At 39.0% G+C, this 72089-nt stretch overlaps 1 long non-coding RNA gene and 1 other non-coding gene across 2 annotated transcripts; both read right to left on the bottom strand.

Moving 5' to 3' along the window:
- Positions 1-10057: 10057 nt before the first annotated feature.
- Positions 10058-37308, bottom strand: LOC131745339 (uncharacterized). Its single transcript, XR_010837991.1, has 3 exons — positions 37105-37308; positions 12831-12927; positions 10058-10386 (listed from the first exon to the last, which is right to left on the bottom strand). It is a non-coding gene; the product is annotated as an uncharacterized lncRNA (long non-coding RNA).
- LOC131745655 (small nucleolar RNA SNORA11) lies at positions 28382-28511 on the bottom strand. The gene has a single exon (XR_009332389.1). It is a non-coding gene; the product is annotated as a small nucleolar RNA SNORA11 (small nucleolar RNA).
- Positions 37309-72089: the final 34781 nt, after the last annotated feature.

The raw sequence follows: 72089 nt of genomic DNA on the forward strand, positions 1-72089 counted from the left end.
AAAAAAGTCAGGTGAATATGATGAATGTGGGAAAATTTCTTAGTTCATTTCAGTTCTCTATGATGGTTTGTGATTTCTGTGGTCAAATGTTGTCATGCAACAGTATAGGTCCATGTCTGCTAACCAATACAGAGTGCTTTTAGATCACCTTTTTTGATATATAATTTCAACTTTTTGACAGTAAGATGCTACTGTTAGTTATACCTGGGTTAAAAAGCAGTAAGGAAACACTCTTTGTAGACCACCATACCATTACCAGAACCTTTTTTGGTTGCAGTGATTGTTTGAACACATGTTCGGGAACTTCATCAAAATCCAACCATTGTCCCAACCACTTTCAATTTCATTTTTTATCAGAGCTTATGATCCTCTCCAAAATATGTCTCTGTTCTTTCAAATCTTAAGAGATGAGCATACCTCTAACCATCTGAGTTTATGATTGTCACTAACTGGTGTGGTACCTAACCACCTGTCCAATTTTTTCACCTTTCCTATCGCAGCCAGGTGTCGAGAAATTGTTGTAGCAGAAACTCCTAAGTCTGCTGCAAGACCTCGAATTGCTGTTTTGGGGTTAGCTTCCACCATGGGTCTCAACTGATCTTCATTTAAAACAGATTTGGGTCTCCCTCGAGGCTCATTTTTCAGACTCAGATCCCCAGAACGAAATTTTTCAAACCACCATCGGATAGTCCTTTCACTAACAGAGCCTTCTCCAAAGACAGAATTGATGTTTCTACTTGCCATGGCTGCACTATGTCCTAGTTTAAATTCATATAAAAAAAGTATTCGTAAATCTTTCAAAGACATGGTATTGTTCACTTCTGTAGAGAAAATAAACAATAAAAACTCAATCATCAAAGAAAACCGCATCTATATAAAATACTATACTTAGATTCTATACAAAACTTTAATTTCTCCTCAAATTTTCACTCACTAATTTTACTGTCCATCAGTGCATCTTGTCTGCAACAATAATTACTGTTTAGCTAATGCTGGCTTTCTACTTCCTGTAATTCTTCCACAGTTATTAATTGAAATTCTACTATAAAGGAAGAACTGTCCCTCCCCCCATTTTAAAATTTATATCAGTATGGACTCATGGATATTTACTTTATTAATTCAATGATATCATTATTTCATTTGCTCAAATTGTTCCATGTTTGGCCATTAGGAACTCCTTTGGGCTGGCTCCCATATTCCTTCAACAATTCCCCCTTTTCTTTTTTTTTTTTTTTTTTTAAGTATTTTGTTATTATCTGGCACACCTAAAGATTTTCCAGGCACCTTTACCCCATCTAAGTCTTGCAGACGACCACTTCTCTAAAGAGCCCTGGTTCCTTTTATTGGAGAATCATACTTAGAAATAAAAATTGGATGCTAAGTTTGTTCATTACTGCTGAGGTGTCATCACTTCTAGTTCCTCACAGTGGACAGAGTTAGGAAATATATGTATGCATACTAACCCACACATATAGTGATATTGCAGATTCCAATCCAACCCAACAGAGTTCATTTTAGCCTCCTCCTCTCCTTATGAGAAACCCAGTTCTTATTATCTAAAAACATATTTACCTATTTGTACAGTTAGTACACACATAAAGCATAGATAGAATTGCTAATCATACCCCTGTGAGAAATACATTTACTGACTAGATTATAGCATTAATGCACAGTTCTTTTATGTCTTTAATTACAGTATGCAGTCAAGATGATATTTTTCAAAATTACTTGAGTTAGTTCTTTTCTTCCCCATTCTATTCAATGTCACTCCTTCCTCATTCCTACTATCGAATTCCCACCTCTCCATTTCCTTGCACCCCTTTCCCACCTACCGCCATAGGTTACCAGTGACTTCATTTTCTGGTTTAACCCCCCGGTACTGATTTTGCACAGATGAACAGATATATGTGTATTGTCTTATATCTCCTTTCTTTTTTTTTTTTTTTTTTTTTTTTTTTGGCTTTTGTGGTACACGGACCTCTCACCGCTGTGGCCTCTCCCATTGCGGAGCATAGGCTCCGGACGCGCAGGCTCAGCGGCCATGGCTCACGGGCCCAGCCGCTCTGCGGCATGTGGGATCCTCCCGGACCGGGGCACGAACCCGTGTCCCTTGCATCGGCAGGCGGATTCTCAACCACTGCGCCACCAGGGAAGCCCATATCTCCTTCTTTCTAACATAAAAGGCAGTACGCTATAAGTACTATTGTGCTTTACTTTTTTCACTTAACTGTATATTCTTGAAAACACTCTATATCCACATCTCCATTGATAGAGATCATCCTAATTCTTTTTTTATAGCTCCATTATTCCACTGTATGGATACACAACAGTTTAATTACTTTCCTATGCGTAGGCATTTAGATTGTGTCCAATATTTTGTAGTTACATACAATGCTGTAATGAATATCTGCATATGTATTTTCATATTGTTGGAGGTATATCTTCATGGTAGATTCCCAGAAATGGTCTTGCTGGGTAAATAAATACCTATGTAGTATTTTTAGGTACTGCCAAATCTCCCTTCAGAAGGAGAATTATAACAATTATAACAATTATAACAATTTTTATTCTCACCAGCAATGTATGAGAGCACCTGTTTCCCCACAGCTTCACCAACAAAGAATACTGTCATATTTTTAAATTTTTGCCATTGATAGGTATTGTTTTAATTTGCATTTCTCTAATTATGAGTGAATGTGAACTTTTTTTCATGTATTTGATAGTCATGTTTATGGCTTATTTTTTGTGAGTTGTCTGTTCATGGCTAATTCTCACTTTTATATCTGGTTGTTATAACCTGGTTGTTATAACTTTTTCTCTCAATTTTTAAGACCTCTTTGTAGATAAAAAATATTGTTAATAAGGACCTACTGTATAGCACAGGGAGGTCTACTCAGACTCTATAATGACCTATATGGGAAAAGAGTGGATATATGTATATGTATAACTGATTCACTTTGCTGTACAGCAGAAACTAACAATTGTAAATCAACTGTACTCCAACAAAAATTAATTTAAAAAAAGAATTATAGAAGTATTCTCATCTAAAAAAATTATCCTTTTTTGTGGCATAGATTGTGAATACTTTTTCCCACAAACTTCTTTTATGGGATATTTTTCATGCAAGAATTTAATTTAGTGAAATTTATCACTTTTCTTTCAATGCTTCTGGATTTTAAGTCAGAGTTAAATACCCTTATTTTCTACACCAAGATTACAGAGGAATTAGTTCATGTTAGCAGTGGATTAAGGTGAACTTTTAAATAATATTACAGGGACAAATGGGTAGCCATTTGGAAAATGCTAAAAGTAGATCATTTCCCAAATGGCTACTACCCATTTGTCCCTGCACTAGTATTAAAAGGTCTATTTTACCCATAGCTAACATCGTATTCACAGATGAACAAGTGAAAACTTTCCCCCTAAGATCAGGAACAAGATAAGGATGCTCACTTTCACTGCTGCTATTCAACGTTGTACTTAGAAGATTTAGCCAGAGCCATTAGACAAGGAAAACAAATGAAAGGCATCTAAATTGGAAAGGAAGAGGTAAAACTATCTCTATTCGTAAATGACATGACCCTATACATAGAAAATTCCAAAGAATCCGTAAGAAAGCCACTAGAGCTAATAAACAAGTTTAGCAAAGTTGTAGGGTCCAAGAACAAAAGTCAGTTTTGTTTTATACACCAGCAATGAATAATCTGAAAAGAAAATTAAGAAAGCAATTCCATTTATAATAGCATCAAAAATAATAAAACACTTAGGGATAAATCTAACGAAGAAGGTAAAAGACTTATATGCTGAAAACATTGCTGAAAGAAATTAAAGAATGAAAAGACAACTGTGTTCATGGATAGGAAGATTTAACATTGTTAACATGTCAGTATTACCCAAAACAATCTACAGATTCAACACAATCCCTATCAAAATTCCAATAGCCTTTTTCACAGAAATGGAAAAGCAGATAGTCATTTTCATATGGAATTGCAAGGGACCCTGAATAATCAAAATAATCTTGAAAAAGAAGAAGAAAGCTGGAGGACTCACATTTCCGAACTTTGAAACTTAATACAAAGCTACAGTAATTAAAACTATGGTATAGGCATAAGGACAAACATAAAGACCAATGGAATAGGAAGTCTAGAAACAAACCCTCACACATATGGTCAACTGATTTTTTGACAAGGCAGTCCAGTGGTTAAGACTCCGTGCTTCCACTTCAGGCGGTACAAGTTCAATCCCTGGTGGAGAACTAAGATCCTGCATGCTGCGTGGTGCAGCCAAAAAATACATGTATTGTTTTTTGACAAGGTTATGTCAAGACCTTTCGGTGGGAAAGGACAGTTTTTCAACAAATGGTACTGGGAAAACTGTATATCCACATACAAAAGAATGAAGCTGGACCCTAACCCACACTATATACAAAAACTAACTCAAAATGGATCAGAGACCTAAATGTAAAAACTAAAACAGTCTTAGAAGAAAACCTTGGGGAAAATTTTCATGACATTGAATTTGGCAACAATTAAAGTAAAAATAGGTAAAATGAATTACATTAAAATTTAAAACTTCCATGCTAAGGACACAATCAACAGAGTGAAAAGGCAACCTACAGAATGGAAGAAAATCATATATCTAATAAATGGTTAAATATCCAGAATATATAAAGAACTCTTACAACTCAATAACAACAACAAAAAACAAATAACCTGATTTAAAAATGGGCAAAGGACTTGAATATTTCTCCAACGAACATACACACATGGCCAACAAGCATATGAAAAAATGCTCAACATCACTAATCATTAGGGAAATGCAAATCAAACCCGCAATGAAATATCACCTCACACCCATCAGGCTGTTAACAATAACAAAATAACAGAAAATAACGAGAGTTGGCAAAGATGCAGAGAAATTGGAACCCTTGGGTACTGTTGGTGGGAACGTAAAATGGTGCAGCTGCTATGGAAAACAGTATGTTGGTTCCTTAAAAAATTAAAAATAGAATTACCGGGACTTCCCTGGTGGTGCAGTGGTTAAGAATCTGCCTACCAATGCAGGGGACACAGGTTTGAGCCCTGGACAGGGAAGATCCCACATGCCATGGAGCAACTAAGCCCGTACGCCACAACAACTGAGCCTGTGCTCTAGAGCCCGCGAGCCACAACTACTGAGCCTGCATGCCACAATTACTGAAGCCTGCGTGCCTAGAGCCTGTGCTCCACAACAAGTGAAGCCACCGCAATGAGAAGCCTGTGCACCACAATGAAGAGTAGCCCCCACTCACTGCAACTAGAGAAAGCCGGCATGCAGCAACAAAGACCCAACACAGCCAAAAATAAATAAATAAATAAATAATTTTTTTAAAAAAATTTAAATAAATAAATAACACTAGAATTGCCATATGATCCAGTGATTCCACTTCTGGGAATATATACAAAAGAATTGAAAGCAGAGTCTCAGAGAGCTATCTGTAAACCCAAATTCATAGCAGGATTATTCACAATAGCCAAAAGGTAGAAGCAACCCAAATGTCCATCAAACAATGACTGGATAAACAAAATATGGTAAATACACAGTGGAATATTATTCAGCCTAAAAAAGGAAGTAAATTCTGACACATGATGCAAAATGAATGAACCCTGAAGATATTATGCTAAGTGAAATAAACCAATCACAAAAAGACAAATACTGTATGATTCCACTTATATGAGTTACTAGTAATCATATTCATAGAGATACAAAGTAAAATAGAGGTTACCAGAGGCTGTGGGGGAGGGGAAAATGGCAAGTTGTTTTTTAATGTGTATAGAGTTTTAGAATCGGGAGATAAAATAGTTCTAGAGATCAGTTGCACAAAGATGTATATATACTTACTAAACTATACACTTAAAAATGGTTAAGATAGGGCTTCCCTGGTGGCGCAGTGGTTGAGAATCCGCCTGCCGATGCAGGAGACACGGGTTCGTGCCCGGGTCCAGGAAGATCCCACTTGCCGCGGAGCGGCTGGGCCTGTGAGCCATGGCCGCTGAGCCTGCGCGTCCGGAGCCCGTGCTCCGCAACGGGAGAGGCCACAACAGTGAGAGGCCCGCGTACCACGAAAAAAAAAGATTAAGATAGGGACTTCCCTGGTGGTCCAGTGGATAAGACTCCGCACTCCCAATGAGGGGGACCGGGGTTCAATCTCTGGTCGGGGAACTAGATCCCGCAAGCATGCCGCAACTAAGACCCGGCACAGCCGAAATAAAAATAAATAAATAAATTATTTTTAAAAATGGTTAATGTGGTAAATTTTATATTTTGTGTAAATTCTATATGTTGTGTATTTTACCACAGTTAACAATAAAGATTAATGAAAATTAGACAAATTGGACTTCATCAAAATTAAGAACTTTGTGCATCAAAGGACACTATAAAGAAAGTGAAAAGACAACCTACAGAATAGGATAAAATATTTGCAAATCATATATCTGACAGGATATTAATACTGAGAATATAGGGAATTCCCTGGTGGTCCAGTGGTTACGACTCCACGCTTCCACTGCAGGGAGCACGTGTTCCATCCCTGGTCGGGGAACTAAGATCCCACATGCTGCGGGGCAACTAAGCCCACAGGCCACAACTACTGAGCTCGCATGCCTCAATGAGAGAGCCCACATGCTGCAAACTACAGAGCCCACGCGCTCTGGAGCCCGCACGACAAAACTAAAGAGAAAACATGCACGCCACACTAGAGAGAAGTCCACGCGTCACAACGAAGAGCCCGCCACAACAAAAAAGATCCCACACGCCTCAACAAAGACCCTACGTGCCGCAACTAAGACCCAACGCAGCCAAAAAATTTTTTTAAAAAGAATTCTAGACTTTGAGGGGTAAATTAGAAAACAAGAGAGAGAGATCAGATTTGTGGTGACCAGAGGCGCGGGGGAAGGGGAATTGGATGAAGTACACAAAAAGCACACATATACAATTATAAGGTAAATAAGTACTAGGGACGTGATGTACAACATGGTAAATATAATTAACTCTGCTGTATGTTATATATGAAAATTGTTAAGAGAGTAAATCTTAAGAATTCTCATCAGAAGGAATTTTCTTTTTCTTTTATTTTGTATCTATATGAGATGATGGATATTCACCAAACATTGTGGTAATCATATCATGATGTATGAAAGTCAAATCATTTTGCTGTACACCTTAAACTTATACAGTGCTGTATGTAAATTATATCTCAATAAAACTGGAAGAAAAAAAAAAAAACCCTAGTAGACTTTGCACTAACCTCAGAGGCTGTTTACTTAGGGCAAGATTTAAGTATTACCTTAAAGAAGACTATTTAATCCTGAAGATGGCTGGCCAGATCACATGGAATTATTGGGAAGGCTTGAGAAAAAAAAAAAAAAGGAACAAAAAATAATAAAGGGTAATTCAATGGTTTTTAGTATATTCCCAGGGCTGTGAATCTAATTTTAGAACATTTCTTGCTCCACCTCCCACAAGAGAACCCTGTACCCATTAAGTTATTCCCCATTCTCTCTCTATCCCTTTCGTAGCCCTAAACTATTCATCTATTTTCTGTCTATAAATTTGCCTATGTGGATGTTTCCTATAGTTGGAATCGTACAGTATGTGATCTTTTGTGACTAGCTTCTTTCACGTAATATATTTTCAAGTCATTCACGTTGTAGCATATATCATTACTTCCTTTCTTTTCATTGTCAAATAATATTTCATTATATGGATATACCACATTTGTTTATCATCAAATAGACATCAGGACTCTTGCCATTTTTTAGCTATTATGAATAATGCTGCTAATAACAGCATGTACAAGTATGATTCATGTATAAGTTTTTGTGTAGACATAGGTTTTCAATTCTCTTAAGTATATACCTAAGAGTGGAATTGCTGGATCACATTGGATCACTCTGTTTAACCATTTGAGAAACTGGCAGACTGTTTTCAAAGTGGCTGCACCATTTCACATTCTTATCAGCAGTGCATGAGCATTTCAATTTTCCACTTTCTTTACCAATAGTTGTTATTTCCTGTCTTTTTTATTATTGCCATCTTTTTTTGTTATTGCCATCAGTGTGTGAAATAGTATCTCATGATTTTGATTTGCATTTCTCCAATGCTGAATATCTTTTCATGTACTTATTGGCCATTTGTATATCTTCTTTAGACAAATTCTATTCAAATCCTATGCCCATTTTAAAAATTGGGTTATTTCTCTTTTCACTTTTTTAACATCTTTATTGGAGTATAATTGCTTTACAATGGTATGTTAGTTTCTGCTTTATAACAAAGTGAATCAGTTATACATATACATATGTTCCCATATCTCTTCCCTCTTGCAACTCCCTCCCTCCCACCCTCCCTATCCCACGCCTCTAGGTGGTCACAAAGCACCGAGCTGATCTCCCTGTGCTATGCAGCTGCTCCCCACTAGCTATCTCTTTTACATTTAGTAGTGTATATATGTCCATGCCACTCTCTTTGTCCCAGCTTACCCTTCCCCCTCCCCAGGTCCTCAAGTCCATTCTCTAGTAGATCTGTGTCTTTATTCCTGTCTTGCCCCTAGGTTCATGACCATTTTTTTTTTTAGATTCCATATATATGTGTTAGCATACGGTATTTGTTTTTCTCTTTCTGACTTACCTCACTCTGTATGACAGTCTCTAGATCCATCCACGTCTCTCAAATGACCCAATTTTGTTCCTTTTATGGCTGAGTAATATTCCATTGTATATATATGCCACATCTTCTTTATCCATTCATCTGTTGATGGACACTTTGGTTGCTTCCATGTCCTGGCTATCTCTTTTCACTACTGAGGTGTAAGAGGTCTTTATATATTCTGGACACAAGTCCTTCTCAGATATGTGATCTACAAATAGTTTTTCCCATTCTGTGAATTGTCTTTTCACTTTCTTGATGATATCATTTGCAGCAAAAAAAGTTTTAAATTTTTATATAGTCCAATTTATTTTTTGTTTTGTCACTTGTGCTTTGGCATCATATTTAAGAAACCACGGCCTAACCTAAGGTCACAAGGACTTACTGCTGTTTTCCTTGAAGTTTTATAGTTTGATTAGCTCTTACATTTAGGCTTATGATCTAATTTGAATTAATTTTTATGTATGCTGTGAGATAGAGGCCCAACTTTATTCTTTCACATGTAGATATCCAGCAGGGTGTACTAACACTATTTGTTGCAAAGATTTTCTTTCCCATTTAACTTCCTTGGGACCCTTGCTGAAAGTCAATTGACAATTTTCCTGGTTATTTTTTGCATGTTTGTTTTTCCGTATGAACTTTAAAATCAGTCTGTCTAACTCAATAAAATAACTTAGATTTTTTATTAAGGTTGCATTGATTTTATAAATTAACTTAGGGAGGATTGACATCTTCATGTTTTGCCATTTGTTTAAATCTGCTTTAATATCTTTTAGGGGGGTTTGAAAGTTTCATTGTATAGGTTTTGCACCTTATTAAATTTATTCCTAAGTATTTAATCTTCTGTTTTGCTGTTGTAAATGGGCTTTTCTCTAATATTATGTTCTGTTTACTGTTAAGTATACAGGCATACCTCGGCAATATTGCAGGTTTGGTTCCAGACCGTGGCAATAATGAATACTGCAATAAAGCAAGTCACACAGATATTCTGGCTGCCCAGTGCATATTTATAAAATTATGTTTATATTATATTGTAGCTTATTAAGCGTGCAATAGCCTTATGTATAAAAAATGTACATACCTTAATTTAAAAATGCTTTATTGCTAGAAAATGCTACCCATCATCTGAGCCTTCAGTCATTCTCTTTTTGCTGGTGGAGACTCTTGCCTTGATGTTGACGGCTGCTGACTTATCAGGGTGGTGGTTGCTGAAGGCTGGGGGGGCTGTGGCAATTTCTTAAAATAAGACAAAAAGGAAAGAAATTTGCCACATCAACTGACTCTTCCTTTTGTTGCAGGAAGGGGGACCCCTTCCAGGGTCCGAGAGTGGGCTCTTGTCTAACACTTGGAAATGAATTGTCCAAGGAGACACACGTGCTGACAAAGCAAGAGACTTTATTGGGAAGGGGCGCCCGGGTAGAGAGCAGCAGGGTAAGGGAACCCAGGAGAACTGCTCTGCCACATGGCTTGCAGTCTCGGGTTTTATGGTATGGGGTTAGTTTCCCAGTTGTCTCTGGCCAATCACTCTGACTCAGGGTCCTTCCTGGTGGCATGTGCATTGTTCAGCCAAGATGGATTCCAGTGAGAAGGATTCTGGGAGTTTGCCAGGACATATGGACTGGAGTCTCCTCTCTCCTTTTGACTTTCCCCGAATTCTTCCGGTTGGTGGTAGTTTGTTATTTCCACGTTCCTTATCAGGACCTCCTGTTGTAAGATAATTCACACAAATGTCTACTATCTTGCCTGGCCAGGGCAGGCAGTTTCGGTCAGTGGTTCCCCTAACACTTTCATGAACGATTTTTCTGTAGCATGCAATGCTGTTTGATAGCATTTTACTCATAGTAGAACTTCTTTCAAAATTGGATTCAATCCTTTCAAACCCTGCCTCTGCTTTATCAACTAAGTTTATACAATATTCTAAATTATTTGTTGTCATTTCAACAATCTTCACAGCATTTTTACCAGGAATAGATTCCATCTCAAGAAACCACTTTCTCTGCTCACCCATAAAAGAAACTCCTCATCTGTTAAAAAGTTTATCATGAGATTGCAGCAATTCAGTCACATCTTCAAGTGCCACTTCTAATTTTGCAAAAATTACCAAAATGTGACACAGAGACACAAAGTAAGCAAATGCTATCAGGAAAATGGCACCTAAAGACATGTTTGACGCAGTGTTGCCACAAACCTTCAACTTACAAAAATGCAGTTATCTGTAAGACTCTATAAAGCGAAGCAAAATAAAATGAGGTATGCCTGCATTATGAAAGCTGATTTTTGTTTGTTAATTTTAAATCCTGCTCCTTCAGTGAATTCTTTCACTGTTTGAGTTAGTTTTATTACTGATTCTCTGGGGTCCACGTACACTATGACCTACAAACAGTTACTGTTTTACTTCTTTTATGCCTCTTACTGATTTCTCTTATTTAACTGTATTGGTGAATTTACTTCTAATATAATACTGAACAGTAGTGGAGACAGTGGGGATGCTTGCCTTTTTCCTGATCTTAATGGATATGTCTGTAGTGTTTTCCCATTTAAGTAAAACACTAACTTTAACACTAAGATATATACTTTATCAAGTTAAAGTAATCTTCAGTTCCTACTTTCTTGAGTGTCTCTATCATGAATGGGTACTGAATTTTGCCAAAGACTTTCTCAGCATCTATAGAGATAACCTGATGAGATTTTTTCCTTATACTTATTAATATGACATATGATATTAATAGATTTCCTTATATTATACTGATGGGGCCAAGTGTACCACTCTGACATGTGGATTATTTTGAGCTAAAAACAATCAAAGCACAAAAGACTCAGGAGGAACCTTTGAACTTCCCTCCTTAGCTGCCTAAAAGAATTTAAGATATGAAGCCTGTCCCAGGAAGAAGCTATTACCATAGATAACTATAATTAAGTATTAGGTGTGGTAGAGGGAGGAAACTAGCAAAGCGCATTTGATCAAAGTCCTCTTTGTGTCCCACTAGCTTTGGGCAAACATTTGTTAACCAAATATTAACTCCTTTTATCTTCCTGTGAATTACCTTACTTCCCCTTGAAGCTTCAGACCCCTACCGCCTTCTCCTTAGTCCAGAATATATACATACCTCAACTTGTCTTCTGTGAAATTCTTTATACTTATGTAGATTCCCATGCACATGTAATAAACTTTATTTTCTCCCGTTAATCTGCCTTATATCATTTTAATTGCCAGACAACAGAACGAAGAGGGGAAGGAGGGGAAATTTCCCCTCCCACATAGTACCAACTTTGCACTCCTGGAATAAATCTAGCCTTAGAACTTTTACCTTTGCTTTTTCCCTCTGCTTTTCCCTGGTTTTCATGTTTAGCCCCTTCATCTATTCAGATCTTAGCTAAAATATTACTTCCTCAGAGATGCATTCCCTGACTACTCAAGCAAAAGTCACCTTCCAGTCATCCTCCAAAACAGTTCCCTATTTTAATTTCCTACCTAGCACTTATTACTAGCTACTATTTTTCCTATATATTCCATATGTATATTCCTATATATATTCTCCTCTACTGTGAAAGCACTGAACCTGTTTTGGGAGTAGATTTATTGCTGTATGCCCAAGATACACAGTACCTGGCACATGTTAGCCACAATAAATTTTGTGATAAATCTACTCCCATTTGAGGTTCACTGTTAGAAATCTGATCTTATCACAGAAAAAGAAAAGAGTAATGAAAACCCACTTTCTCTGAATACATTTATTGAATAAATCTAGATTTGTCAACTTTAAAGAGAAAGCTATAAACTCAAAATTAAAATCAGCAATTTTTTAGATGGTCTAAATCAGTAAACAGAACAAAATAAGTGGTACTTTAAAAAATTATATTAATAATAAAACCAAAGTTCTCTTTCTTCCAGTTAACATTTTCAATTTAAAATTCTCACTAAAATTTGTTACAAAGTTTATCAGTATTGTGAAGTAGTTAGCATTTAAATTGGATAAAGAACAAATCATCATAAATTCATATACTGTAACAATAAGAGCCAAAGACGTACTTCAACAGACTTTAATATTATAACAACCAACAAAAAAAATTTTAACTCACAAAAATTAATTTTAAATTTATATAATAGATACATAAAAGATGAAAAGGTGGTAAACTCTCATGGTTACCTGTAAAAGGTGATGATTTCTCTGAGTGTTTTATTTTTAGAGGTTTCCTATTAATAAATACATAACCACAGGGACAAGATTTACATGCAACAGGTACCTGGAGGGGAAAAAAATGGAAAAAAAATTACTATTTTACGATTTATTAAACTTCTCAAGTGTTTATGTGGTCTCTTCAACTAAACAATAGTAACTTGAAGGTAGAAATCACTTAAACCACCTCCTCAAAAATTATTTGAGATAAGAATCACTTCCTTCCCATTCTCCTTTACAGTTCCACACATATAGTGAATGTTCAATATGTGAATGGCCAGGGGAAGAATGTGAAGTATAAAATTCATTTGCTAAAATGTCAATCTCAGAATAGTTACAACATGGATTAGATGAGAAGAAAGGGATTAGTTAGAAAAATATTACATTTATCCCAGAATGAGAGGCTCTTGGCCCGTTCTGCAATGGCCCATTCTGCAGTGCTGGCAGAGAGAATGTATTAAAAAAAAAAACATTTGACAGCGATTTCAAAGGGAGGAAGGAACAAGACTTAGACACGAATAGATTACTGATAATAAAACAGAACTGAAAATAAGTCTAAGAATTCAAACATGAGAGGAGAAGAGGGTCAGTGCCAATTACAGCAAAAGGACCATTCACAATAGCCAGTTTGAGGGAAAGGAACATGGAAGACTACAGAAAAGGTGTTGAGACATAGGTTCTCCTATTCTCTGCTTGAGGAAAGACCTTGAACAAATCCCATAAGCCCTGCAGGTTTCTGTTTCTTTTCTAAATTTCTTTACTACCTGAAGTATTCCATGATTTTTACATATTTTTAAGTGAAAAAACTATTATATCATTTAACAACTTCACTAAGGTATAATATATAATAAACTATATATATTTAAAATATACAATTTGATATGTTTTGATATGTGTACATGCCCATGAAACTATCGCCACAATCAGGATAGTGAATATATCCATAAGACCCAAAAGTTTCCTCATGCCCCTTTGTAATCCCCCCTCCTACCCTTCCCTCTTAACATGCCCCCCTCAAAATCCCCAGGCAAATAAATACTGATCAGCTTTCTGTTACCATAGATTAGTTTTTTGGTTTTTTGGGGTTTTTTCACAGTACACGGGCCTCTCACTGTTGTGGCCTCTCCCGTTGCAGAGCACAGGCTCCGAACGCGCAAGCTCAGTGGCCATGGCTCATGGGCTCAGCTGCTCCGCGTCATGTGGGATCTTCCCAGACCAGGGCACGAACCTGTGTCCCCTGCATCAGCAGGCAAACTCTCAAGCACTGCACCACCAGGGAAGCCCTATAGATTAGTTTTAATTTTCTAGTTTTATGTAAGTGGAATCATAAGTACATGTTCTTTTTTTTGTTTAGCCTCTTTCATTCAGCATAATTATTTTCAGATTTGTCCACATTGTTGCATGTAATAAGTTCATTGCTAAATACTATTCCATGTAAGGATACACCACAGTTTGTTTATCCATCAACTTGCTGATGTACATATGGAGTATTTCCAGTTTTTAGCTATTACAAACAAAGCTGCTATGTATGTAGCAAATACTAGTCTTTGTATAGACATACACTTTCCTTCCTCTTGGTTAAATAGCTACTGGCTGGATTATATAGCATGTAAGTGTTTAACTTTCTAAGAAAATTTGCCAAACTATTTTCCAAAGTGGCTGTACCATTTTACATCCTCACCAACAGTATATAAGAGAGTTCTAGTTCCTCCACATCCTCAGCAACACTTGGTAGGTTCAGTTTTTAATTTTAGCCATTCTAGCAGGGTAGTGGGATCTCATTGTGGTAATATCCCTCATGACTAATGATGCTGAACATTTTTTCATGTGCTTATTGTCATCTATATGTCTACTTTGGTGAAGTGTCTATTCAAATTTTTGCCCATGTTTTAATTAGATTATTTTCTTATTATTGAGCATTGAGAGTCCTTTACCTATTCTGGATACAAGTCCTCTTATCAGTGGCTTTCAAAGAGCAGAACTTTTAATTTTGATGAAGTCAGATTTATCATTTTTTTCTTTTATGGATCATGCTTTTGGTGTGTAATTAACAAACATTTGCCTAACTTATGTTCACAAAGATTTTTTACTATTTTCTAGAATATTCATAGTTTAAAATTTAATTAAATTAAAATATATACTTAAAAATGGTTAAGATAAATTTTATGTCATGTATCTTACCAAAATAAAAACAAGTGGGAAAAAAGTTTTGTTCTTTGGGTTTTTGCATATGCATATCCAATTGTTCCAGCACCATTTGTTGAAAATAAATATCCTTTCTCTACCACTGTGCTCATGCTACAGAGACGAATGGACCTTCTATCCAAAATTTGGTTCAGATGTTGACCCTGATGATACCACCCATGCACGTGGAGGGTATGTAAAGGCTTTCATAATGAGGCTTTTGGGGGAGTACAGGGAAGGCTCCCAAGGAGGTCCAAAATGGCTTGAAAGCAGAGAAAGGAGATTGGTTCTGTTTTTATTGTAGTTAGGGAAAAGGACTGGGGTGAGGGTTCCTGTATGTGAGAAGCTGTGGCTTACATGGTTTGAACTTTCTGCTGGCATTAAAGAGAGTACCTGAGCTTTCTTATCAATTTTCCCAGATGTGGGACAGAAGGGGAAAGAAGTGCTGGGGCTTCAAAGCTGTTAACAATCAAATATCAAAAACGGAGTTGGGCATTTTATTACAATTCACTACTGATGTTTAACTGATGACATTTTACTTAATTGAATGTGAACTTGTTTAATTAAGCCATTTTGGCACTATATGAGGTTGGTAGCTTGAGACTAGTAAAAAAAAGGGGGAGAGTTCCATTGAATGCCATGTTCAGCAGCTCAGCATTGTGTATTTTGAGAAGTGAAATGAGTGCCTTGGTCACTATGGATAATGTATGGAACTCCAGAAGGAATAAGGAATGTCTTAGCGAGGCCTTGTATTGTGGCTTTAGCATGTGCAGAGAAATGTTTGGTTAATATTGGGTGTCTTGTGAGGCAAGAAATTCCCAGAAGTCTTTCTACCCAAAGGGGCAACCTTGGGTAAGGAGTTGTTGCTGCCACTGGCAGGACCAGACAGCCAAACTATTGGCCATGGCCCAAGAGTCAGTAAAAATGTGGAGAGAACTAACTGTTGGCCAGAGCATCTAGTGCTAAGATAATTGCGTGAAGTTTGGCCAGTAGTGCTGACCCTTGGATCCTGTCCTTGATCAGGAACATTCTGCTTAAGGAATTAATAGCAACAGCTTTCCCATACGCTCCATCAACTGTGATGCCATCCAAAACTGCACAAATTCCCTTTAGTATTCACTCAGTTGATCCCAAGGGGCTCCCCAAGTATCTAAAGGGTCCAGTAGAGGGGTGACATCCTCCAGCATTGGCATTTAGCAAAGGACTGAGGACAAGGTAGACCAACCCCTCCTATAGGTGGGATATGCCAGAGAGCTCAGATTTGGCTACACTGTAGGTACTACTTTTGTTTTGGCAAGGAGGCCTTGATGAGGTACTGAGTTTACAGGGTACTGCTTCCATGACCCAAGGCATAATAGGCAGCTAAGGAGGGAGCATCATGGGCTCAGGGCCTATAAAAGCCTCTAATTTCCAGGAAAATCAGTATGTAACCAGCAATTACTGCTAATGGTGTATAGTGTGGGATCAAGAAGAGCAGTTTCTTGCATTAAAAGCTTACAGACAATTTATGGCCATAATGGGTAGCCTAGAGACTTCAGGAGGTATAGAAAGAGGTTGCTAAAGCCTCTAAAGTAAAGGTCTTTGGGGCACTAATGTGACTGCCTGTTTTTTGCAATTTGGGCAAATTCTAGAGCATTTTGTTATAGGGTCTCCATTCAAGATATCTGTATGTAATCGCATAAATGGGCTTAAGTAAAATTTGTAAATGAGGAATATGTTATCTTCAAGAGCCCAAAAGATGTTAGGCTTATTTGAACACTGGTGAGAGAGTCAACAGCTATTTCTTGATAGTATCAGGGACAGAGCTGTCCCAGCTTACCAAATAATTTTTCAAGACTTTAGCCAAGATGGCAGGGCCTTGTACTATGGCATTATGTGTGGGGCAATGGCCCATGCCCTTTTTGTGAAATCCTTTGCTATTTGTATATCCTGAATTGAGTGTGTCAAATCAGTCCCCTTGGAGGAGGTTGACATCACTGTGATGTCACACCTATGCTTCTGGAAGAAGCTGGATACTTTTAAGATCTTGCATATAAAGACTGTGTGCGATGGTAGGGCTGAGGTAAATAGGTAAAGGTGTATTATATTCCTTTGAAGGTGAAGGCAAACTGTGAATGAGAGATTCTTGAAATAGGCACTAGCCAGAACATATTAGTCAAATCTATGCAAAGTATTTATGAGATATTGATTGGAAAGAGTAAGTAATTTCAATAATAGTGTGTATAGAGGCCTTAACAAGTAGGACCATGGCATTAAGGTTGTAGTAATTCACTGTGAAGCAGTGAATTCATTCTTTCCAAGTTTAAAAATCAGGTAAGGGCTTCCCTGGTGGTGCAGTGGTTGAGAGTCCGCCTGCCGATGCAGGGGACGCAGGCTTGTGCCCTGGTCCGGGAAGATCCCAAGTGCCGTGGAGCGGCTGGGCCCGTGAGCCATGGCCGCTGAGCCTGCGCGTCCGGAGCCTGTGCTCCACAACAGGAGAGGCCACAACAGTGAGAGGCCCGTGTACCACAAAAAAAAAAAAAAAAAAAAAAATCAGGTAAAATTGGGCTATTAAATGGAGAAGCAGTGAAGATAACCCCCCTTTCTCTAAATAAGTCTTGTACTACAAGTTTCAATTCATCAAGGCCCTGTTTTAATTTTTATTTAGCCACATTAGCCATAAGTATAAGATAGGGAAGACTGTGGGGTCCCATTTGGTCCAGCCGATTGTGCATGCCATAGACTTACTTTTAATGTATTACTTGATAGGTCAGATCATCCATGCCCACTATTGGATATTTTACGGCAGTAGCCACTATGACTATAGGGAATTTAGGCAAAGCAATAGTTCTGATAGTTCTCTCTGTTTGGTAACTCTACTAAAAGTATAGGGGTATCTTGTTTAAATTTAGTGGGATCCCAGGTAGAACTATAATTCGAGCCCCAGTATTAATTAAGGCCATGAAGGTTTGCCAACTGGTATACTTCGGTATATATTAAAGTCAACTCAGAACCTATGTTGTAGAGGCACAAAGGGCAATCAGAGACCTTTTATCTTTTCATTGCACAAAACCTAATAGGAAATTTTGGATTTCTGATAAGAGTTAAATTGTGGACCTGTTTCAGCTTTTTGTTTCCTTGATCTCTCTGAGCTCTTAGCTCTGTCTCCTCAGCTCCATCTCCTCAGCTCTTAACTCCGTCTCCTCAACCCTTAGCTCCGTCTGCCATACTACTGAGTTTCCTTTCCCTATGCCACAGCCAGGAACTCTCTTAAGGTGGTTAGCTAGGGCAATCATAGGGCTCACCTAATTTGTTTCTCAATTCTCAGGGTCACTACCCTACATTGCCTAATGTCCAGTGTCTTGAAAACCATTGTCTTAAATGTTTCATCTGCTTTTCATGGTTGCTTCAGGTGGGAAAATAAATCTGGTCTTTCATCATATTGCTTCTTGTTTAAAGGAAATTATAGATTCATTCATGCCCACTATGGGATATTTTACAGTCATATAGCTGTTCGTGTCTCATATTTTTCTTTTTCCTTTTTCTTAGTAACTCTTTAAAAATGCAAAATATTTGATCTTAAAAAAATGCAAAAAACATTCTTAGCTTGTGGGTTCTACAAAAACAGGCCAGGAGCCAGATTTGGTATGGGAGCCGTATTTTGCCTAAGAGCCATATTTTGCCCACCTCTGACTTAAAGCAAAAAGTACAACATCATATTGTTGAGTTTATAACATTTACAGATGTAGCAAAGATGATAACTATAGCAAAAATGACCAACCTTTCCAATTTGCCCAGGACTGAGGGAGTTTCCCAGACACAGAACTTTCAGTGCTAAAACTAGGAAATAAAACTTATCAGGAGATAAGCTGATCACTCTAATTATAGCACAAAGGCTAGGAGAAGTAAAGGGAACTAGATGGTTGCAAAACTCCTATATTTTTCCTGAACTAATCCAATATTGCCTCTAGACTGTGATAAGTTAGAGCTGCATAACATAATTCCTAGAGCAATCACACACACACACACACACACACACACACACACACAAACACACACCAAAGCAAACAAATAAAGGTAAAAGGCCAACAGAGAAATTAAAACATAGTACCAATAACTGTAATTAAGACAAAAGGGAGAAAAAGAGAAACAAGAATAAAAAGCTGATGAGACAGAAAACAAACATCAAAAAAAAAAAATTAAATCCAAACATATGTTACATCATATGTGAATGGATTAATTCTCCAATCAAAGGGCAGACACTGTCAGATGGATAACAAAACAAAACCAACACTAAGCTGTTTACTTTAAATACAAAGAAACACACTTTAAATACAAAGACACTAACAGGTTAAAGGGAAAAAGTAAGAAAAAAGATACACCACTGTAAGATAATAGAAAAAATATATTGGTCCACCCCACTCTGCCTCACCAGTTCCTGGCAGGGAGCTTCTAAAACCCTTGTAATTTCCTAAGTGACAGAACATTAGGAACATCTTTTGTTCTAATATTTGGTCATTGATCCCAGTTCCTAATACAGAGTTCCTAAATCCCTTGGCATTTCCTGGGTGATAGCAGTGTCTTTTGTTCTAATGAGGTGAAAGACCAAGTCATGATTAGAAATTTGGAATTAGAAATTTTCAGCCCAACCCCCAATTCTCCAGATGGAGTCAATGATCCATCATGTCTATGTGATGACGCCTCCATAAAAATACCAAAAGTACGGGGTTCAGAGATCTTCCAGTTTGGTCAACATATCTAAGTACTGGGAGAGTGATACATCCTAATTCTATGGGGATAAAAGTTCCTGTGCTCAGGCCCCTCCCAGACCTTGCCCTATTTATCTCTTCATCTGGCTGTTCTTCTGTATCCTTTATTACACAGTGTTTCCCTGAGTTTTGTGAGCTGGTCTAGGAAATAATCTAATCCAAGGGGGTGGAGGTCATAGGAACCTCTGATTTGTAGCCAAGTCGGACAGAAGTTGTGGATAACCTGGGGACCTAATACTTGCAACTCCAGGTAGATAGTGTCAGAACTGAGTTAAACTGTAGGACATCCAGCTGGTGTCACAGAGAATTGCTTAGTATAGGAAAACCCCCTACACATCTGGTGTCAGAAGTGTTGTGAGTGTGGTAGTAATGGGAGAGTAAAAGAGAGGAAAAAGTGAGTTTTTCCTACTCAACCATGCAAACAACAAGTATAAGAAGGTTAAACTGGGCTTCCCTGGTTGCGCAGTGGTTGAGAATCCGCCTGCCAATGCAGGGGACACGGGTTCGTGCCCCAGTCCAGGAAGATCCCACATGCGGCGGAGTGGCTGGGCCCGTGAGCCATGGCCACTGAGCCTGTGATCCGCAATGGGAGAGGCCACAACAGTGAGAGGCCTGCGTACCACAAAAAAAAAAAAAAAAAAAAAAGAAGGTTAAACTGGCTGCAATTAAAATCAGACAAAGCACATTTCAAGGTAAGCAGCATTTACTGGAGACAAAGAGAGACATTTAATAACAGAAAGGTCAAAACATTAGGAAGATACAAAATTATAAATGTATAAGTGCTTAATGGTAGAGCTTCAAAATATATGAAAAAAACATTGGGAGAACTAAAAAGAGAAGCAGTCCAATCCACAATCATAACTGGCTATTTCTAGCACACTTCTCAGTAATTTATAGAGCTAGACAAAAAAAATTTAGCAAAGATACCTGCATAACAATATCAACCACCTTAACATAACAGAAATTTATAAAATATTACACCCAACAGCAGAAAGAATGTATACTCTTTTTAAGTACACAAGGAACACTCAAAAAGGTGGACTATATAATGGGCCATAAAACAATTCTTACAGATTTTAAAAGACTGAAATCTTCAAGAGATGTCATAAGACCACAAAAGAATTAAACTGAAAATCGATAAAAATAAGATATCTAGAAAACCCCAAATAACTGGAATTTACTCTTTAAAAACAACAACAACAACAAAAAACCCCACAGGTCAAAGAAGAAATCAAAAGGGATATTAGAAAATATTATAAGCTAAATGATAATGAAAACCCAACATATCGAAACTTGTGGGATGCAGTTAGCCAGTGTCCAGAGAGAAATTTGTAATTTTAAAAGCTTATATTAGGAAAGAAAGGTCTAAAATTAATTATCTTCATGAAGCTGGAAAAATAAGAGTAAATTAAAATCAAGCAGAGGAAGGAAATAATGAAAGAGGAAATCAATGAAAAAGAAAACAGGCAATAGAGAAAAATCAAAATATTAGCAAATGGAATCCAACAATATATAAAAAACTAATCATATACCACAACCAAGAGGGATTTATCTCAGGTATGAAGGCTGGTTCAACACTCAAAAATCAAATAATGTGATCTATCACATCAACAGACTATAGAAAAATCACACAATCATATCAATACAGGCATACCTCTGAGATAGTGCAGATTTACTTCTAGATTACTACAATAAAGTGAATATCACAATAAAGTGAGTTAAACTAATTTTTTGGTTTCCCAGTGTATATAAAAGTAATGCTTATACTATACTGTAGTTTAGTAAGTGTGTAATACCATTATGTCTACAAAAACAATGTATATACCTTAATTAAAAAATAATGCTGTTGGAAAAATGGCACTGATAGACTTGCTCAACGCAGGGCTGCTACAAACCTTCATTGTGTGAAAAATGCAGTATCTGCAAAGTATTGTATAATAAAGTGCAATAAAACAAGGTATGTCTGTAGATGCAGAAAACACATTTAACAAAAATCCAACATCCATTCATGATAAATGCTTTCTGTAAACAAGGAATAGAGGGGAACTTTCTCAACTTTATAGTAGATATCTACAAAAAACCTACAGATAACATAATACTTAATGGTGGGAACCAAGAAGCATTCTCACTAAGATCAGGAACAAGACAAGGATATCCCCTCTCACCACTCCTTTTCAACATCATACTGGATGTCCCAGCTAATGCAATAAGACAAGAAAAGGAAATAAAGGGCATACTGATTACGAAGGAATAAATAAAATTGTCTTTTTTGCAGATGACATGATTGTCTATGTAGAAATCCAAATGAATCAACCAAAAATCTCTTGAAATAAGTTACTGTAACAAGATTACAGGACACAAGGTTAATGCAAAAAAGCCAACTGCCTTCCTATATCCCAGGAATAAACAAATGGAATTTGAAATTAAAAGCACAATACCATTTATAATTAGCATGGCAAAAAAATGGAATTCCTAAGTATAAACCTAATAAAATATGTACAGTAAGTCCCCTACGTACGAACTTTCAAGTTGCGAACTTTCAAAGATGCGAACGCGCATTCACATGTCCAATCATATAAGTTAGTTCGAGTGTCTGGCGTACATTGTCACGTGCGTGCATCCTCTACAAGTGGTTCTGCTTTTGTGTACTTTACAGTCCTGTATAGAGTACAGGAGTACAGAATCTTTATTTCAAGCCCAGGATGTCCAGAAGCAAGTGTAAAAGCAGCAGTGATGTAGCTGGTCTGCTAAGAAGCACCAAGCAATAATGATGGAAACAAAAGTGAAAATAATTGAGAGAGTGGAGTGAGGCAGTAAGATGGTAGACATTGCTTGTTCTTATAACATGAATTGTTCAACCATCAACGATTCTAAAGAACAAGGACAAGATCATGGAACATGTGAAGTCTGCTGTGCCAATGATGTCAACAGTAATACTGAAGAAGCATGGAAAAGTGATAGAGGAGATGGAGAAATTTCTCAGTGTGTGGATGCAGGATCAGCATCAGTGTCAAGTCCCACTCAGCTTAATGTTGATTCAAGAGAAAGCTAAAAGGCTTTATGAAGACTTGAAGAAGAAACACAGTGAAGAATCATAGAGCACATCTTTTAATGTCAGCTATGACTGGTTTCATCAGTTCAAGGCTAGAACCAACCTTCACAACATAAAAATAAGTGGTGAGGCAGCGAGTGCAGATACAGTAGCTGCCCAGGAACTTCCTGAAATGCTTTGAGAAATTATGGATGAAGGTGCATATTTACCCGTGCAGCTTTTTAACGTGGATGAGACAGGACTGTACTGGAAGAGGATGCCAGACCAAAGTTACATCAGTAAGAAGGAAAAGTTGATGCCAGGCTATAAAGCAGCAAAGGATACACTAACTCCGTTGTTTAGTGGCAATGCTTCCAGTGATATGAAGCTGAAGCCTCTCCTAGTTTATCATTCAGAGAACCCAAGAGCCCTTAAAAACATAGCCAAGGGCTCTCTTCCTGTTGTATGACCCAAAGCCTGGGTTACACAGGCCATTTTCCAGGACTGGTTTTTCCACCACATTATCCAGGAGGTAGCGAAATGTTGCTTGGAGAAGGACATCCCATTCAACATTCTTTTGCTGCTTGACAATGCTCCGGGCCAACCCCCATTCGTGGACAACTTTTACCCTAACGTCGAAGTAATGCATCTGCCACCAAATACTATGTCGCTCACCCAACCTATGGACCAGGGAGTTATAGAAACTTTCAAGAAATATTATTTAGGTCACACTTTTTGTCAGGTGGTAAAGGCGAGTGACACGAATCAGGAACAACCTTGCAACAATTTTGGAAGGACTATAACATCTACAAGGCCATAAAAAACATTAACTTTGCTTGGCATGAGGTTACGGTTGTCATCATGAATGGGGTTTGGAAGAATCTTTGCGCACAGTTTGTTCACGATTTTCGTGGGTTTGAGAAGGTGGAAGAGAGTCCAAAGAGGTCGAAGCTGGAGCAAGATCTACAAGATGACGACTTCATTGAACTCCTTGCTGAGCAACACAAGGAGCTTCCTAATGAAGACCTGATGGAATTGGAGGCCAAGAGAAAGGATGAAGAGAGACAAGAGGAAGAAGTAACTGAAGAACCAAAGAGATTCACAATGCAGGAAACGGCAAGGGGATTTTATTTGAGGAGGCACTGTTAGTTTTTGAGGCACAGGACCCAAATGTAGAATGGTACATGAAGGTTGCAGCAGCCGTTCAGAATGCTATCCAGTGCTATCATGTCATCTATGATGAGGAAAAGAGAGCTACTACTCAGACATCACCAGATCGTTTCTTCAAGAAGGTACATAGAATTGAATCCAGCAAAGAACCAGAACCTGTGCCATCACCGTCAGGCATGAGTGAAATTGCAGCTTGCCCTCCGTCTCCTATTGCTGACGATCCTTCAGCTCTAACATCTCCCCCCTCCTCTCCCTCCTCCAGCCAGTAACTCTTCTCGCCTGTTCACTCAATACAAGCCCCTGTATGCCAGCTGTTGTACTGCACTACTGTACTTTTCAAGGTACTGTATTGTAAGATTTTAAATGTTTTCTTTATTTTTTGTGATTGTTTTGTATGTATTATTGTGTGAAAAGTATTAGCAACCTATTACAGTACAATACTATATAGCTGACTGTGTTAGTTGGGTACCTAGGCTAACTCTGTTGGACTTAACGAACAAATGAGACTTTCGAACGCACTCTCGGAACAGAACGCACTCTTGGAACGGAACTCGTTCACAGGTAGGGGACTTACTGTACAAGATCCATATTAGGAAAACTACATAACTATAATGAACAAAATCAAAGAACTAAAATATATGGATATTCCATGTTCATGGATAAAGAGACTCAATATTGTCAAGATGTCAGTTCTTCCCAATTGATCTAAAGAGTCAATGAAATCCCAATCAAAAGCCCATCACATTACTTTGTGGATATCGACAAACAGATTCTAAACTTTACATGTAGAGACAAAAGACCCAGAATAGCCAACCCAACATGTAAGGAGAAGAACAAAGTTGGAGGCTTACTATAAAGCTACAGTAACTAAGATAATGTGATACTGGTGAAAGAAAAAATAAATCAATGGAACAGAAATAAAGGGCCTAGAAATAGACACATATAAATGAGTCAACTGAACTTTGACAAAGGAGCAAAGGCAATACAATGGAGCCAAGATAGTCTTTTCAACAAATGGTGTTAGAACAACTAGACAACCACATGAAAACAACAAAAACAAATGGAATCTAGACACCGATCTTACATCCTTCACAAAAATTAACTCAAAATGGATCACAGACCTAAATGTAAAACACAAAACTATAAACTCCTAAAAGATAACATAAGAGAAAATCTAGATGACTTTGGGTTTGGTGATTACTTTTTACATATGACACCAAAGGCACGATCATGAAAGAAATAACTGATAAGCTGGGTTTCATTAAAATTAAAATTTTCTGCTCTGCAAAATATACTTTCAAGAAAATGAAAAGACCAAGCCACTGACTGGGAGAAAAGATTTGCAAGAGACATATCTGACAAAGGACTGCTATCCAAAATATACAAAAAAACTCTTAAAACTCAACAATAAGAAAAACAACCCAATTTTTTTAAGGGCCAAAGACCTTAAAAGACATGTCACTTGGGGCTTCCCTGGTGGCGCAGTGGTTGAGAATCCGCCTGCCGATGCAGGAGACACGGGTTCGTGCCCTGGTCCGGGAAGATCCCACATGCCGCGGAGCAACTAAGCCCGTGAGCCATGGCCGCTGAGCCTGTGCGTCCGGAGCCTGTGCTCCGCAACGGGAGAGGCCACAACAGTGAGAGGCCCGCATACCGCAAAAAAAAAAAAAAAAAAAAAAAAAAAAAAAAAAAAAAAAGACATGTCACCAAGAGCATTTATGCATATGAAAAGATGCTCCACATCATATATCATCAGGGAAATGCTAACTAAAACAATGAGATTCCAGTACACACTTATTAGAATGGCCAAAATCTGGAACACTGACAACACAAAAGTCTGACAAAGATGTGAAGCAACAGGAACTCTCATTGTTGATGGGAATGCAAAATGCCACAGCCACTTTGGAAGACAGTTTGGCAGTTTCTTACATAACTAAACATACTGTTATCTTACAATCCAGCAATCTTGCTCCTTGATATTTACCTGAAAGAGTTGAAAAATTATATCCACACAAAAACCTGCACACAATGTTTATAACAGCTTAATTCACAATTGCCAAAGCTTGGAAGAAACCAAGATGTCCCTCTGTAGGTAAATGGATAAATAAACTGTGGAACTTCCAGAAAATGGAATATTATTCTGTGTTTTAAAAAAAAACAAAAACAAAAAAAGGCTATCCAGCCCTGAAAAGACATGGAGGAAGCTTAAATGTGTATTACTAAGTGAAAGAAGCCAATCTGAAAAGGTCACACACTGCATGATTCCAACTACATGACATTCTGGAAAAGGCAAAACTATGGAAATGGTAAAAAGATCAGTGGTTCCTAGGGGTGAGGGGGAGGGAGGGATGAACAGGCAAAGCACAGAGGATTTTTAGGGCAGTGAAAATACTCAGTGATACTGTAACGGTGGATACATGTCATTATGTATTTGTCCACACATGGAATGTACAACACCAAGAGTGAACCATAATGTAAACTATGGACTTCAGATGACAATGATGTGTCAATGTAGGGTTATCAATTTTAACAAATTTACCAGTCTGGTGGAGGATGTTGATATGGGGGAGGCTATGCATGTGTGGGGGCAGAGGGTATATAGGAAATCTCTGTACACTCTTTTCAATTTCGTTGTGAACCTAAAACTGCTGTAAATAAATAAACAAATAAACAAAGACTTATTGTGTGATCATTTCACATTATATACAAACATCAATTCATTATATTGTACACCTGAAACTAATATAATGCTATAACTAATACATATAACTAATATAACATTATATCAATTACACCTTAATTTTAAAAATATTTTATTGAAGTATAGTTGATTTACAATATTACGTTAATTTATTCTTTCTCATATTCTCTTCTGTTACGGTTTATCACAGGATATTGAATATAGTTCCCTGTGCTACAGGAGGACCTTGTTGTTTATCCATTCTATATATACCAGTTTGCATCTGCTAATCCCAAACTCCCAATCCTTCCCTCCCCCAGCCCCCCTACCCCTTGGAAACTAAAAGTTTGTTCTCTATGTCTGTAAGTCTGTTTTTCTTTCGTAGATATGTATATTTGTGTTGTATTTTAGATTCCACATATAAGTGATATCATATGGTATTTGTATTTCTCTTCTGACTTACTTCACTTAGTATGATAATCTCCAGGTCCATTCATGTTGCTGCAAATGGCATTATTTTATTCTTTTTTAGAATGAGTAATATTCCATGGTGTATAAATATATATATATATATACAATATATACATATACATATGTGTGTATATATATATATATATATACATATATATATATATATATATATATATATATATATATATACCACATCTTCTTTATCCATTCATCTGTCGATGGATACTTAGGTTGCTTCCATGTCTTGGCAATTGTAAATAGTGCTGCTATAAACGTAGGGGTGCACGTATCTTTTCAACTTATAGTTTTGTCTAGGTATATGCCCAGAAATGGGATTGCTGGATCATATGGTAACTCTATTTTTAGTTTTGAGGAACCTCATACTGTTTTCCATAGTGGCTGCACCAATTTACATTCTCAGCAACAGTGTAAGAGGGTTTCCTTTTTTTCACACCCTCTCCAGCATTTATTATTTGCATTATTTTTTTGAGATTAATTTGTGCTTTTATTTGCCAGTATAACTTAACTACGGTGGCCTGCAAACTTTTTTGATCTTAAAAAAATTTTACATCACAATCCAACAAACACACACCATACAATATGTATACATATAAAAAAGTGAAACAAAAGTTTTGCCAAAAACTTCTACCCTGAGTGTTAATTCTATTGAGACTTTTTTTAAAGCAGTTTTAGGTTTACAACAAAATTGACAGGAAGGTACAGAAATACCCCCTCCCCTCACACACATAGCCATTATCAACAGAGCAGCACCCTTTTTTTTTTTTTAACACCAAGGATGAACTGCATTGACAGATAATCACCAAAGTCCACAGTTCACCTTAGGTTTCACTTTAATGAAGTGAATAGTGTTGCACATTCTATGGGTTTGGACAAAAGTAGATGACATACAGCCGGCATTATAATGTCATTCAAAGCATTTTCACTGCTGTGTTCTGTGTATTCATCTCCCCTCTCCCCACAAACTCCTGGCAACCACTGATCTTTTTATTGTTTCCATAGTTTTGCCTTTTCCAGAATGGCATATAGCATCTATTTTTAATTTTCTTTCCTTGAAAAGAGAGGTTCAAAGCCTTTATGTCTATAAGACCACTCATGGCCCGCCCATGTGTGGACCAGATAGGCTCTAGGTGGCAAACTCCCCCACTAAATACTGTAGCTTTCCTTCCAGTATCGAGCCCTGCCCAGCAGCCACAGCCACATGGAGGTGCAGGGGGACACGTGTTGGGTATTTGTTCACAGGAAGGCCACAAGTTTTGTGTCCCTTGTCACAATGAACCCAGATTCCTCTTGGGTTTGTTGTAAACAGAGAAGCCATTTCTTCAGGCCCTGTGCTCTGAGCACACCCCAGGTAGACTTTTTAATGATGGCCATTCGGACCAGTGTGAGGTGGTACACTTCATTATAGTTTTGATTTGCATTTCTCTAATAATTAGCAATGATGAGCATCTTTTCACGTGCCTATTGGCCATCTGTATGTCTTCTTTGGAGAAATGTCTATTTAGGTCTTCTGCCCATTTTTCAACTGCGTTTTTTATTTTTGTTGTGATTGAGTTGTATGAGCTGTTTGTATATTTGGAAATTGAGCCCTTGTCAGTCACATCATTTACAAATATTTTCTCCTTAGTCATATATTAAATTTATAATAATGTATGTAATATATAATTATGCATATATAATTATACCTTAATTTTTAAAATTGATGTATAGTTGATGTGCAATATTATATGCTACAGGTGTAGCATATAATACAGTGATACAAAATTGTTAAAGGTTATACTCCATTTATAGTTATTATAAAATATTGGCTATATTCCCTGTGTTGTACAATATATCCTTGTAGCTTATTTATACATGATAGTTTGTACTTCTTAATCCCCTACCCCTATATCACCCATCCCCCCTTCTTTCTCCCCACTGGTAACCACTCATTTAATTACACCTCAATTTTTTAAAAGTCTTTAAAATTAATCTTGGACAAAGAAGACAAGAATATACAATGTAGAAAAGACAGTCTCTTCTGCAAGTAGTGTTGGGAAAGCTGGACAGCTGCATGTAAATCAATGAAGTTAGAACACTCCCTCACACCAAACACAAAAATAAACTCAAAATGGCTTAAAGACTTATGTATAAGACATGACACCATAAAACTCCCAGAAGAGAACATGGGCAAAACATTCTCTGACATAAATCATAGCAATACTTTCTTAGATCAGTCTCCCAAGGCAATAGAAATAAAAGCAAAATAAACAAATGGGACCTAATCAAACTTATAAGCTTTTGCACAGAAAACCATAAACAAAATGAAAAGACGACCTACAGAATGGGAGAAAATATTTGCAAATGATGTGACTGACAAGGGCTTAATTTCCAAAATATATAAATAGCTCCTACAGCTCAATACCAAAAAAACCAAACAATCCAATCAATAAATGGGCAGAAGACCTAACTAGACACTTCTCCAAAGAAGATATACGGATGGCCAATAGGCACCTGAAAAACTGCTCAGCATTGCTAATTATTAGAGAAATGCAAATCAAAAGTACGAGATATCACCTCACACTGGTCAGCATAGCCATCATTAAAAAGTCTACAAGGGCTTCCCTGGTGGCGCAGTGGTTGAGAGTCCGCCTGCCGATGCAGGGGACACGGGTTCGTGCCCCAGTCCGGGAATATCCCACATGCTGCGGAGCAGCTGGGTCCATGAGACATGGCCGCTGAGCCTGCGCGTCCGGAGCCTGTGCTCCACAATGAGAGAGGCCACAACAGTGAGAGGCCCGCGTACCGCAAAAAAAAAAAAAAAAGTCTACAAATAATAAATGCTGGAGGGCTTCCCTGGTGGCACAGAGGTTAAGAATCCACCTGCCAATGCAGGGGATACGGGTTCAGGCCATGGTCCAGGAAAATCCCACATACCACAGAGCAACTAAGCCCATGCGCCACAGCTACTGAGCCTGTGCTCTAGAGCCCGCAAGCCACAACTACTGAAGCCCACACACCAGAATTACTGAAGCCCATACACCTAGAGCCCATGCTCCACAACAAGAGAAGCCACCACAATGAGAAGCCCGCGCACTGCAGCAAGGAGTGGCCCCCGCTCATTGCAACTAGAGAAAGCCCGCACACAGCAATGAAGACCCAACACAGCCAAAAATAAATAAATATATAAAAATAAATTTATTTAAATAAATAAATAAATAAAAATAAATGCTGGAGAGGGTGTGGAGAAAAGGGATCCCTCTTACACTGTTGATGGGAATGTAAATTGGTGCAGCCACTATGGAAAATAGTGTGAAGGTTCCTCAAAAACTAAAATAGAGTTACCATATGATCCAGCAATCCCACTTATGGGCATATACCTAGACAAAACTATAAGTTGAAAAGATATATGTACTCCTATGTTTATAGCAGCACTATTTACAATAGCCAAGACATGGAAGCAACCTAAGTATCCCTCAACAGATGAATGGATAAAAAGAATGTGATATATATATACACACACATATACATACACATACACCCTGGAATATTACTCATTCTAAAAAGGAATGAAATAATGTCATTTGCAGCAACATGGATGGACCTACAGATTATCATACTAAGTGAAGTAAGTCAGACAGAGAAAGACAAATACTATATGATATCACTTATATATGGAATCTTTGTTTTGTTTTGTTTTGTTTTGTTTTTTAGTGGTACGCGGGCCTGTCACTGCTGTGGCCTCTCCCGTTGCGGAGCACAGGCTCCGGACACGCAGGCTCAGCAGCCATGGCTCACGGGCCCAGCCGCTCCGCGGCATGTGGGATCTTCCCGGACCGGGGAACGAACCCACGTCCCCTGCCTCGGCAGGCGGACTCTCAACCGCTGCGCCACCAGGGAAGCCCTTATACATGGAATCTTAAAAAATGATACAAAATGAACTTATTTACAAAACAGAAACAAACTCACAAACATAGAAAACAAAATTATGGTTACCAAAAGGGGAAAGGGGGATAAATTAGGAATTTGGAATTAACAGATACACATTACTATATATAAAACAGATAAACAACAAGGACCTACCATATAACACAGGGAACTATATTCAATATCTTTTAATAACATGTAATGGAAAAAAATCTGAAAAAGGATATATATATGTATATGAATCACTTTGTTGTACCCCTGAAACTAACACAACATTGTAAATCAGCTATACTTCAATTTTTTTTTTTAAGTCTTTAAAAGAAGCCTGTGTATCCATGAGAAAAGAAAAACTAAACAAAACAGTGTAGTGCTGGCATAACAGACATATAGATCAATGGAGCAGAATTGACAGTCTGGAAATACACCCATCAATCTATTGTCAACTGACTTTCAACGATGGTGCCAAGACCACTCAATGAGGAAAAAACAGTCTCTTCAACTAAAGGAGCTGGAACAGTGGGATATCCACATACAAAAGAATGAAGCTGAACCCTTACCTCACACCATATATAAAAATTAACTCAAAATGAATCAAGGAATATATATAACAACTAAAACTATACAACTCTTAGATGAGAAAATGGGTAAATCATTATAACCTTGGGTCTGGCAATAGTTTCTTAGTTATGACACCAAAAGCACAAGCAACAAAAGAAAAAATAGACATATTGGACTACATCAAAATGAAAAACTTTTGTGCATCAAAGGGCACTATCAATGGGTTTTTGCAAATATTTGCAAATCATATATCTGATAAGGGTTTAGTACCCAACAAAACCTCTTAGAACTCAAACAATAAAAACAATGCAATTAACAACTCAAAAATAGGCATCGAGGGACTTCCCTGGTGGTCCAGTGGTTAAGAATCCACCTTCCAATGCAGGGGACACAGGTTTGATAGTTGGTTGGGGAACTAAGATCCAACATGCTTCGGGGCAACTAAGCCCACGCGGCACAACTACAGAGCCCACGTGCTTTGGAGCCCATGGGCCACAATTAGAGAGAAGACTGTACCTTAATGAAGAGCATCTAAGACCCAATGCAGCCAATAAATAAATAACTTTTTTTAAATGGGCAAAGAACCTGAATAGATATTTCTCCAAGGAATATATATAAATGACCAAGAAACACATGAAAAGATGTTTAATGCCTTTAATTATTAGGGAAATGCAAATCAAAACCACAATGATATACCACTTCACATGCTCTAGGATGACTATTCTAATTCCCCGCCACACAGGAGGAAGGGCTATTTGTCTCTTTTATTCACTGTTTTACTTCCTGAACTAGAACAGTCTGACACAGCATGTGCTTAATAAATATTTGTTGAATTAATTAATAACAAGCTCTAGGAAATTACATTCCAGAGGACCCTCCAGAACTAGGACGATATCATCGTGTCGTTTTTCTCCTCTATCCTCCCAGCATGCTCTCTGCTGAGAAACTGACAGGTTTGGTCATGGTTATAAAGAGCCAACAATGTAGCTTTAAGCTTTTCAAACATGAGTATTTTCTTTTCTTTCTTTTCTTTTCTTTTTTTTTTTTTTTTGGTGTCAAACTATACTAACTCTTTTAAAAACAAAAAATAACAAGTGCGGGTGAGGATATGGGAAAAATTAGAACCTTCATACAATGTTGGTGGGAATGTAAAATGCAACAACTCCTGTAGACAACAGTTTGACAATTCCTCAATAAGTTAAACACAGAATTACAATATGACCATGCAGTTCCACTCGTGGGAATATAATAAATGAAAACAGATATTAAAACAAAAACTTGTGGGAGTTCCCTGGTGGTCTACTGGTTAGGAGTCAGCACTTTCACTGCCATGGCCTGGGTTCAATCCCTGGTTAGGGAACTGAGATCCCATGAGCCACATGGTATGGCCGATAAACAAAAATTGACTGGTAAATAGAATATATTAAACACACACACACAAAAGAAAAAGTTGTACATGAATATTCATAGCAGTACTATTCACAATAACCAAAAGGTGGAAACCACCAAAATGTCCACCAACTAATGAATGGACTAACAAAATGTGATACATCCACACAATGGAATGTCATTTGGGCATAAAAAGGAACGAAGTACTGATATATTATACAACATGGATAAGCTAAACAAAAGAAGTCACATATCAAAGGACACTTATTGCATGACTATTCCATTGAAACAGAAAGCAAATTAGTAGTTACTAGGGGCTAGAGGGAGGGTGAATCAGGGAGTGACTGCTTAATGAAAACAGGTTCTCTTTTTGGAATGATGAAAATGTTCTGGAACTAGATAGTAGTGACGGTTGTACCACATTGTGAATGTATTAATCCCACTGAAGTATATATATATATATATATATATATATATATATATATATATATATATGTATATATATATACACATATACATATGTACTTTAAAATGGTTTACATGGTGAATTTTATGTTTTTACCACAATAAAAAAACAATTGTATTCCTATATATAATTAATGAACACTGATAAAATGAAAATTTTAAAACAATTCCACTTACAGTAGCATCCAAAAAATTAAATTCATAGAGATAAATTTAACAAAATATGTACAAAACCTGTACACTGAAAACAATGCTGAGAGAAAGTAGAGGCAGTAAATTTCTCTTGCTGAGAGAGGGAAAGTAAAAGGAAAGGTAATTATTTTGAAAAGAAATACACATTAAGGTCTGCATTTTGGCATAAAACATGTCTTACAAATGGTTTTAATTGAGGGAGCTTTAAATGAACTTCTCCTTTTTCTGGTTAAGAATAATCAAATATTATACATATAGGAGGTCAGTAAAAATGCAAGAGGGAAGAGATATGGGAACATATGTATATGTATAACTGATTCACTTTGTTATAAAGCAGAAACTAACACACCATTGTAAAGCAATTATACTCCAATAAAGATGTTAAAAAAAAAAAAAAAACTACACTGGTGCAGGACCAGACTTGGTTCCTCTTTGCTAAGAGAACAAGGTTACTTAGAATGCTGCTTTTGATAACAGATTGTGTGAACTATCTTTCCTTTAACTGATCTGTATTTGTTCTTAAATACTCTATCTGACAATGTTTAAAAAAAAACCTTTTTAATATTTTTGATGAACTTCCTATCAAATTCTAATTAAAATTCTTTTGACTTCAAAAAAATTTTTTTTCATTGGGTTACATATGACACATTAATAAAGGGTTAACAAAACTCCATCATGAGAAAAAATACCTTTGGTTAACCTTCTATCACTCTGACCCTGTCAACTTGATAAAGATGGAATGGCAGCAGTGTTACTGTTACCAAAACGCAAGTCCATGTGCCCGAGGCACAGAGGCCAAACAGTACCAAAACACTGGAGTTTGGAACAGAGAAAGGTTTATTGCAGGGCCATGCAAGGAGATGGGTGGCTCATGCCTTAAAAACCCCAAACTCCCTGAAAGCTTTAAGCAAAGCCCTCTTACAGGAAAGGTGAGGGAGGGGTACTGTTAGTTGTTGCAAACTTCTTGGTCTCAGATCCTTTGTCTGGGGTCAGGTCATGGTCAGGAAACGATGTTCCTGTAAATCTCTACCAAACAAATGCTACTCTCTATTCTGACAAGAAAAGGGAAGGTCCCAAGGCACGACTCTCACCCTCCGAGGTCCAGGCCTAACTAAGAGAAGGGGGTGTCTCCAGGGGCACTGGTTACCCTGCCCCAGAGCATTCGTCCAGCACCCAGTGTGGGTCTTCCCACCAGTGCCCAGGCCTGGCTGAAGAGGCAGATGTCAGTTGATGGCTCCCTCAGGACCCGGTCCCCAAACCCTGCCCAGCTGTCATCGCTTAAGGAGCCAGGCGCCCAGGACCCAACTGGCCCTCAGTCTCCTCAGGCCACCCAAACAGCGGGGGCCAGGTCCCAAAAACTGCGTCCCATGCAGACTGCTGCTGCCATTAGGTCGCAGAGGCAGGTATGGGAGAGAAGTTCACCGCCACCTCAAGGCCTGCACCCAGCCAGTGGTCCGGTCTTGGCAAGGGCTCTGGAGCCCTGCAGGACACAGCCCTCAGCCTGTTCCCTGGGCCCCCCAACTCAGTCACTGGCTCGAAGCTGGGTGAGCTGGAGGGCCCGGTGAGAAGGCTGGGATCCGCCTCTTACCTCACTCTCCACCTGACCGCACTGCTGACTGTTGGCTGAATGGACCGACAAGGAGCTCATTGACAGTTGCTCGTTTGGGGGAGTGGCCCAATGCGACGCAGACCAATGGCTGAATGGGGCCCACTGCACCACCAACCAATGGCTGAGCAGGACCTCTAACGCTGCTCTAACCATACAGCATTAATGGTCTCCCAGTAACGGTGCCAGGTAACGTGGTGGGGGGAGTAACAGCGGGCAGCATGGGCAGAGTGCTAAGAGCCCTGCACTGCCGGCTCTATTACATTAATAGGCAATATTGCCTAGGGTAAAAATGACCCCTTGTTGGCATCTGGACTGGAAGGCACCTGGTGAGAAGCCACAGCTTTGGGCTCCCTAAGTACAGTATAATCATGCCATTCTCTGCAAAACCTTGGAAGCTAAGGCCTTGCTCATGGGCTAAGGAACATGAAATTTCTAAGCCATGGTCGCTCTTGCAACCACCTGCATGTTTTTTTTTTTTCTTTACACCTGAGCTGTCATTTGATGCTGTTCTGATGCTGTGCTGATCACATGCAGTGTTTACTGTCATAGCTGAGCCTCCCCTTTTTAAAAAAATATTTATTTTCCTTTTTTTTTGGCTGCGTTGGGTCTTAGTTGCAGCACATGGGATCTTTGTTGAGGCCTGCAGGATCTTTCCATTACAGTGCGCAGTCTCCTCTTGTTTCTGTCCAGTTTCAGCACGCGGGCTTCTCTCTAATTGTGACATGCGGGCTCTCTCGTTGAGGGGCCAGAGCTCAACAGTTGTGGCACGCAGGCTTAGTTGCCCCGCGGCATGTGGGATCTTAGTTCCCCGAACAGGGATTGGACCCTCGTCCCCTGCATGGGAACGCGGATTCTTTACCACTGGACCACCAGGGAAGTCCCCATAGCTGAACCCTTTTAAGTTTGAATGTCTATCTGAACCCCAGGCCACTAGTAGTCATAAAGCCATGCATGACCTAGTGAATTCAGTTTAGAAAGCAGATATTAAAAGTTCAACAAACCACATAAGGTAAGAAAGGTAAATTCATCGTTTAAAAAGTTATCAAGAATAGACAGCATATTAAAAGGGGAGCACCTAGAAAAATAGGACTTTAACGGAGACAGTATTTTAAAGTGTTCTACTAAAAATTAGACGAAATTAATGACTATTGGGGTTATGAAAATTATTAAAAAGCATTAAGATCACCAATTTACTAAAGTCTAAGAGGAAAACATCATTACACTGCGGGTCTTTCTGTCACATTTAAGCATCCGCCCAGGTCGCGGGGGAACAGTTTTGGGGGTCCACCGTACACATCTGAAACGGGAACAAAGCAACCCTGCCTGGCAGAAGGCGGATTTCGGAGCCAGGAGCCCGGACTCGGAGTCGGCACATCGGGCATTCTCTTCGGGGCAGGAGGGGGCTGAGGGACCGAACTCGTCCACTTGGGCTGTTGCCCCACACTCCTGCCGCTGTCACCGGAGCCGGACAGGCGATTCGGGGAGGGTCCGGACAGGACGCCCCGTCAGCTCACCATAAATCCACGCCCCCTCTCACGCGGCTGGCCACAGGGCAAGATACTCGCCCGTCTGACCGCCACCAGGTGGACACCGTCCGGGCCGCGGCCCCGGGCGCTTCCCCGGCAACCCGTCGGCTCTACCCCGCTGGTTGCGGGCTCCCATCGTGGCCAGAGCTCGAGGGCCCGTCCACACGCTCAGTCGCTGGGACCCCGGCAAGGCGGCCTCTCCACAGTCAACGGCCGCCGGCAACAGACGCCCGCCCGCGCGCACCCGCCCCACCGGCCCGTGTGCCCGGTGCCCGGTGCCCGGCCCCCGGCGCCCACCTGTTGGTCGCACTCGGGGCATGATTTGGTGGCCATCTTCACTTTCTTGGCTCGAGTTGCAGACATATTCCTCTGGCGCCGCCGCCTGCCTGGGCTCCGCCCTTCGTACTTCAGCGGCCCAGCCTCCGCCCGTCAGTCCCCGCTGGCCAGAGAGAGGCTCTGAAGAGTGCGCGCGCGCGCGCGTGCGCGAGCTCGCGCGGAACCTGCGTGCCGAGGGGGCGGGGCGCGGCGTGCGCCGGCCCCGAGGGACCGCGGAACACGCCCCCACCCACACCGCTCCGGTCCTCTAGGGCGTACCGATTCTCACGAGAGGAGACCGACTGGATCGTCCGGCGGGACGAGAGACACGCCCTCTCTGGGCCAGACGAAAGGTGTGGAGGCGTGGTTTGGCCGGGACTCGGCAGTAACGGGCGTCGGGCTCGACCAACGAATGCACAGACAGGGCGGGTCGTGGTGCTGAGCCCGCCCCCTCCCCCGGAGGAAGGAGAACGTGAGAGTGAAAAAGGCGGTGCGAGGTAAAGCGTTTGGCACAGATCCTGCCGTTTGATAAACTTCAATAAATGGTAGCGAGTCTAATCATTGAGGAATTGTAGTAGGGATTTTATATATTAACGCCCTGGACCCAACGTTGGAGATTGAAAATTCATTTATTTGATAAATAGTTGCCTAAGGCCCACTATCAGGCAAATTAGAATAGAATGCAATGTCTGCCCTCAAGGAGCACAGACTAGCTGTTTAGACCAGGGCTGCTACATACTGTCCATGATGAAAGACCAGGTTTTTTTTTTAATTCATCATTTACTTTTAAGATAAAATATATTACTCCGGGACTTCCCTGGGCGCAGCGGTTAAGAATCCGCCTGCCAATGCAGGGGACACGGGTTCGATCCCTGGTCCGGGAAGATCCCACATGCCACGGAGCAACTAAGCCCCTGCGCCACAACTACTGAGCCTGCGCTCTAGAGCCCGTGAACCACAGCTACAAGCCCGCGAGCCACAACTACTGACGCCCGTGCACCTAGAGTCCGTGCTCCGCAACAAGAGAAGCCACCGCAATGAGAAGCCCACGCACCACAGCGAAGGGTAAGTCCCTGCTCGCTACAACTAGAGAAAGCCTGCCCACAGCAACGAAGACCCAACGCAGCCAAAAATAAATTTATATATTTTAAAAAAAATTGGAACAAAGATAACAAAGAAAATAATTTAAGAAATTACACTTTATCCTGACAAAATTTGCCAATCAGCATTTATTACAGACAATGGCTGCTGCACTGGTATCTCTTCTACAATTTTAAGCAAAGCAAAGGTATTAGTGAAATTTCTATTCTACATAACGTATTAAAGCCTGTAAGCACACTTTGAATGAAAACAATGTATATAAATATGTAAAGCTTTCAGTGTGACAAATAAGATTGTTTCTTGTTTAGTCATTTATCTAAATCAGGTTGGATTGATAAAAGCACCACTTACAGGGAAAAATTTATGTCTAAACCATCTCTAAGTTCTCAAGGCAGGAAAACTATCTTATGGAGGTATGTTAATGGTGATGGAAGAATAGATTTTAAAGCAATTTCAGTAAATTCGTGGTTCATTCTTAACCTTTATCCAAAATGAACTGATGATGTATTTTCAAAATTCATATTCAATCCTCATAAGTAGGTAGGTCTGACAATTTATACCATACAGTAATGGTTAGAATTTAAAATGTCTTTCTTTTTCTTTTTTAATTAATTAATTAATTAATTAATTTTTGTCTGCATTGGGCCTTACCTGCAGCACCCAGGCTTCTCTCTAGTTGTAGCACGCAGGCTCCAGAGTGTGCAGGCTCAGTAGTTGTGGCGTCCGGGCTCTGTAGTTGTGGCACACAGGCTCCAGGGTGTGTGGGCTCTGTAGTTGCAGCACCCAGGCTCTCTAGTTATGGTGTGCAGGCTTGGTTGCCCCACAGCATGTGGGATCCTAGTTCCCCCATCAGGGATGGAACCTGCATTCCCTGCATTGGAAGGCGGATTCTTAACCACTGGACCACCAGGGAAGTCCCCTAAAATATCTTTCAATGAAAGAAATTGATTCCAGATCCATGATTTTCCTATACGAGGATCTTCTTTTGAGGGAAAGTGCAATTCAAACTGTTCTATCACATTTGTAAAATATTTAATTATAATTTTTCACAGGTGTGCAATGTCAAGTTCATTGTCTCTTTCATTGATAATTGTTGAAATATGAAATAACAATATGTAAAACTGTTCTTTCAACTTTCTAACTTAAATTTTTGTTCTTCCGTCTTAACTGAAGTACATTGCATTCCTTCCTTCCATTGATATATTAAGATCCAAATATCCTTCACAAAATACTAGCAAACCAAATTTAGCAACATATTGAAAGGTTTATACATCACAACCAAGTGAGATTTATTCTCAGAATTCTGGGATGTTCAACATACAAAAACATTCAGTGGAATAAACCACAGGAGTGACAGCAACAAAATGGTGAAATAGGAGTTTTCTACCGTCTTTCCTTCAAAGAACACTGGTTTTGACAACACCCACAAGTGAGAATATTTTTGTGGAATTCCAGGAGTCCAGTGGAGAAGTTCTAGCACATACTTGAAACAAAAAGTAAATCCAAGATTGGACACATTACAGGGGGCAAGAAAAGCAGTTTTACTTCATTTGTGTCTTCCCTCCCACAAGGCACACAGCTCAGTGGCAAAAGAGACCCCCTAGGCCTGGAATTTCTTCCACAGCAGCAAGTGAGTGTCTGAGTGAGTGCCCAGTTTCCCCAGCTGTGCAGGATACTGCCAAAGAGGCCCACTTCTTTCTCACCCCTTCCAGAATACTGAGGTAGGTTGCACAGCTGAGAGTGGGGAGAGGCTGGAAGCACAGCAGGCAGGGCTTGGAATCAATGTGATATGAGTCCTACTAACTGCTTTGCAGAATCCATTAGAGGGACCACTCACAAACTTCTGGAGGGGCCTTGCCAGCAGATTCCCCCAGCTGGCCCACAGGCATTCCCAACACTCCCCACACCTCACCCACATAACCTTCTGCCTTGTAACCAGCTCCCTGTGTGTGCCCCTCAGGTGGCAAGTACAAGCATTGGCAGAGAGCTTGTGAGCATACTCAGAAAGCTGGCCCAACTCTGCAAGATTGTGAGAAAGCAAACAAACTTGAACATTCACCACCACCTTAGGAAAAGCAAAGCTGATGCTGTCAGCACAAGGTCTAGTTTGTTGGATTAAAAGAAGGCATACCAATCTTAAAAATCACCCTGTCCCCCCAAAAAAGGGAGCAAGAAGTGTGGAGTGGGTATATCCATAGAAAAGTTCTGAGAAATTCTCAGAATCCCTAGCCAGGATGACAGAAATTGTCTCCCAAAGCCAGACAGTAAAGACCAGAGGTTACTGCTTCTTCACATGCAAAGATAGCAGTGCAACTCTTCAAGGAACATATGAAAAATCAAGGAAATATGAAACCACCAAAGGAACATAATAATTTCCCAATAACCTACCTCACAAATATAGATCTATGGATTGAATGATAAAGAATTCAAAATAGATGCTTTAAGGAAACTCAGTGAGCTACATGAAAACAAAGAAAGGTAATTCAATGAAATCAGAAAAACAACACACAAACAAAATGAGAAATTTAACAGAGAGACAAATTATTTTTAAAAAGAACTAAAAATCTGGAACTGAAGAAAACAATGAATGGAATGAAAATTGTAATAAAGAATATTAACAGCTGACTTGAGAAAGCAAAAGAATGTATCTCAACTTGAAGACAGGCCACTTGAATTTATTCAGAGAACAAAGAAAAAAGAATGAAAAAGAGTGAAGGAAGACTACATGAATTATGGGATACCATCAAGCAAAAACAATTTCTGCACTATTGGAGTCCCAGAAGGAAAGGAGAGTGAGAGGGAGCAGAAAGCTTATTTAAATAAATAATGGCTGAGAACTTTCTAAATCCAGGGAGAAATATGGACAAGTGAGTTTGTGAAGGTCATATGTCCCCAAAGAGATTCAACCTGAAGAGATTTTCTGCAAACACATTATAATAAAACTGTTTAAAATCAAAAAGAATAGTAGAAACAACAAGGAAAAAAAAAAAAAAAACCTCCTCACATACAAGGTCTCTCTCAGCACAAACCTTGTAGTCCAGGAGAGAGTGAGATGGGATGATACAGTCAACATGCTGAAAGAAAAAAACTGCCAACCAAGAATATTTTACCAGCTGTCATTCAGAAATGAGGGAGAGATAAAGAATTTCCCAGACCAGTAAAGCCTGTGGGAATTAATTACCACTAGATCTGCCTTAAAGAAATGCTGACAGGAGTTCTTAAAACTGAAATGTAGTAACATGTAGTAACATGAAAAATATGAAAAGATAAAACACACTGGTAAAGGTAAGAATATAGTAAAATATAGAAAACTCTAATACAAGACTATGGTGGTATACAAATCATTTAACTATAATGTAAAGGTTAAAGACAAAAGTATTCTAATAGGGCTTCCCTGGTGGTGCAGTGGTTAAGAATCTGCCTGCCAATGCAAGGGACATGGGTTCAAGCCCTGGTCCAGGAAGATCCCATATTGCTGTGGAGCAACTAAGTCCATGCACCACAACTACTGAGCCTGAGCTCTAGAGCCTGCAAGCCACAACTACTGAGCCCACGTGCCACAACTACTGAAGCCTGTGCTCCTAGAGCCCATGTTCAGCAACAAGAGAAGCCACGACAATGAGAGGCCTGCACACTGCAATGAAGAGTAGCCCCTGCTCACTGCAACTAGAGAAAGCCTGCACACAGCAACGAAGACCCAACACAACCATAAATAAATAAATAAATAAAATTTTTTAAAGTATTCTAATAACTATTGCTACAATAATTTGTTAATGGATACAGAATATAAAAAGATGTAAATTGTGACATAAAAACATAAAACGGGGAATAAAGGGTAGTTTTTATATACAATTGAAGTTAAGTTGTTATCAACTTAAAATACACTGTATAACTGTACGATGTTTTATATAAGCTTCATGGTAAGAGCAAGCAAAAATCTGTAGTAGATACCAAAAATATAGAGAAGGGTATCAAAGCATACCACTATGGAAAAAAAATCACAAAGTAAGATAGCAAGAGAAGAAAGGGACAAGAAACTACAAAACAGCCAGAAAAAAAATTAACAAGATGACATTAGTAAGTCCTTACCTATCAATGATTACTTTAAATGTAAATGGATTAAATTATCCAATCCAAAGATAGAGTGACTGAATGGGTAAAAAAACCAAAACAGACAAACAAACAAAAAGGCCCAGTTATGCTGCCTACCAGATACATACTTAAGCTTTTTTTTTTTTTTTTTTTTTTGCGGTATGCGGGCCTCTCACTGTTGTGGCCTCTCCCATTGCGGAGCACAGGCTGTGGACGCGCAGGCTCAGCGGCCATGGCTCACGGGCCCAGCCGCTCCGCGGCACGTGGGATCTTCCCGGACCAGGGCACGAACCCGTGTCTCCTGCATCGGCAGGCGGATTCTCAACCACTGCGCCACCAGGGAAGCCCCATACTTCAGCTTTAAGAACACAAATAGCCTTAAAGTTTTAAGGGAGGAAAAAGATATCCCATGCAAATGGTAACCAAGAAATCATGGGTAGCTATACTTATATCAGACAAAATAGATTTCAAGTCAAAAACTGCAACAAAAGGCAAAGAGGGTCATTACATAATAATAAAGGGGTCAATTCATCAAAAGGATATAACAGTTATAAATATATATGTACCCAACATCAGACCTCCTAAATATATTAAGCAAATGCTAACAGATCTAAACGGGAAAATAAACAGCACTATAATAGCTGGCATTTTAACAGCCCACTCTCAACAACTGATAGATCATCCAGCCAGAAAATCAATAAGAAAACATTGGACTTGAACTCTAGTTTAGACCAAATTGAACTAACACACATATATAAAACATGCCTTCCAACAGCAGCAGAATACACATTCTTCTCAAGTGCACACAGAACATTCTCCAGGATCATATGTTAGGTCACAACACAAGTCTTAGCAAATGTAAGAAAATTGAAATCATACCAAATGTCTTTTCTAATCACAATAATATAAAATGAAAAATAAATAAGAGTTGGAAAACTAAAATATATAGAGAAATTAAACAACACCCTCCTGAACAACCAATGGGTAAAAGAAGAAATCAAAAGAAAAATTTGGAGTAACTTGAGACAAATAAAAATAGAAACACAACATACCAAGACTTACAGGATGCTACAAAAGCAGTTCCAAGAAGGAAGTTTAGAGTGATGAATGCCTACATGAAGAAAAAATATGTCAAATATACAACCTAACTTTACATCTCAAAGAACTAGAAAAAGAACAAACTAAGCACAAAGTTAGCAGAAGGAAAGAAATAACAAAGATCAGAGCAGAAATAAATGAAGTAGAGGAAAGATGAAAAATAGAAAAGGCCAACAAAAATAAAAGCTGGTGTTTTGAAAAGATAAACAAAACTGACAAACCTTTAGGTAGACTAGACAAAATCAGAATGAAAGAGGAGACATTACAACTGATAGCACAGATCTACAAAGGATCATAGAAGACTACTGTGAACAATTATAATCCAGCAAATTGGATAACCTAAAGGGAATAAATAAATTCCTAGAAACATACAGTCAACCAAGACTGAATCATGAACAAATTAAAAATCTGAACAAACCAGTAACAAGTGAAGATTTAATTAGTAATTTTTCAATCTCCCCAAATAGAAAAGCCCAGGTTTCATTAGAGAATTCTACCAAACATTTAAAGAATTAATGCCAGTCCTTCTCAATTTCTTCCAAAAAAATTGAAGAGGGAGGAATACTTCTAAATTTATTTTAGAAGGCCAACATTACCCTGATATCAAAACCAGAAAAGAAAACAAGAAAAGAACAGTACAATATCCCTGATGAACATAGATGCAAAAATCCTCAGCCAAGTATTAGCAGGCTGAATACAACAGCATATTAAAAGGATTGTACACCATGATCAACTGGAATTTAACCCAGGGATTCAACGTATACAAATCAATAATTGTGATACACCGCATTAACAGATTGAAGGATAAAAATCATATGATCCTCTCAATAGATACAGAAGCAGCATTGGTCAAAATTCAACATCCTTTCTTGATAAACTCTCAACAAATTAGGTATAGAAGGAATATAAATCACTTAATAAAGGACATATATGACAAGTATGAGTATGATAGCTAATATCAAACTCAACAGTGAAAAGCTGAAAGCTTTTCCTCTAAGATCAGGACAAGACAAGGGTGCCTTCTCTCACAACTTCTATTCAACATGGTACTGGAAGTCCTAACCAGAGCAATTAAATACAAAAAAGAAATGTAGCCTATCTAAACAGTAAAGGAAGAAGAAAATTGTCTCTGTTTGCAGGTGACATAATCTTATATAGCTAAAACAGTAACAACAAAAACTGTTAGAACTAATAAATGAATTCAATAAAATTGCAGGAAGAAAATTCAGTCTGCAAAAATCAGTTGCATTTCTCTACACAAATAATGAACTACAAGAAAGAGAAGTTAAGAAAGCAATCTCATTAACAGTAGCATCAAAAATAATAAAATATTTAAGAATAGATTTAACCAAGGAGGTGAAACATCTCTACATTAAAAATTATTACAAGGTATAAAAAGTAGTTGAAGAAGACACAAACAAATGGAAAGAAATTTTGTGTTCAGGAATTCAGAGAATTAATATTGTTAAAATGCCATACCATTCAAAGCAAATCCCTGTAAAAATTAAATGCAATCCCTATAAAAATTCTAATGGCATTCTTTACAAAAATAGAAAACACAGTCCTAAAATTCATGTGGAATCACAAAAGATGTTAAATAGCCAAATCAGCCCTGAGAAAGAAGACCAAAGCTGGTAACATTGGGGAAAGGGGACAGGCAGGTGCAGACAAAAGGTGGAGGATGTTGGAGGGCAGCTCCATGGACCTGTTTTCCAGGGGAGAACGTGGAACCAGAGGGTGGGGGTGGCACGCACATGCCACTGTACTCATCTGCACCCAGGTCCTCCACCACCCCTGGTGCAGGGGGTGGGCTGGGGGACCTGGATGGTCACTGACCTTGTGTTCTTCCTCTCTGCAGTGCAGGTCGACCAACGGTCCCAGTGGGCTTGGGCTCCATAGACTGGCTGAATGGGTACAAAAACAAGACATGTATATATGCAGTCTACAAGAGACCCACTTCAGGTCTAGCGACATGTACAGACTGAAAGTGAGGGGGATGGAAAAAGGTATCCCATGCAAACGGAAATCAAAAGAAAGCTGAAGAAGCAATACTCATATCAGACAAGATAGACTTTAAAATAAAGACTGTTACAAGAGACAAAGAAGGACAATACACAATGATCAAGGGATTAATCCAAGAAGAAGATATAACAATTGTAAATATATATATATACACCCAACATAGGAGCACCTCAATATATAAGGCAGATACTAAGAACCATAAAGGGAGAAATCAACAGTAACACAATAATTGTAGAGGACTTACATCAATGAGCAGATCATCCAGATAGAAAATCAACAAGGAAACAAAGGCCTTAAATGACACATTAGACCAGATGAACTTACTTGATATTTATAGAGCATTCCATCCAAAAGCAGCAGAATTCACATTCTTCTCAAGAGTACATGAAACATTCTCCAGGATTGATCACATACTAGGTCACAAAGCAAGCCTTAGTATATCTAAGAAAATTGAAATCAAATCAAGTATCTTTTCCAACCACAGTGCTATGAAATTATAAGTCAACTATAAGAAAAGAAAAGTGTAAAAATAAAAACATAAACACATGGAGGCTAAACAATATGCTACTAAATAGCCAAGAGATCACTGAAGAAATCAAAGAGGAAATCAAAAAATACCTAGAGACAAATGAAAATGAAACACAGTGATCCAAAATCTATGGAATGCAGCAAGAACAGTTCTATGAGGGAAGTTTATAGCAATACAGTCTTAACTCAGGAAATAAGAAAAATCTCAAATAAGCAATCTAACCTTACACCTAAAGCAACTAGAGAAAGAACAAGCAAAACCCAAAGTTAGCAGAAGGAAATAAATCATAAAGATGAAAGCAGAAATAAAACAGAAATGAAGAAAACAATAGAAAAGATCAATGAAACTAAAGCCTGGTTCTTTGAAAAGATAAACAAAATTGACAAAACTTTAGCCAGACTCATCAAGAAGAAAGGGGAGAGGGCTCAAATCAATAAAATTAGAAATGAAAAAGTTTCAACAGACACCAAGGAAATACAAAGGATCATAAGAGACTACTACAAACAACTACATGCCAATAAAATGGACGACCTGGAAGAAATGGACAAATTCTTAGAAAGGTACAATCTCCCAAGATTGAACCAGGAAGAAATAGAAAATATGAAGAGACCAATCATAAGTACTGAAATTTAAACTGTGATTTAAAAACCCCCAACAAACAAAAGTCCAGGACCTGATGGCTTTACAGATGAATTCTATCAAACATTTAGAGAAGAGTTAATTCCTATCCTTCTGAAACTATTCCACAATATTACAGAGGAAAGAACACCCCCAAACTCATTCTCTGAGGCTACCATCACCCTGATACTAAAACCAAAGATACCACAAAAAAGAAAATTACAGGCCAATATCACTGATGAGCATAGATGCAAAAAATCCTCAACAAAATACTAGCAATCTGAATCCAACAATACATTAAAAGGATCATAAACCATGATCAAGTGGGATTTATCCCAGGGATGCAAGGATTTGTGTGTGTGTGTGTGTGTGTGTGTGTGTGTGTGTGTGTGTGTGTGTGTGTGTGTGGTACGCGGCCCTCTCACTGTTGTGGCCTCTCCCGTTGCGGAGCACAGGCTCCAGACACACAGGCTCAGCAGCCATGGCTCACGGACCCAGCCACTCCACGGCATGTGGGATCTTCCCGGACTGGGGCACGAACCCGTGTCCCCTGCATTGGCAGGCGGATTCTCAACCACTGCGCTACCAGGGAAGCCCCACAAGGATTTTTCAATATCCACAAATCAATCAGTGTGATACACCACACCAACAAATTGAAGAATAAAAACAATTATGATCATCTCAATAAATACAGAAAAGGCTTTTGACAAAATTCAACGCCATTTATGAGAAAATCTCTCCAGAAAGTGGGCATAGAGGGGACCTACCTCAACATAATAAAGGCCATATACGACAAACCCACAGCAAACCTGATTCTCAATTTTGAAAAACTGAAAGCATTTCCTCTAAGATCAGTAACAAGACAAGAATGTCCACTCTCACCACTATTATTCAACATCGTTTTGGAAGTCCTAGACAAGGCAATCAGAGAAGAAAAAGAAATAAAAGGAATCCAATTGGAAAAGAAGAAACAAAACTGTCACTATTTGCAGATGACATGGTAACTATACATGTATAATCCTAAAGATGCTAACAGAAAACTACTAGAGTTCATCAATGAATTTGGTAAAGTTGCAGGATACAAAATTAATACACAAAAAATGTAATACACAGAAATCTGTTGCATTTCTATACACTAACAATGAAAGATCAGAATGAGAAATGAAAGAAACAATCCTATTTACCATTGCATCAAAAAGAATAAAATACCTAGGAATAAACCTACCTAAGGAGACTTCCCTGGTGGTGCAGTGGTTAAGAATCTGCCTGCCAATGCAGGGGACACGGGTTTGAGCCCTGGTCCAGGAGGATCCCACATGCCACAGAGCAACTAAGCCCATGCACCACAACTACTAAGCCTGCGCTCTAGAGCCCGCAAGCCACAACTATGGAGACTGAGTGCCACAACTACGGAAGCCCGCATGCCTAGAGTCCATGCTTCACAACAAGAGAAGCTACCACAATGAGAAGCCTACACACCACAACGAAGAGTAGCCCCCGCTCACCACAACTAGAGAAAGCTCACGGGCAGCAACGAAGACCCAATGCAGCCAAAAAAAATAATAAAAATAAATAAATAAATATTAAAAAAAAAAAACCTACCTAAGGAGGCAAAAGACCTGTACCCAGGTCTTGATGAAAGAAATCAAATATAACACAAACAGATGGAGAGATATACCATGTTCTTGGGTTGGAAGAATCAATATTGTGAAAATGACTATACTACCCAAAGCAATCTACAGATTCAGTGCAATTCCTATCAAATTACCAATGACATTTTTCACAGAAATAGGACAAAAAAAATTTAATTTGTATGGAGACACAAAAGACCCCGAATAGCCAAAGCAATCTTGAGAAAGAAAAATGGAGCTGAAGGAATCAGGCTCCCTGACTTTAGACTCTACTACAAAGCTACAGTCATCAAAGTAGTATGGTACTGGCACAAAAACAGAAATATAGATCAGGAGAACAGGACAGAAAACCAAGAAATAAACCCACACACTTATGGGTTTATCTATGACAAAGGTGGCAAGACTATAAAATGGAGGAAACACAGTCCCTTCAATAAATGGAGCTGAGGAAACAGGACAGCTACATGTAAAAAAATGAAATTAGAGACTTCCCTGGTGCTGCAGTGGTTAATAACCCACCTGCCAATGCAGGGGACATAGGTTCAAGCCCTGGCCCAGGATGAATCCCACATGCTGCAGAACAACTAAGCCCATGCACCACAACTACTGAGCCCACGTGCTGCAACTACTGAAGCCTGTGTGCCTAGAGCCCGTGTTCCACAACAAGAGAAGCCACTGCAATGAGAAGCCTGTGCACTGCAACAAAGAGTAGCCCCCACTCGCCCCAACTAGAGAAAGCCCACACACAGCAACAAAGACCCAATGCAGACAAAACTAAAAATAAAGTATCTTAAAAAAAATGAAATTAGAACATTCTTTGACCCCATACACAAAAATAAACTCAAAATGGATTAAAGACCTAAATGTAAGACTGGATACTATAAAACTATAAGAGGAAAACATAGGCAGAACACTCTTTGACATAAATTGCAGCAATATGTTTTTCGATTTGTCTCCCAGAGTAACGGAAATAAAAACAAAGATTAACAAATGAGACTTAATTAAACTCAAAAGCTCTTGCACATCAAAGGAAACCATAAACAAAATAAAAAGACAACCCACAGAATGGGAGAAAATATTTGCAAACAATGTGACAAACAAGGGATTAGTCTCCAAAATTTACAAAGAGCTTATGCAGCTTAATATAAAAAAACAACAAACAACCCAATCAAAAAATGTGTAGAAGACCCTAAGAAACATTTCTCTAAAGAAGACATACAGATGGCCAAGAGGCACATGAAAAGATGCTCAACGTCGCTAATTATTAGAGAAATGCAAATCAAAGGTACAATAAGATATCACCTCACACCAGTCAGAATGGCCATCATCAAAAAATGTGCAGGGCTTCCCTGGTGGCGCAGTGGTTGAGAGTCTGCCTGCCGATGCAGGGGACACGGGTTCATGCCCTGGTATGGGAAGATCCCACATGCCGCGGAGCAGCTGGGCCTGTGGGCCATGGCTGCTGAGCCTGCGCGTCCGGAGCCTGTGCTCCGCAACGGGAGAGGCCACAACAGTGAGATGCCCGTGTACCACCAAAAAAAAACAAAAAAATCTGCAAGTGATAAATGCTGGAGAGGGTGTGGAGAATAGGGAACCCTCCTACACTGTTGGTGGGAATGTAAATTGGTACAGCCACTATGGAGAACAGTATGGAGCTTTCTTAAGAAACCAAAAATAACATTTTATTTTTAAAAAAAGAAACTAAAAATAGAGCTACCATATGACACGGCAATCCCACTCTTGGGCGTATATCCAGAGAAAAGCATGGTTCAAAAGGATACAGGCACCCCAGTGTTCATTGCAGCATTGTTTACAATAGCCAAGACATGGAAGCAACCTAAAAAATGTCCAGCAACAGATGAATGGATAAAGAAGATGTGGTACATATATGTGATGGAATATTACTCAGCCATTAAAAAGAATGAAATAATGCCATTTGCAGCATTATGGATAGACGTGGAGATTATCATACTAAGTTTAAGTAAGTCACACAGAGTAAGACATGTATCATATAATATCACTTATATGTTAAATCTAAAAAGAAAAAAAGATACAAATGAATTTATTTACAGAACAGAAACAGACTCACAGACTTAGAGAACAAACGTACAGTTACCAGGAGGGAAGGGTGGGGGGAAGGGATAAGCTGGGCATTTGTGATTGACATGTACACACTGCTATATTTAATATAAAATGCCAGGACTTCCCTGGTGGTCCAGTGGTTAAGAATCCACCTTCCAGGGCTTCCCTGGTGGCGCAGTGGTTGAGAGTCCGTCTGCCGATGCAGGGGACACGGGTTCATGCCCCGGTCTGGGAAGATCCCACATGCCGCGGAGCGGCTGGGCCCGTGAGCCATGGCCGCTGAGCCTGCGCGTCCGGAGCCTATGCTCCGCAACGGGAGAGGCCACAACAGTGAGAGGCCCACATACAGCAAAAAAAAAAAAAGAATCCACCTTCCAATGCAGGGGACATGGGTTTGATCCCTGGTCAGGGAACTAAGATCCCACATGCTGTGGGGAAACTAAGCCTGTGTGCCACAACTACTGAGCCCACACGCCACAACTAGAGAGCCCATGTGCTGCAATTACAGAGCCCACATGCTCTGGAGCCCATGAGCCACAACTAGAGAGAAGCCCACAACCCACAATAGAAAGAAGCCCACATGCCACAATGAAGAGCGCATGCACCTCAATGAAAAATCCTGTGTATCGCAACTAAGACTTGATGCAGCCATAAATAAATAAATAAATAAATAAATAAATAAATAAATAAAATGCCTTTCCATGAAAAAACTTTTCTTTTTTTTCTTTTTTTTTTTTTTTGCGGTACACGGGCCTCTCTCTGCTGTGACCTCTCCCATTGTGGAGCACAGGCTCCGGACGCACAGGCTCAGCGGCCATGGCTCACGGGCCCAGCCGCTCTGTGGCATGTGGGATCTTCCCAGACCGGGGCACAAACCCATGTCCCCTGCATTGGCAGGTGGACTCTCAACCACTGCACCACCAGGGAAGCCCAAAAAAACAATTTTTAAATAAACTATATTACAAAGATATAGTAATCAGAACAGTATGGTACAGGGGTTTCCCTGGTGGTCTAGGGGTTAGGAGTCCAGCCTTTCATTGCCATGGCCCGGGTTCAATCCCTGATCCGGGAACTGAGATCCCACAAACTACAGTGCAGCCAAAAACAAAACAAACAGAAAAACCAGTATGGTATAAGCATAAAAGTAGGCACTCAATGGAACAAAATAGAATGCCCAGAAATAAAGCAAAACATATACAGTCATCTAATATTTGACAAAGGCACCAAGAACATACAATTGGGAAAGGATTATCTCTTCAGTAAATGGTGTTGGGAAACTGGTTATCCACATGCAAAAGAATGAAACTAGACCCCTAAACTACACCAAACATCTTGATTTTAAACTATACTACAAAATTTAACTTGAGATGGATTAAACACTTAAACTTAAGACCTGAAACTGTAAAACTCCTAGAGGAAAGCTCCTTGACATTGGTGTTGGCAATGATTTTGGGGGGTATCACACCAAAAGCACAGCAACAAAATAAAAAATGAGTGAAACCACATCAAATTTAAAAGCTTCTGCACAACAAAGGAACCAATCAGCAAAATAAAAAGGCAACCTACAAAATGGGAACAAAATATTTTCAAACCATATGTCTGATAAGGGTTAAATATCCAAAATATAAAAGGAACCTATACAACTCAAGAGCAACAAAAAAATGATAATCCAGTTTTAAAATGAGCAAAGGCACAGATGTGCAAACTTATAACAAACTTATAGTTACCAGAGGGGAAGTGGGGGAGGAATAAATTAGGAGATTGGGACTGACATATACACACTACTATATGTAAAATAGATAACTAATAAGGACCTACTGTGTAGCACAGGGAACTCTTCTCAATACTCTGTAATGAGCTATATGGGAAAAGAATTTTTAAAAGAGTGGATATATGTATATGTATAACTAATTCAGTTTGCTGTACAGCAGAAAAAAAAAAGAAAATATACATACTCCAAGGCTTTCTGTGTAGACAATTATGTTCTGAAAATAATGACAATTTTTTTAAACCTTTCCTTTTGAAAAAATAAAATAAAATGAGCAAATGACCCAAATAGACATTTTTCCAAAGAAGACATACAGATGTCCAACAGGTACAAGAAAAGGTGCTCAACATCACTAATCATCAGGGAAATGCAATTCAAAACCACAATGAACCATAACCTCACACCTGTTAGGGTGGATTTTATCCAAAAGATAAGCCATAAGAAGTGTTGATGAGGGGACTTCCCTGGTGGTGCAGTGATTAAGAATCCACTTGTCAATGCAGGGGACATGGGTTCAAGTCCTGGTCCGGGAATATCCCACATGCCACGGAGCAACTAAGCCTGTGTGCCACAACTACTGAGCCTGTGCTCTAGAGCCCATGAGCCACAACTACTGAGCCCATGTGCTACAACCACTGAAGCCCACATGCTCTAGGGCCCGTGCTCTGCAACAAAGAGAAGCCACTGCAATGAGAAGCCCACATACTGCAACAAAGAGTAGGCCCCCCTCGCCACAACTAGAGAAAGCCCACATGCAGCAACAAAGACCCAACACAGCCAAAAATAAGTAAATAAATAAATCGAAAAAAAAGAAGTGTTGATGAGGATGTGGAGAAAAGGGAACCCTTGTCATTCTTGGTGTGAATGTAATTATATGCATAATGTACAACCATTATGGAAATAGTATGGAGGTTCCTGAGATCATGAAAATTATTATAACTACCATATCAATCCAGGAATCCTGCTTCACAGCGTATATATGAAGGAAATAAACTCATTATCTCAAAGAGCTTATCTATTCCCAAGTTTGTTGCAGCATTATTCACAGTAGCTAAGATATGGACACAACCAAAGAGTCTGCCAATGGATGAATGGATAAAGAAGATGTATATATACATATATGTGAATATATGTATATATACATATGTATACACACACACACACATAAATATTATTCAGCCATGAGAAAGAAGGAAATCCGGACATTTGTGAAAACATGAATGAACATAAAACACATAATGCTAAGTAAAATAAGCCAGATAAAGATAAGTATTTATGATCTCACTTATACGTGGGATCTAAAAAACAAAACAAACCCCTCAAAAAGGTGCAATTCATACAAACAGAGAGTAGAATGGTGGTTACCAGTGTCTGGAAATGGGGGAAACATAGGGATGCTGGTCAAAGTGTATAAGCCTTCAGTTATAAGATGAATAAGTTCTGTGGATCTAATGTACGTACAGCATAGTGACTTTAGTAAATAATACCACATTGCTTTCTTGAAATTTGCTAAGAGAGTAAATCCTAAGCATTCTTGCCACAAAAAAGGCAACTATGTAACATGATGGATATGTTAATTAACCTGACTGTGGTAATCATTTCACAAAGTGTACATATAGGAAATCATCATGTACACTTTAAATATATTACAGTTTTATTTGTCAATTATATCTCAATAAAGCTGTAGAAAAAAAGTAATGTACCAGGACTTCCCTGGTGGTCCAGTGGATAAGACTCCATGCTCCCAATTCAGGGGGCCCAGGTTCAATCCCTGGTCAGGGAACTAGATCCCGCATGAATGCAGCAACTAAGAGTTCACATGCTACAACTAAGAAGTCCTCATGCTGCAACTAAGAAGTCTGCATGCCATAACTATGAGACTGTATGCTGTAACTAAAAGATCCTACATGCCTCAACTAAAGATCCCACATGCCACAGTGAAGATCCTGCAGGCCGCAACTAAGACCTGGCACAGCCTAAAAAAATAAAAAATAAATAAATATTTTTAAGACATCTTAAAAAAAAGTAATGTACCAGATTGATAGAATGAAGGGGGGGGGAAATGACCATTTTGATTGAGGCAGAAAAGGCATTTAACAAAATTCAACACTTTATTTTTTAAAATTTTTTTCCATTATAGTTTATTACAAGATATTGACTATAGTTCCCTGTGCTATACAGTAGGACTTTTTTATTTATCTATTTTATACATAGTAGCTTGCATCTGCCAATCCCCAATCCTAATTTATTCTTCCCCCCAACACATACACTTTTCCCTTTGGTAACCATAAGTTTGTTTTCTGTCTGTAAGTCTATTTCTGTTGTGTAAATAAGTTCATTTGTATCACATTTTAGATGCCACATATAAGTGATATCATATGATATTTGTCTTTCTGCGTCTGACTTACTTCATTTAGTATGGTAATCTCTAAGTCTATCCATGTTGCTGCAAATGGCATTATTTCATTCTTTTTTATCCTGAATAATATTCCATTGTCCATATATACCACATCTTCTTTACTAGCCATCCGTCGATGGACATTTAGGTTGCTTCCATGTCTTCACTATTGTAAATAGTACTGCTATGAACATTAGGGTGCATGTATCTTTTTGAATTAGAGTTTTCTCCGGATATGGTAACTCTATTTTTAGTTTTTTAAGAAACCTCCATACTGCTCTCCATAGTGAATGCACCAATTTACATTCCCACCAATAGTGTAGGAGGGTTCCCTGTTCTCCACACCCTCTCTAGCATTTATTATTTGCAGACTTTTTTTTGTGTGTGTGGTACGCAGGCCTCTCACTGCCGTGGCCTCCCGCATTGCGGAGCACAGGCTCCAGACGCGCAGGCCCAGCGGCCATGGCTCACGGGCCCAGCCGCTCCGGGGCACGCGGGATCCTCCCAGATCAGGGCACGAACCCGCGTCCCCCGCATCGGCAGGCGGACTCTCAACCACTGCGCCACCAGGGAAGCCCCTTGCAGACTTTTTAATGATAGCCATTCTGACCAGTGTGAGGTGATACCTCATTGTAGTTTTGATTTGCGTTTCTCTAATAATTAGCAAGGTTGAGCATCTTTTCATTTGCTTATCAGCCATCTGTATGTCTTCTTCTTTGGAGAAATGTCTATTTAGGTCTTCTGTCCAGTTTTTGATTGGGCTGTTTGGGGGTTTTTTGTTATTGAGTTGTATGAGCTGTTTCTATATTTTGGAAATTAAGCCGTTGTCAGTCTCATTGTTTGCAAATGTTTTTTTCCCAGTCCGTATGTTGTGTTTTCATTTTGTTTATGATTTCCTTTGGAGCCCCAAAGCTTATAAATTTGATTAGGTCCCATTTGTTTGTTTTTGCTTTTATTTCTATTGCCTTGGAAGACTGACCTAAGAAAACATTGCTATGATTTATGTCAGAGAATGTTTTGCCTATGTTCTCTTCTAGGAGTTTTATGGTGTCATGTCTTATATTTAAGTCTTTAAGCCATTCTGAGTTTATTTTTATGTATGGTCAAAACCCTTTCATGATAAAAACAATAAGAGAGAACAGCAAGTGTTGGTGCGTTATGGACATGGAGAAATTGGAACCCTTACGGGAATGTGTTGGGAATGTAAAATGGGACAGCTGCTGTGGAAAGCAGTATTGAGGTTCCTAAAAAAATTAAACATGGGATTACCATTTGATCCAGCAATTCCATGTCTGGGTATATACATAAATAATTTGAAGAAGGGACTCAAACAGACATTTACATACCAATTTTCATAGCACCATTCATCACAAATAGCTGAAAGATGGAAACATCCCAAATGCCCATCCATGGATGAATGGATAAACAAATGTGATATATACATACAATGGAATATTATTCACACATAAAAAGGAATGTACCTTTAATATATGCTACATCATGCATTGAACTTGAAAACATTATGCTTAATGAAATAAGCCAGACAGGACTTCCCTGGTGGTGCAGTGGTTAAGAATCCACCTGCCAATGCGAGGGACACAGGTTCAATCCCTGGTCTGGGAAGATCCCACATGCCACAGAGCAGCTAAGTCCATGTGCCACAACTAATGAACCTGAGCTCTAGAGCCCACAAGCCGCAACTACTGAGCCTGTGCACCACAACTACTGAAGCCCGTGAGCTCTAGGGTCCACATGCCACAACTACCGAGCCCATGTGCTGCAACTACTGAAGCCCACGCACCTAGAGCCTGCACTCCACAACAAGACGCTACCGCAATGAGAAGCCCACACACCACAATGAAGAGTAGCCCCTGCTCGCCACAACTAGAGAAGCCCACGTACAGGAACGAAGACCCAACGCAGCCAAAAACAAATAAATTTTTAAAAAGCCAGACACAAAAAGGAAAATATTGTGTAATACCACTTGTATGAGGTACCTAGTGTAGTCAAATTCATAGACACAAAAAGCAAAGCAGTGGTTACCAGGGACGTGGGGAAGGGAAGAGGGAAAAATTTTTTTAATAGATTTACTTTTTCAAGTTTTATAGAAATGTAATTGACATATAACATTGTATAAATTCGCAAAATGATTACAAGTTTAGTTAGTCTCCATCACCCCGCATATTTACATTTTTTTCTTTTTCTTTTTTTTTTTTGGCCACGCTGTGCAGCATGCGGGATCTTAGTTCCCCAACCAGGGATCAAACCTGTGCCCCCTGCATAGGGAGCATGAAATCTTAACCACTGGACTGCCAGGGAAGTCCCTACAGTTTTTTCTTGCAATGAGAAATTTTAAGATCTTTTAGCACCTGTCAAATATACAATACAGTAATGTTAACTATAGTCACCATGATGTAATTACATCCCCTGAGCTTATTTACCTTATAACTAGAAGTTTTACCTTTTGACCTCCTTCACCCATTTCCCTCATCCTTCACCCCCACCACTGGTAACCACCAATCTGTTCTCAGTTTCTATGACTTCAGTTTTTTTTTTTTAGATTCCATGTATAAGTGATATCAAACAGTATTTGTCTTTCTTTGTCCAGATGCCTTTCTCACTACTTGATCTTTGACCTCTTACACTGGGCATACTCCTCCATCCCCATCGCATTTGTGCAATGGCTCCACCGTTTCACACCAGCTGCCACTGCCATCGCCCCCCAACACACACGGTTGCCCTCCTCACCACTCTTGGGCCTAACACCTTGGGCTGGTTGCTGTCACCCCTCCCTATGGATGCCCTCTTTACCCAGCTGGAATTCCAATTCTCCACATTTGCTTTCTTCATCCCACTTGAGTTCAACACCCCATGGTCCCTCCTTTTATTGCCCCCTCTCCAATATGTGGATACATTCTTCATTCTTGCCAGGCTTCAACACCTTGCTTTGGGCCATTACCACCACTGTCCCCCTCCCCCATGCACAGACTCCGACATCCCACACCGTACTGCAGGGATATCCTCCTACGCTAACTTGTGAAACCACACGTTGAGCTGCTTCACACCCACAGAGACTTACCTAGCTTGGAACCACCTGATGGCTTTTGGAATGAATTTTGCAGAAATGAAGGGAGGGAAGGAGGGAGGGAGGGAGGGAGGGTTACTTTCTGTTCATGGCTAACACTGATTTTTCATTTATGGCATATATAGAATACAATTTTTTAGTAGTTTATTTTTAGAGCAGTTTCAGGTTCACAAAAAATTAAACAGAAGGTACACAAATTTCTCATATATACTCTGTCTCCACAAACTACCAAAAGATGGCAGCAGAATAGTTTATTTGTCATAATCAAGGAACCTACATCGACATGTCATTATCACCCAAAGCCCATAGTTTACATTAGGGTTCATTCTTGGTGTACATTATATGGGTTTTTACAAATGTGTAATGATATGTATCTACCATTATAGTATTGTACAAAATAGTTTCACTGCCCTAAGAATCCTCTGTTCCACCTGTTCATCCCTCCCTCCCCCTTAACCTCTGACAACCACTGTCTCCATTGTTTTGCCTTTTCCAGAATTTCATATAATTGGAATCATACAGTATGTAGCCTTTTCAGATTGGCTTCTTTCACTCAGTAATATGCATTTAAGCTTCCTCCACATCTTTTTAGGGCTTGATAGCTCATTTCGTTTTAGCGCTGAATGATATTCTATAGTCTGGATGTACCACAGTTTATTTATCCATTTCACCCATTGAAGGACGTCTTGGTGGCTTCCAAATTTAGGCAATTGTGAATTAAGCTTCTATAAACACTGTGTGCAGGTATTTGTGTGAAGATAAGGTTTCAAGTTATTTTGACAAATACCAAGGGGCACAATACAGCAAGAATATGTTTAATTTTGTAAGAACCTGTCCAACTGTCTTCCAAAGTGGCTGTAGCATTTTGCATTCCCACCAGCAATGAATAAGAGTTCCTGTTGCTGCACAACTTCACCAGCATTTGTTGTTCTGGATTTTGGCTATTCCAGTAGGTATATAGTGGCATTTCATTATTTCAGTTTTCATTTCCCTAATGATATACGATGTAGAACATTTTTCCTTATGCTTATTTGACATCTGTATATCTTCTTTGGCAAGGTGTTTTTTCAGGCCTTTTGCCCATTTTTTAATTGAATTGTTCATGTTCTTTTGAATTTGACGCATTCCTTTTTTCCAGTTTTACTGAGATATAAATGACATTTAACACTGTATAAGTTTAAATTGTACAATGTAATGATTTGATATATATATTTATTGTGAAATTATGAGCACAATAAGTTAAAACATCCATCACCTCACATAGTTACAAGTTTTTTTTTCCTTATGATGAGGACTCTCAAAATCTACTCTCTTAGCAACTTGCAAAAATACAAAACAGTATTGTTAGCTATAGTCATCATTTTCTCTTTTTTTAAGCAGCCCTAATCTTTTTTTTAAATTTTATTTATTTATTTTTGGCTGCATTGGGTCTTCAATGCTGCTTGTGGGCCCTTTCTAGCTGCTGCGAGCGTGGGGCCACTCTTTGCTGCAGTGCGCGGGCCTCTCACCACGATGGCCTCTCCTGTGGTGGAGCATGGGCTCCAGGGTGCGCAGGCTTCAGTAGTTGTGGCACACAGGCTCAGTAGTTGTGGCTCGCAGGCTCTAGAGTGCAGGCTTCAGCAGTTGTTGCACATGGGCTTAGTTGGTCCTCAGCATGTGGGATCTTCCCTGACCAGGGCTCAAACCCATGTCCCCTGCATTGGCAGGTGGATTCTTAACCACTGCGCCACCAGGGAAGCCCCTCATTTTCTTATAACTGGAACTTTTGACCACCTTAATCCAATCCCCTCCTCCCCGCCTATACTAATCTGATCTGTTTCTATGAGTTGGGTTTTTTTAAGCTTCACATATAAGTGAAATAAAACAAATATTGTATGTCTTTCTCTGTCTGGCTTATTTCAGTTAGCATAATGCCCTCAAGGTCCATCCATGTTGTTGCAAATGACACAATTTCCTTCTTTTTTATGACTTAATAATATTCCATTGTGTATACCGTATTTTCTTTAACCAATCATTCATTGATGGATACAAGTTGTTTATTTTTTAAATGATCTTTTTTAAAATTGAAGTATAGTTGATTTACAATATTGTGTTAGTTTCAGGTGTACAGCAAAGTGATTCTGTTACACATATATATGTATATATCTATATTCCTCTTTTTCTATTCTTTTTTGTTATAGTTTATTACAAGATATTGAATATAGTTCCCTGTGTATACAGTAAATCCTTGTTGTTTATCTATTTTATACATGGTAGTGTGCATCTGTTAATCCCATACTCCCAATTTATCCCTTCCCCACCCCTTACCCTTCGGTAACCATAAGTTTGTCTTCTATGTCAGTGAGTCTGTTTCTGTTTTGTGTATGCATTCATTTGTATTATTTTTTAGATTCCACATATAAGTGATATCATATAGTATTTGTCTTTCTCTGTCTAACTTATTTCACTAAGCATTATATTCTCTAGGTGCATCCATGTTGCTGCAAATGGCAATATTTCATTCTTTTTATGACTGAGTAATATTCCATTATATGTGTTTGTATACATATATGTATGTATACCACAACGTCTTAAGCCATCCTCTATTGATGGGGACTTGGGTTGCTTCGATGTCTTGGCTATTGTAAATAGTGCTGCTATGAACATTGGTGATGCATGTATCTTCTCGAATTAAAGTTTTCATTTTTTCCAGATATATATCCAGGAGTGGAATTGCTAGACCATATGGTTGTTCTATTTTTAGTTTTTTAAGGAACCTCCATGCTGTTCTCAATAGTGGCTGCACCAATTTACATTCCTTCCAACAGTGTACAAGGGTTCCCTTTTTTCTACATCCTCTCCAGCATTTATTATTTATAGACTTTTTGATGATAGCCATTCTAACCAGTGTGAGGTGATACCTCATTCTGCTTTTTTTTGGTTTTTTTTTATTATTTCATTTATTTTTGATTGCGTTCATATTTATTTTTGGTTTTGCTGCTGTGTGAGGGCTTTCTCTAGTTGCGGCGAGTGGGGGCAACTCTTCATTGCAGTGTACGGGCTTCTCACTGCAGTGGCTCCTCTTGTTGCGGAGCACAGGCTCTAGGCATGCAGGCTTCAGTAGTTGTGGTGTACAGGCTCAGTAGTTGTGGCTCGCGGGCTCCAGAACACAAGCTCAGTAGTTGTGGCACACGGGCTTAGTTGCTCTGTGGCATGTGGGATCTTCCTGGAGCAGGGCTTGAACCTGTGTCTCCTCCTGCATTGGCAGGCAGATTCTTAACCACTGCGCCACCAGGGAAGTCCTCTCATTCTGGTTTTGATTTGCATTTCGCTAATTATTAGCAATGTTGAGCATCTTTTCATGTGCCTGTTAGCCATCTGTATATTTTCTTTGGAAAAAATGTCCGTTTAGATCTTCTGCTCATTTTTTGATTGGGTTGTTTGTTTGCTTTGATATTGAATTGTATGAGTTATTTGTATATTTTGGATATTAATCACTTGTCAGTCACATCATTTGCAAATATTTTTCCCCATTCTACAGGTTGTCTTTTCATTTTGTTGACAGTTTCCTTTGCTGTGCAAAAGCTTTTAAGTTTGAATAGGTCCCATTTGTTTATTTTTGCTTTTATTTCTTTTGCTTTGGGAGACTGATCTTGGAAAATATTGCTACAATTCAAGTCATAGAATTTCACCTATAAACTTCACCTATGTTCTCTTCTATGCATTTTATGGTGTCATGTCTTACATTTAGGTCTTTAAGCCATTTTGAGTTTATTTTTCTATATGGTGTGAGGAAATGTTCTAATTTCATTGATTTGTATGTAGCTGTCCAGCTTTCCCAACACCACTTGTTGAAAAGACTATACCTTCTTCATTATATATTCTTGCCTCCTTGTAGATTAATTGACTGTAGGTGCATGGGTTTATTTTTGGGCTCTCTGTTCTATTCCATTGATCTATGTGTCTGTTTTTGTGCCAATATCAGGCTGTTTTAATTACTGTATCTTTGTGGTATAGTCTGAAGTCTGCAGGATTATATATATCCAGCTTTATTCTTTTTTCTCAAGATTGCTTTAGCAATTCTGGGTCTTTTGTGGTTCCACATGAATTTTAGGATTATTTGTTCTCATTCTGATTCTGTGAAAAATGTCATGGGTATTTTGATAGAGATTGCATTAAATCTGTAGATTGCTTTGGGTTGTATGGCCATTTTAACAATATTAATTCTTCCAGTCCGTTTCTTCTAGGTTGTCCAATTTGTTGGCATATAACTGTTCATAGTATTCTCTTATGATTTTATTGTTGTATCAGTTGTTATTTCTCCTCTTTCATTTCTTATTTTGTTTATTTGAGTCCTGTCTCTTTTCTTCTTGGTGAGCCTGGCTAGAGGTTTGTCAATTTTGTTTATCTTCTCAAAAAACCAACTCTTGGGGCTTCCCTGGTGGCGCAGTGGTTGAGAGTCCGCCTGCCAATGCAGGGGACACGGGTTCGTGCCCCGGTCCGGGAAGATCCCACATGCTGCGGAGCGACTGGGCCCGTGGGCCATGGCCACTGAGCCTGCGCGTCCGGAGCCCGTGCTCCGCAACGGGAGAGGCCACAGCAGTGAGAGGCCCGCATACCGCAAAAAAAACAAAACAAAACAAAAAAACAACTCTTGGTTTTATTGATCTTTTCTATTTTTTTAATCTCTATTTATTTCCTCTCTGATCTTTGTTATTTCCTTTCTTCTGCTGACTTTGGATTTTATTTGTTCTTCTTTGTCTAATTCTTTTAGGTGGTAGATTAGCTTGTTTATTTGAGATTTTTCTTGTTTCTTGAGGAAAGCCTGTATCACTATAAATTTCTCTCTTAGAACTGCTTTTGCTGAATCCCATAAATTTTGTAAAGTTGTGTTTTCATTTTCATTTGTCTTGAGGTATTTTCTGATTTCTTCTTTGATTTGACCTCATTTCTTCTTCTTCTTTGACCCACTGGTTATGTAGTAGCTGTTGTTTAGTCTCTACATTTAGGTTGTTTCTATGTCTTGGCTACTGTAAATAATGTTGCAGTGAACACGGGGGTGGATATCTCTTCAGGACGGTGACTTATTCTCCTTTGGATATATACTGAGAAAATGAATTGCTAAATTATACGGTAGTTCTATTTTTAATTTTTTGAGGAAGCTCCATAATGTTTTCCATAGTGCTTGTACTAATTCACTTTCTTACTAATATGCACAAGGGTTCCCTTTCCTTTGCATCCTCACAAGCATTTGTTATCTCTTATCTTTAAGATGATAGTGATTCTGACAGGTGTGAGGTGATTTCTTAATGTGGTTTTGACTTGCATTTCCCTGATGATTAGAGATGTTGAGCGCTTTTTCATTTACCTCTTGGCCATTTATATGTCTTTTTTGGAAAAAAGAAGGTCCTTTGCCCATTTTTTAATTGGCAATATTATTATTATTGCTAATGAGTTGTATGAGTTTCTTACATATTTTGGACATTAACCTTTATCAGATGTGTGGTTTGCAACTATTTTCTCACATTCTGAGGTTGCCTTTTCGTTTTCTTCATTATTTCTTTAGCTGTGCAGAAGCTTTTTAGTTTGATATAGTCCCACTTGTTTATTTTTTATTTTGTTGCTTGTGCTTTAATGTTATATCCAAAAGAATCATTACCAAGACCCATGACAAGAAGCTCTTCTTTGTTCTCATCTAGGAGTTTTATGGTTTCAGGTCTTACATTTAAGTGTTTAATCCATTTCAAGTCAATTTTTGTGAGTGGCATAAGATAGGAGTCTAGTTTCATTTTTTGCAAGTAAATATCCAATTTTCAGAGCACCATTTATTGAAGAGACTGTCTTTTCTTCATTGAATAGTCTTGTCTCCCTTATCAATTATTAGTCGACTGTGTATGCATGGTTTTTTTCACTGAGCTCTTGATTCTGTTCCACTCATCTATATGTCTATTTTTATGCCAGTATCATACTGTTATGACAACTATAGCTTTGTAATATACTTTGAAATCAAGAAGCATTTGTCTTCTCTCTCATGATTACTTTGGCTATTCAGGGACTTTTGTGGTTCCATATGAATTATACTTTTTTTTTTTCCATTTCTGAAAAGTTGCCACTGTAATCTTTTTTTTTTTTTTTTTTTTTTTTTTTTGTGGTACACGGGCCTCTCACTGTTGTGGCCTCTCCTGTTGCGGAGCACAGGCTCTGGACACACAGGCTCAGTGGCCATGGCCCACGAGCCCAGCCACTCCACGGCATGTGGGATCCTCCCAGACTGGTGCACGAACCTACGTCCCCTGCATCGGCAGGCGGACTCTCAACCACTGCACCACCAGGGAAGCCCCGCCACTGTAATCTTTTTTTTTTTTTTTTTTTTTTTTTTTTTTTTTGCGATATGCGGGCCTCCCACTGCTGTGGCCTCTCCCGTTGTGGAGCACAGGCTCTGGACACGCAGGCCCAGCGGCCATGGCTCACGGGCCCAGCCGCTCCGCGGCATGTGGGATCTTCCCGGACCAGGGCACGAACCCGTGTCTCCTGAATCGGCAGGCGGACTCTCAACCACTGCGCCACCAGGGAAGCCCCACTGTAATCTTGATAAGGATTGCGTTGAATGTATAGATGGCTTTGGATAGTATGGACATTTTAACAATATTAATTCTTCCAATCCATGAACATGGGCTGTCTTTCCAGTTGTTTGTGTCATCTTCAATTTCTTTTGTTAATGTCTTATAGTTTTCAGTGTAAAGATGTTTCACCTCTTAGTTAAATTTATTCCTAACTATTTTGTTTTCGATGCTATTGTCAGTGGGATTATTTGCTTTATTTCTTTTTCAGATAATAAGTTGTTAGTGATTTGAAATGCTACTAATTTTTCCATGCTGATTTTGAATCCTTCAACTTTACTGAATTTGTTGATTAGATCTAACACTTTCTTGGTGGAATCTTTAGGATTTTCTACATATAAAATCATCTGCAAATAGAGACAGTTTTGCTTCTTCCTTATCATTTTTGATGCTTTTATTTTTCTTGCCTGATTGTTCTGGCTGACAATTCCAGTACTGTGTTGAATTGAAGTGGCCCAAGTGGGCACTTTTGTCTTGTTCCTGATCTTAGAGGAAAAGCTTTAACATTTCACCATTAATAAGATGTTAGCTGTAGGTCTGTCATATATGGCCTTTTATGATGAGATAGGTTCCTTCTATACCTGATTTGTTGAGGGTTTTTATCATGAATGGGTGTTGAATTTTATCAAATGCTTTTTCTACATATTGAGATGGTCATATGATGTTTATCTTTCATTCCTTTAATGTCATGTATCACATGTATTGATTTGTGTATGTTGAACTATCCTGGTATCCCAGGGATAAATTTCTCATGATCATAGTGTATGATCCTATATTGTGCTGCTGAATTTGGTTTGCTAGTATGTTGAGAATTTTTGGATCTGTATTTATCAGGGATATTGGCCTGCAGTTTTTTTTCTTACAGAGTCCTTCTCTGGCTTTCATATCAGCCAGAATGTTGGCCTCATAAAATGAGTTTGGGAGTGTTCCCTCTTCTTCAATTTTTTGGAAGAATTTGAGGATTGGCATTAATTATTCATTAACTGTTTGGTAGATCCAATAAAGATGTTAAAAATATGTTTGGTAGAATTCACTAGTGAATATTTCTGGTCCTGGGGTTTTCTTTCTTGGGATATTTTTGATTAATGATTTAATCTCCTTACTCATTATTGATGTGTTCAGATTTTCTATTTTTCCTGATTTGGTTTAGGTAGGTTGTATGTGTCTAGGAATTTATCCATTTCTTCTAGGTTGTCCAGTTTGTTGGTGTTTTAATTGTTCATAGTAGTCTTCTATGATCCTTTGTATTTCTGTGGTATTACTTGTTATGCCTTCTCTTTCATTTATGATTTCACATTGATTTTTGTTCTTTCTCTTCTTGGTAGTCTAGCTAAAAGTTTGTCAATTCTGTTTATCTTTTCAAAGAACCAACTCACTTTCATTGCTTTTTTCTATTGTTTTTATTTTCTCTGTTTTGTTTATTTTTGCTCCAATCTTTGTTATTCCTTCCTTATGTTAACTTTGAGCTTAGTTTATCCTTCTTTTCCTTGTTTCTTTATGTGTAAAGTTAGGTTGAGATCTTTCTATCTTTTTTTTTGTGTGTGTGTGTGATATGCGGGCCTCTCACTGCTGTGGCCTCCCCCGTCACGAAGCACAGGCTCCGGACGCGCAGGCCCAGCAGCCATGGCTCACGGGCCCAGCCGCACGTGGGATCCTCCCGGACCGGGGCACGAACCCATGTCCCCTGCATCGGCAGGCAGACTCTCAACCACTGCGCCACCAGGGAAGCCCTCTATCTTCTTGATGTATGTGTTTACATATATAAACTTCCCTCTTAAAACTGCTTTTGCTGCATTCCATTGGTTTTGGTATATTGTGTTTCCATTGTCATTTGCCTCAAGATACTTTTAATTTCTCTTTTAATTTCTTCTTTGATCCATTGGTTGTTCAGAAGTATGTTAATTTCCATGTATTTGTGAGTTTTCCAGTCTTCTTCCCATTATTGATATCTAGTTTTATATGTGTTCAGTGACAATACTTAGTATGTTTTCACACTTCTCAAATTTGCTAAGACTTATTTTGTGGCCTAACTTATGATTTATCCTAGAAAATGTTCCACGTGTGCTTGAGAAGAATGTGTTTTCTGTTGTTGTTGATGGATTGGGCTATATATGTCTGTTGGGTGCATTTTGTCTATAGTGCTGTTTGAAACAATAATTCAAATCTGCTGTTTCTTTATTGATTCTCTGTCTAGTTGATCTATCCATCATTGAGAGTGGAGTACTAAAATCCCCAATTATTATTATTATTATTATTATTATTTTGGCCATGCCATGTGGCTTGTAGGATCTTAGTTCCCCAACCAGGGATTGAACCCAGGACCTCAGCAGTGAGAGCGTCCTAACCACTGGACCGCCAGGGAATTCCCTCCAATTATTATTATACAGTTGTGTATTTCTCCTTTTAGTTCTGCTAGTATTTGCTTTACACATTTAGTTCCTCTAATATTGGGTACATAAAAAAATTACAATTTTTATATCTTCCGATGGATTCATTCCTTTGTCATTATACAATGACCTTTTGACTCTTTTGATCATTTTTAGCTTCAAGTCTATCTTTTTTAATAAATTTATTTATTTTTGGCTGCATGGGGTCTTCACTGCTGTGCGTGGGCTTTCTCTAGTTGAAGCAAGCAGGGGCTACTCTTCGTTGCAGTGTGTGGGCTTCTCATTGCAGTGGTTTCTCTTGTTGTGGAGCATGGGCTCTAGGAGCATGGGCTTCAGTAGTTGTGGCACGAGGGCTCAGTAGTTGTGGCACATGGGCTCTAGAATGCAGGCTCAGTATTTATGGCAGATGGGCTTAATTGCTCCACAGCATGTGGGATCTTCCCGGGTCAAGGATCAAACCCATGTCCCCTGCATTGGCAGGTGGATTCTTAACCACTGTGCCACCAGGGAAGCCCTACATATTTATTATTACCAGTGAGTTTTATACAACTACCTTCATATATTTTTATGATGTAGAATAGAATCCTTAGATTTCTACTTAGAATCCTTTTATTTCCACTTGAAAAACTTTCTTTAGCATTTCTTTTGAGGCAGGTGTAGTGGTGAGGAACTCCTTCAGCTCATTTGTTTCAGAAAATCTTTTAATGCTCTTTCATTTCTCAAGGACAGCTTTTCCAGTTATAGTATTCTTGGTTGACTGTTTTGTTTTGTTTTGTTTCTTTCAATATTTTGACTATACCATCCCGTTCTCTCTTGGCCTGAAATGTTTCTGTTGAGAAATCTTCCAACAGTCTTATGGGGTTCCCTTAGATGTATGTGACCTGTCACTTTTCCCTTGTTGCTTTCAAAATTCTCTGTCTTCAACTTCTAATAATTTAAATCTAATAAGTCTCTGTGTAGTCCTTTTTGGGTTCAGTTTTTGGAGGATTCTTTGCATCTCATGAATCTGGATGTCCATTTTTCTCCCCAGGTTAAGGAAGTTTTCAGCCATTGTTGCTTTACATATACTTTCGGTCCCTTTCTTTTTCTCTTCTCCTAAGAGTACCATAATGTGAATGTCGCTTCTCCTGATGGTGTCCCATAAGTCCTCTAGGATTTCTTCATTCCTTTTCTCGTTTACCTGATACTTCATGTTCCTTGATTCCTTTTCATTGTAATCTGCACATTTGAGTAAACTCTGCTATTTCAGATAATACAGATTCACTTTGGCAGAGACAGTCCTTCACCAGTGAGCTCAGCTTGGGGTTCCAGATGGTTCAGCTGGTATTGTCCTTGGGCAGGTTGGGCATGCAAAGCTTTTATGGGCTCAGAAATTCATAGGGAATTACTTCCACTGTATTCTGTTGGCAACACAGGACCAGGCCATATTCACTGTAAAAGGGAACTACACATGGACATACCGTTAATTCTCATTATTTGCAGTATTTAAGTTCTATAAGTTTTGTAAATCAACTATAGTTAAATAAAAAATAAATTTAAATAAATAAATGAATTCTACAAAGTCATCATGAACACTGAATTAGTGAATACAGAACCATTGCTCCTAGGGGAAATATAAGGTTAGGTTTCAGCAACCCTCTGGTCACAACATTTTTTTTTTCCATTGGAGTATTGCTTTACAATGTTGTGTTAGTTTCTGCTGTACAATGAAGTGAATCAGCTATATGTATACATATATCCCCTCCCTCTGGGATCTCCCTTCCCCCTCCATCCCACCCATCTAGGTCATCACAGAGCACTGAGCTGAGCTCCCTGTGCTATACAGCAGGTTCTCACTAGCTATCTATTTTACATACGGTAGTGTATTTATGTCAAACCTAATCTCCCAATTCATGCCACCCTCCCCTTCCCCCTCTGTGTCCACATGTCCATTCTCTAAGTCTCCCTTTCTATTCCTGCTCTGCAAATAGGTTCAACTGTACCATTTTTCTAGATTCCACATATATGCATTAATATACAATATTTTTGTTTTTCTCTTTCTGACTTACTTCACTCTGTATGACAGACTCTAGGTCCATTGACATCTCTGCCAATGGCCCAATTTCATTTCTTTTTACGGCTGAGTAATATTCCATTATATATATGTACCACATCTTCTTTATCCATTCATCTGTCCGTGGACATTTAGGTTGTTTCCATGTCCTGGCTATTGTAAATAGTGCTGCAATTAACACTGGGGTACATGTGACTTTTTGAATTATGGTTTTCTCAGGGTATATGCCCAGTAGTGAGAGTGCTGGGTCATATGGTAGTTCTATTTTTAGTTTTTTAAGGAACTTCCATACGGTTCTCCACAGTAGCTATATCAATTTACATTCCCACCAACAGTGCAAGAGGGTTCCCTTTTCTCTCCAACCTCTCCAGCATTTACTGTTTGTAGATTTTTTTAAATTAATTTATTTAGTTAGTTAGTTATTTTTGGCTGCATTGGGTCTTTATTGCTATGTGTGGGCTTTCTCTAGTTGCAGAGAGCAGGGGCTACTCTTCGTTGTAGCATGCGGGCTTCTCATTGTGGTGTCTTGTCTTTGTTGCAGAGCATGGGCTCTAGGTGCAGGGGCTTCAGTAGTTGTGACATGCAGGCTCAGCAGTTGTGGCTTGTGGGCTCTAGAGCGCAAGCTCAGTAGTTGTAGCACATGGGCTTAGTTGCTCCACAGCATGTGGGATCTTCCCAGATCAGGGCTCAAACCTGTGTCCCCTGCATTGGCCGGCAGATTCTTAACCACTGAGCTACCAGGGAAGCCCCTGTGGATTTTTTTGATGATGGCCATTCTGACCAGTGTGAGATGATACCCCATTGTAGTTTTGATTTGCATTTCTCTAATAATTAGTGATGTTGAGCATCTTTTCATGTGTCTCTTGGTCATCTGTATGTCTTCTTTGGTGAAATGTCTATTTAGGTCTTCTGCCCGTTTTTTTTTTTTTTCTTTTGCAGTATGCGGACCTCTCACTGTTGTGGCCTCTCCCGTTGTGGACCACAGGCTCCAGACGTACAGGCTCAGCGGCCATGGCTCACAGGCCCAGCCACTCCGCAACATGTGGGATCTTCCTGGACCGGGGCACAAACCCGTGTCTCCTGCATCAGCAGGCAGACTCTCAACCCCTGCACCACCAGGGAAGCCCCCATTTTTTGATTAGGTTTTTTGGTTTATTGATATTGAGCTGCATGAGCTGCTTGTATATTTTGGAGATTTTTTAAATCTTTTTAATTTATTTTTGGCTGCATTGGGTCTTCGTTGCTGCATGCGGGCTTCCTCTAGTTGCAGCAATCAGGGGCTGCTCTTCATTGCAGTGCATGGGCTTCTCACTGTGGTGGCTTCTCTTGTTGTGGAGCATGGGCTCTAGGCATGTGGGCTTCAGTAGTTGTGGCACACAGGTTCAGTAGTTGCGGTTCATGAGCTCTAGCGCACAGGCTCAGTAGTTGTGGCGCACAGGCTTAGTTGCTCCATGGCGTATGGGATCTTCCCACACCAGGGCTCAAACCCATGTCCCCTGCATTAGCAGGTGGATTCTTAACCACTGCGCCACCAGGGAAGTCCTACTTTGGAGATTAATCCTTTGTCCATTGCTTCGTTTGCAGATATTTTCTCCCATTCTAAGGGTTGTCTTTTTGTCTTGTTTATGGTTTCCTTTGCTGTGCAAAAGCTTTTCAGTTTAATTAAGTCCCATTTGCTTATTTTTGTTTTTATTTTCATTACTCTAGAAGGTGGGTCATAAAAGATCGCGCTGTGATTTATGTCAAAGTGTGTTTTTCCTATGTTTTCCTCCAAGAGTTTTATAGTATCCAGTCTTATATTTAGGTCACAACGTTTCTGTCAACTGATTAATCCATAACCTATTTTTATGCTTGTTTCCACTTAAAGATACCTTATTTACTATATATTGTTGGCTATAATCTAATAGCCAATGGCACTCTAACTCATGCCAGAACGAAGCTTATCTAATAAGCTTATCATATTTTCTCCATAAGATAATCACAGACTTCTTGTGCTTAGTAACACCAGACAGCACTTCAGCACTCTTCTTGAGGATTACTAAGTAGACTAATAAAGGCAATCACTAATCTACTTTTAGTCTCTATTAATTTACCTTTTCTGATGATTTTCTGTAAATGGAATCCTATCATATAGCCTGTAGTGTTTTCCAACACTACACCAAGTATGTGGGGTTTTCCCCCATATTAACCAATTCTCCAACTCCCTAGACGCTAACTGGGTGTCCTACAATTCAATACATTCCTTTTTTTCTTTCTCTTTTTTTTTTAGCCACACTGTGCCGCTTGCAGGATCTTAGTTCCCCAACCAGGGATCAAACCCAGGCCCTTGGCAGTGAAAGCATTGAGTCCTAACCACTGGACCGCCAGGGAATTCCCCAATACATTTCTGACACCAGCTGGAGTTAGTACCGAACCCACATTTTAAGGGCTTAGTCCTATAAGACTGCCCCTTTAGGTACCAGTTGCAAGCCTCAGGTAGCCACCTTACTTCTGACCAACCCACTATAAATCAGGAGTTCCCGTGATCTGCTCCTCAGTTTCAATTATTTTCTAGAACAGCTCACAGGACTCAGGAAAACATATTACTATTACCAGTTTATTATAAGAGGATACAAGTCAGTAACAGCTAAATGGAAGAGATGCATAGGACAAGGTATGGGGCTATGGGTACAGGGCTTCCATTCCCTCTCTGAGAATGGAAGCCCTTGCACTTCGATGTGAAAGCTCTCCAAACCCCATCATTTAGGGGTACTTATGGTGGTTCCACTACGTAAGCATGATTGAGTAAATCATTGGCCATTGGTGATTGAACTCAATGTTCAGCCCCTCTCCTTTCCCCAGAGATCCAGAGATGGGCTGAAAGTTCCAACCCTCTGATTCACATGGTTGGTTCCTTTCGAAACCACCCCCCATCCTGAAGCTATCTAGGGGCTCACCAAGAGATATTTAATTAGCATAAGCCTTGGTATGGTCAAAAGGGGCTTATGAATAACAAAAGCTGCTCCTAACACCCTTATCACTCAAGAAATTCCAAAGGTTTTTGAAGCTCTGTGTCAGGAACTGGGGACAAAGACCAAATATATTTATTATTGTATCACATATGGCATGTCGGCATGTTGCCTTTTATGTCTGGCTTCTTTCACTTAGCATAATGTTTTCAAGGTTCTTCTATGTTTGTAGCAAGTATCAGTACTTTGTTTCTTTTTATAGCTGTATTACATTCCATTGTATGGATATACCACATTTTGTTTATCCATTCACAGTTGATGGATATTTGGGTTGTTTCCATTTTTTAGCTGTTATGAAAAATGTTGCTGTAAACATTCATATAAAAGGTTTTGTGTACACATGTTTTCCTTTTCTCATAGATATATACCTAGTTTTGGAATTACAGGATAATATGGTAACTTTATGTTTACCTTTTTAAGGAACTGCCAAACTGTTTTCCAAAGCAGTTCCACTATTTTTTTGTTGTCTCTTTAATTCAGTAATCTTTCTTTAAAA

The sequence above is a fragment of the Kogia breviceps genome, chromosome 18, assembly GCF_026419965.1.
Source record: "Kogia breviceps isolate mKogBre1 chromosome 18, mKogBre1 haplotype 1, whole genome shotgun sequence".
Lineage (NCBI taxonomy): Eukaryota > Metazoa > Chordata > Mammalia > Artiodactyla > Physeteridae > Kogia > Kogia breviceps.